Here is a 69,058-nt window from a genome sequence, read left to right on the forward strand (position 1 = left end):
TCTGGCAGCTGATGATGGATGTCGGGTAGAACCTCAGCGAGGGCTGCTGGAGAACTTGCACATGGCCTCGGCCTCGTCACATGGTCACGTGGCTTCTCACAGAATGGTGGCTAGGATTGAAGACTGATCATTGGAGGAAACAGGAAGTAGAAACTACCAGTTTCTTTAAAATTTGAGCCCACAAACTGGCACAGCATCATTCCCACCATATTCTGTTAGCTGAGCAACCACAGAGCCCATACTAGATCCAACCAAAGAAGAGTATCAGAGGGTTTGGGGAGCATGGTATAAAACTTGGGCAGATTCTGAGGTTGGGGCTCAATCCACCACCTTGGGCTGTCTGGCTGCACAAGGATGTCGTTTTACAAAGCCTCCAAGTTTCTCTTTTGACCTCTGAAGTGCCTTAGCTTGGCTGGTATTTAAATTCCTCAGGAATCTCCCCTTCTGGGTTGACCTCCATGTCTTCCCAGGAAAACCAAGATCCCAGGAAAGGCCCCTCCTCCTGAAACTGTTCCACTTGGACAGAGGCCTAGCTCTCCAGTGGGTTAGCTTCCCCAGGGCACTGCCAGGCTCTTTCTAAGACTCATACCCAAGTTCTAGCTTTTACCTGGGAGTGTGTGGCAGGAAAAGGAGTGAGGAAGGGGAAGGGGAAGGATGCAAAAATGGTCGGGCTGAGAGGCCCCATCACCAGAAATCAGCTTTTTTGTTTTCCCCTGTACAGCCACTGGCTGGTTGGCTGTGTCCAGCTTGGAGGACCACAGGGAGAATCTGTAACTAAAGAGCCCTCTGAGATTAGGAAGGACTGGAAATTGTATCTAAAAGGAGAGGTGGAAGGGTTCCTCAAACCACAAAAGCCAGCCGTAAAACCAAAGCAACCCACATCATCATATATGCAATTGACTGTCAAAGGGAAGAGAGGTCCTGTGCTATTGAGAGGCAGAACAAGAACCAGCAAGTCTGTGTTCCAGGGAGGCAGTTCCTGAGGCTATTTTGTGGCAATCTAGGTGAGAGACACTGATGGCAGTGAGAACAGACCAGAGGTACGCTTTGGAGAACATGTGACTGTGCAGAAGAACTGGCTGGGGAAGGTGAGGGAAGAAGGTGGTGTCCAGGACTTGCATTTGGGGTTGGGCATTTACAGTAACTTCTCAGTTTCCTCCTCACTCTTAGCTACTCTGATTCTACAAAATTCCAAATTATGGCAGGTGTCTCTGGGATGAGGAGATGAAATTATCCTGTAAAGAACCCCTGGGTGAAGGCTGCCAACATACACAGCTGGGCTGGGGCTGGGCCTCAAGGGGAGTGACAGGCAGTTTCACAAGGTTCCCACCCTGTCTGCTTATCAGCATCATCTTCTTTCACCTTAGATGAAACTGCTGCTACCAGCTCAACCGCTCAATCGCTCCCTATGGCTCTGCCCACCACTGTCTGTCTCTCAGTAACTGAGCAAATACATCCTTGAGAGCCTGTAGACCGAGCACATGGGGGGAGGGGTGACACACCTGCACACAGGCCATGGCACCAGGCATCCAAAAAACCTGACCCTCCATCATTGTGACAATCTCAGGTCACACCTAGGAACTTGCTGATTCAAACACATTTATTGAGTTCATCACCAAGGCTCAGGAGTCTGGGGAAGGAGTCCCAACAGGAAAACCAGGGACTCGTTAAATGCATGGAGGCAGTACCTCTCCACTACAGAGGTGACACCTTCCACCCCACTCCAAATAGAAAATGGACAGAGGGACAGAGCCATGGTGCATTAGGGAGGACAGGGGCTCATGGCTTCTCTACCCATCACCATCAGGAAAGGTAGGTGAGAAAGGCAAGGCCAACTCTCCAAAGGCCAGGGCTGGGGCTTGAGAGGCTTTATTTTGTTTCTTTCTCCTTTTCCAAGTGGTCATGTGCTTCAGGTGGGGAAGATGGGGAGAGGCCCAGAGTCCTGTCAGAAATCCTGTAAGGAGAAGGATAAAAGGACACGTGAAGTCACAGCAACAGACCAAAGTGCAACCAGAAGGCTGCATCCTCAGCTAAAAATTCTAACTTCCCCTCCTAAAGCTCCAGAGACAGCCAAAGTGCTGCTCGAGGGCACACCAGCTCTGCTCTGGGTATACCTACCTCAATGTTCAGCTCTGTAGTGTCTAAGAGGTCCAGCCCGGGCTCACTGGAGGAAGAGTGGTCCCCAGGTTGCTAGAGGAAATGGGATCAAAAGTCAGAAAGGACTTTCCCCATTCCTACCCATCATGTGGAACCAGCTCCTTTTTCAGCCTCAAAAGGACAGCATAAGGGACCACACACCAGGCATTACAGAAGTGCCTTCTCTCCTGGCCTACTGAGCCCCTTAAGAGCCTTCAGCTTTGGAACCAGAGAATGGAAGCCTCTGAAAGAGACCTTGCTTGCTGGTCTTTGGTATGGAGTGTCACTGTCTGGGTTCTCCTCTGAGCATGAACAGCCTCCTTTCCCCTGCTCTCCTCTACTATTCTGTTCTTTCCCTTCCCCAGAGGAGAGAGCAAGAGAATGACAGCAGAAGACACACATGGCTTAGTCTGGGATGATGTCCCCCTCAAATCTATAACCCACAGTTCTAGGTATGAGGAGGTAAATGCCTTTGGGAGGCATTTAGGCCACAGGCCAGAGCCCTTGTGATGCACGTAGTGCCTTTATTAGAAGCAGCAGCTGGAGAGCTAGCTTGCTCCTTCCCCCACGTGAGGACACCAGTAGTTTCACCAGAAACCACTGTGCTCATTAACCTGAGCTTTGACTTCCAGCCTCCAGAGCTGTGAGAAATAAATGCTGTCTAGAAGCCACCAGTCTATGGTGATCTGTTAGGGTAGCCTGAACTAAGACACAGCCCTTTGTTCTCTACAAGGTGCTTGTACTTTGTAGTTTGTGTAACTGAGGAAATGGAGGCTGAGAGGGGGCAACAAACTAACTTGCCATGGAACTGAGGGCTGGTGCTCAGGTCCCTTGAGCTCCCAGATCTTTCACACTAGACTGGAACACTTCTCCTGGGGAAGTGAGTGGCCAGGGCAGAGAAGGGACTGTGGAAGGACAGGGATGGGACAGACCTCTTAGCAGAGAAGGGAAGGAGGGGTATGGCTGTGTCGGGGAGAATTACTAAATGGGCTGCAAGGGTAGCCTGATGACCTTCCACCCTGGCTCTAGGGCTCCTTCCAATTCTTAGAAGGTTCAGAGGCAATAATACTTATTTGGGGACAGAAAGGGAAGTGCTATTCCAACCCTTTTTGCCATTTTTAACCCACTCTGCTACTAGGATACATTTTGTTTAAACTTTGAGTCAGGATCTTGCTAAATCGCTGAGGCTGGCCTTGAACTTGCAATCCTACTGCCTCAGGCTCCAGAGCAGACGTTATTACAGGCATGCACCACCAAGCCTGGCTCCTTATTTCTTTAATAAAAGCAGTCTGCAGTAATAATCTTTCCTTCCTTTTCTCAATGTTTCTTTCAGAAAGTCCTAAGCAAAATTCAGAGCCAAAGGTATCCACAGGACCAAGAAGAGAATCCCTGTGCTCCTCCCACTGACTGGCCTGCAGTTCTGGAGGAGGGGAAGGCTGGGTTCACTCACCTTGTCAATATCCTGCCATTCTTCACTTGATTCATCCAGAATTTCTAGCTCTTCTTCTTCATCCTCTTCCATAAGGCTGAGTCTGACAACAGTGACAGAGAGAGGGGGTTTTCAAACTGTTCTTTAAGGGCCCCTGAGAATTTCTCAAAGGCACCCAAGAAGTGGGGCTCCCGGTTCTCATCCCTGCTTCGGTGAAAGCAGTTCTTTAAGTTCTGGGCTTTCACACTATGCTGGAAGGAAGTATTGTGGGGTTAAGGCAAGTCCAAAAAGAACTGGCAGAAAAACACTGGCCAAGATGAGAATCCCCTCAGAGTGGGTGACAGATGTGAAGCAAAGACGGAATTGGATGAGGAAAGCTCACCGAGTTAGCTGGTTGCCATGATCAAGGCCTGAAGGATTGTGCGGAGTCTGGAAATACTGTGTACCCAAGAACCTTGACCTTTGGGGGCCTGAGAGGGGCCGGCTGTCAAGAATGAAGCAGGATCAGTGACAGGATAAAAGTAAAGGGTAAAACAAGGAGGCTGGGTGGCTGGCATCAAAGGGGAGAAAAGCTTAAGAGTATAGGGGGAGACATTTTAAAGTTAAAAAGAAAATAAAAGGACAAGCCTTAGAGAAGCACCCAAGGTGTCAAGTGGAGGGCATCCTGAGGGGGGACACACAGAAACTCTAAAAAGCAGCCAGCCTGATGCTCCCCTGGCTCACTTGTGGGTGAAGTCTGATGCTGAGCTGCCTTCTTCCATCTCTCCCAGCTCCTCCAGCAGAGGCCTGCTCTTCACAGTGGTGGAGGTGAGGATGGGTGTGTGCAAGAGGCTAGGCAGTTGCAGGTTCTCTTCCTGGGATGAGGAGACATCCTCTCTGTGAGGCTGTTTCACTTTCTCAAGACCTGCCCAGGATTTAATAAGGGAAAGTTAGGAAGAGAATGGAAAACCTATTATGATTCATTCTGTTTCATCTAAAAAATGAACAGAGTCCCGCTGTTCTTTGTGTAAAAGTAGGGTTGTATCTAGGCTTTGTCCAAGAAAAGCTTACTACACAGCTTAGAAAAACAAGATGGAAAGATATAAATGTACATTTCATAGATAAACAGTTAACTCATCAAGATGAATGTGGGAGAGGGTTGGGTCTGCCAAGATTGAGAGGCCCAAGTTAAGCAACAAAGATCATTTGAGATCCTATTCGTTCCAGATTTCTGTGGTCAGAAAGAGCTTAAAATGGCAACAGAGTTTGGGATCAGAGGCCAGAGTGGATGTGTGAGGGCCAGGGAGGAATAGGAAAATGGGAGACAAGATTTTCTGGGCTGGGGATGTGGCTCAAGCGGTAGCACGCTCGCCTGGCATGCACGGGGCGCTGGGTTCGATCCTCAGCACCACATAAAAATAAAGATGTTGTGTCCACCGAAAACTGAAAAATAAATATTAAAAAAATTCTCTCTCTCCCCCCCCTCTCTCTTTAAAAAAAAAAAAGATTTTCTGAAAGCCTGAAGAAAGGGGGGTGGCGACAAGCAGGCGGGAGGAGGATGGGGGGGAGATGGACAGACAGACACAGACACACACACACACACACGGAAATAGAGACATATATAAATAGCTATGACTACAATATCAGTGTAGTTCTGACAGAAAGGCTGAGTGGAGGACCCCTCCCATGAAGACTGCAGATGATGGACAGATCTTACCAGAGGTTTCCATTGCCTGAGAAAACTCAGGTGATGCTATTTTAAATTTCCAGTCAATGGACATTAATGTTTGTCAATGGTAAATGTCCACCCGCCCCCACTTACTCTCCTTCACAGCCAACTTTGTACACTGAAACTTAACAACTCAATGTGAGCTGCCACTGGTTCACTTGAAGGGCTGTAGAAAATAGAGCCACATCCATGAACCTGTACTCAGAGAGGAAACTTTGGGCCTTCCTGCAGATCCTCCTAAGCTCCCCAACCTACTTATGGTATAAAGGTTTCTACTCTTCTCCATTTCACTTGTTTCCTTAGTCCTTCAGATTCATGCCTATAAATATCACCTAGTCTCTGCCGACTTCCAACTGACCCCAGCTGTTAGCCCTCCCTTGAACTCCAACTTCTGATCTCCAACTGTGTGCCACACATCTGCACTTGGACGCACCAAAATCCTGACATTTCCCCACAAACTGCTCCATTCACAGTGTTCTCTTGCTCAGAGAACATCAATTCCATCCTTCCCAGTCCTTGGAGTCATTCCCAACTCCCCCTTTTATTTTATATCCAACATCTAACTTGTCAGGGAATTCTATCAGATATTCCTTAGTAATACTTCCAGAACCCATCACTCCTCGCCGCCTCCCCCATCCCCTGGTCTGGGCACTCTCCTCAAGTGGGGCAACTTTTCGAACAGCCTTCTTTCTTCTTGCTTGCCCCTCTACCATCAGTTAAGGGTCCCTGGTAGACACAGACCATATGTTCTTCCAGTGGTTTCCTGATGCACTCAAAGTAAATACCAAAGTCCTTAGTCTGCCATATACCCCTAGGCTCCTGTGACTTCTTTGGTTGAAAATCCTATATACTCTGCATTCTAGCCATAGTGGTCTTCTCTGCTATTCCTTGAACACACTGGGAGCATTCCCTTTCATGGCCTTTGGACTGGCTGCTCCCTATTATTTTGATATACTTTAGGAACCCTCCTTCACTTCTGCTAAAAAAAAAAAATGAATTGGGAGGCCATTAGATGGAGACAGTTCCAGTGCCTTGGATTTCCACATAGGCAAATCAGAACCCAATTCAGAGTAAATGTGCATAATTTAGGAGATCAAAACTTAAGCTTAACCAGTAAGAAACCACCCACTAACCTCTAACTAGATTTTCCACTTTAACTAGTCCCATACTTTCCTTCCTCTTATTTCAGCAAACACCTTTGGGAACCTTAGTCAGTGGAGTTCCTGATCTGCCTGTCTGGTGTTGCCCCCCTCATACACTGCTGAATGCTCAAACAACTAATGTTTGTTACAACATTAATTAACAAATTAATGTGCCCTAGCACATCTTGTAGCACCTCTTCCAGGTTTTTGCCCAACATTCATGTTCTCTGGGAGGCCTTCTCCTTCCTGTGCCCCCTCTGGCATTCCCTCAACTTCCTGCTTTTTTACCACAGCATTTTTATCACTACTTGTCTGTGTTTACTGCTATATTCTCACCACACGGTGCTCAGAATCCACCGACTGAACAGCAGAACCAGTCTTTTCAATTTTATCTCACCTTTGCAGACCTTCTGCTTTACACAAACCTACTGAAACATCTATGCTTTGGCCAACATACATCGTTCTATGTTGTCTGTGTACATGCTGTTCCGCTAGCCCCTCATGACCACATTTTTCCTCTGTCTTATATAATTCTTACTCATTTTTAAAGCTCCAGCTTAAATTCTACCCTCTTGGTAAACCTTTTATAGACCAACTAAACAAAAGGATACTTTCCTTCTCTGGATTCTATAGCATTCATTTGTACAAACCCTCAGGCAGTTATTTATTGGTGAGTATTCATAATTCAGATTTTTTCTGAAATGTATTTCCTCTTTCTGATTAGATGGAAGTTACGTTAAGGGCCTACTATACTCAACACAGAGTCTTGTGTATAGTAGGCCCTTAATGTTTATTAGTTAATTGATAAAAGTAGAGTTTCCTAATGGTGTAAAATATAATTTCAGGTGGTATACAGAAGACATTAAAAGTGGGGTGCAATGGTGGACACCTACAGTCCCAGCCACTTGGGATGTGAGGGGGCAGGCTGAGTAACACAGCAAGATCCCACTGCAAAAAACTCCTACCCCGCCCCCCAAAGCAAAAAAATAATAAAAAGAAATCACACCCTATCTCACACAATATACAAAAATTAACTCAAAATGGAGTACAGGGGCTCAGGTTGTGGCTCAGTGGTGAAGTGCTTGCCTAGCATGCATGAGGCAATGGGTTCGATTCTCAGCACCACATATAAATAAATAAAAGGTCCACTGACAATTAAAGAAACATTTAAAAAAAATGGAGGACAGGGGCAGAGGGCTTACCTAGCATGTGTGAGGCACTGGGTTCCATCCTTAGCACCACATAAAAATTAACAAATAAAATAAAGGCATTCTGTCCATCTATAACTAAAAAATGATTTTTAAAAAATGGAGCACAAATTAAGAGCTAAAAGGAAAAACAAAAAGTAAATAGGAAAAAATAAATAGGAAAAAGGAAGAAAAAACAAATATAAATATTTTGATTAGGCAATGATTCCTTATGATATGATACCAAATGCAAAAGCAAAATAGGTTAAGTGTATTTCATCAAAATTCTGAACTTAGGACACTATTAATAATGTGAAAAAAACACCCACAGAATTCAAGAAAATTACTGCATATCCTATACTTCAAAAGCAGATCTTATATCTGGAACATATAAAAACTCCTACAACCCAACAATAACAAAACAAACAACTCACTTGAAGAATGAGCAAAAGGGGTTGGAGATGTGGCTCAATGACAGAGGGCTGCCTTGTATGTACAAGACCCTGGGTTTGCTTCCTAGCACCTCAAAAAACAAACAAAGAGCCTCCCAAAGGATCTAAACAGACATTTTTCCAAAGAAGATCAATTGTTAATAAGTGCATACAAGAAGCTCAATATCAGTAGTCAGAGAAATGCAAATTTAAACTATGAGATACAACCTTACAGTCATTAGGAGATGAATAAAATTAAAAAAGACCAGTATCAGAGAAAAAGTGAAGAAACTGAAATCCCAAATATTGTTCATGGGACTGTAAAATGGTATAGGTACTTTGGAAAACAGCTTGGCAGTTCATCAAAAACTTAAATGCAAGTTACCATATAACCCAGCATTTCCACTCCCACGTACATCTCAGGAGAACTAAGAAAATATGTCCACCCAAAAACCTGTACATGAATGTTTAACAGCATCACATGTAACAGTAAAAAAAAAAAAAAAAAGATATTCAGATGTCAATCAACAGATAAATAAATAAAGTGAACCTATACAACGGACTCTTGTTCTGTCACAAAAAAGAAGGTACTGATACATGAAAAAGCACAGATGAACCCTGAAAACATGCTAAGTGAAAGAAGGCAGATACCTAAGGCTACATACAGTATGATTCCATTTAGATAAGGTGTCCAGAACAGGCAAATTCAGAGACAGGGAGAAGATTAGTGATATTGTGTAAGACTGGGAGGATGGGGAGAAGAGTGACTGCTATAGGTCACCATTTTTTCTAGAATAATGAAAATGTCCTAAAATTAAATAGTGGTGATAGCTGCACAACTTGATGAACATACTAAAAACCATTGACGTGTACAATTTAAAAGGGTAAATTTTATGGTATGTGAATTATATTTAAATAAAGCTGTTAATATTTAAAAAGTCACATTTTAAAATGTATGCTAGAAAACACACTACTAGCAGGTCAAGCTGTGACCAGATGCTTGATGAAATATTTGACAAAAAAGGTTTGAAGGAGACCAAAGACCATTTCCTGATTATCCAAGCAGCAGCAACCAGAACTGCAGTGCTGGGCTGGGGTTCAGTGGCAGAGGGCTTGCCTCACACATGTGAGGCACTGGGTTCGATCCTCAGCACCACATAAAAATAAATAAAACAAAATAAAGATTAAAAAAAAAAAAAAAGAACTGCAGTGCTGAGTACCCAATGCCCAGCCTTAGCACTGTACCTTCGATGCGCCTTTTCTTGGAGCGGGGATGACCCTGAGGGCTGGCCTCTGCTGCACTCTCTACAGGGCTGAGGGAGTGGCAGTAGGTAGTGACTGGACCCCACTGATGGCCAGGTGCCTGGGAGACACGCTGCAGACACTTTTCCAGGTAAGACAGTCTGAAGGAGGGGTGGAGCGGAAAGGCTGGGGTGGGCTGCCCTTGCCCAAGCCTTTCTGCATCCACATCTCTGCTCACCCACCCTCTAACTTACAGCAGCTGCTTATCCTGGTGGAAGAGGCGGGGGGAGAATTCTGAAAGGAGCTCCAGGAATGCCAGATTTGGGGGTTCACTCGAGGAACCAGGAGGAGGAAGTTCAGACAAGGAGAACTTGATGCCTTCCCTTGAGTGGGCAGAACTGTTTTAGTAAGACAGGCCCTTCCCACTTCCCTCCCAGGGCTGAGATATCTCATCCAAGTGTGCCCTTCCCATCCCCACTCATCTCTGAGAACATGCCCACCAACAACCTTACTACTGCTTCTTCATGGCCTACCCTCCCCATCCAGGGCCACATTCTCAGCCTTCTCTGTACCCAGCCTCTAACCCAGCACTTCCTCACTTGTGCAACATGACTACCAGGTCTCGATTGTGCAGCTGCTGGGGTCCAAAGCTCAAGGCAAATCTCCGGGCCAGATCCCTCATCTCAATGAAAGCTGGCAACTCACTCAGGCCCTGAGGCCCCTGTTCCTGCAGCAGTTCTGTGTACAGCTGTGTCCAAGAGACATGGTGTGTTGGGAGAGGGAAAAACAGGGCAGCACTAGAAAAGCACAACATTCCCTTCTCCTCAGAAATTCCCAAGGGCTTGGGATGCCATCTCCTAATTTTACTCTTTCTGCCCCCAGGACACTGCCCTGATCCCTGACACTCTGCAGCAGACAGAGCCTTAGCCCTTCTAACAAAGACATCTACAGTAACTGAAGAAGGCTGCAAGAGAACAGACTGAAAAAAATAATTAGGGATTCCCTATCATCTCATCTTTGCTGCTCTAGGTGCTGATAGTTGATTTCTATGGATTGGAGATGGAAAGTTCCAGGTTAGTTAGAAGCACATTTTCTAAGGATCTACTAGGTGTGAAGGAGCCTGTTGTGTAGAGACTCAAAATAGGAAAGGGCCTTTTCTTAATGTCTTGCTTTCTCTGAAGGTGGACAAAGAGGTGGGGAACTACAGGAAGGCATGCCAGAGGTGTGAGGTCCTCGGGAGAGAAGCAACACCTGCTTCAGGCTCAGCAGTAGGATTCGGGAACAATGACTTCGATCAATCTGCCTTGCTCTAGTTAATGTTTCCTTGATGATGTCACCATAGTCATTGTAGAACTGCATGAGAAGAAATGGAGAACGTTATGTTTGACCACAGGAAAACACTGTTTTGTTGAATCTAAGCATAAGATAACTCAGATTAGACCTCATCTCTAACCAACAGGTGCAGAGCCCAAAAGAAATCAGAGTTTAGGTAAAAGAAAAAAAACACATCAGGGATAAACTGTTGGAGCCCAATTCTTGGTGAAGAGGAGGAGGAGGCCTGCCAGTGCCCATTCTCGCTTAGCACTGAAGTCTCCACATGTATTCCCACTACAAAGGAAGCCCCAGGGAACAGGACTTTTGTCTTTTTTGTTCACTGCTGTGCCCTCAGTGTCTGGAATGGCAGGTACATAGGAGGTGCTCAGTAAACAGAAATTAATACAACGGTGGGTTGAGACATCTAGGTATGTAGTGAGCATTGATCCTTCCCCCATTCTTTTTTTTTTTTTCCTTTTTATATTACCCCGTTCAGAGGAGTGGGTTGGAGAAAAAAGATTTCTAGATGGGAAGAAGCAGCTATTTCCCCTCTACTGGATGTCTTAATAGCTTTTTCTCCATAATTATTTACTACTGAGTCACTTGGTTTCTTTCTTCTTTAAAAAAATATTTATTTTTTAGTTGTACACAATACCTTTGTTTATTTATTTGTTTTTATGTGGCGCACGCTGTACTGCTGAGCCACAACCCAAGACCCCACTTTTTTTCTTTATTCTAAACTCCTACTGCCATTCCCTTCTACTTTCCCTTTTTAAGCCTGATCCCATCAAATCCATCCCTCTTCATTTCTGAGATGTCATAGTGTCTCAAGTCATGGCTTTGTTCAACATGGTCCCCTGTTCTTTGTGGCTGTGGGGTCTCACTATACCTTATTGTAGTGTTTGAAAACATCTGAGGCTGCATCCAGCTCTAGAACCCCATAGAGCAACAGCTTGCAGAACCCGGCCAAGAGTCGGCGCCGCTGGTGCAGCTGCTCTATCTGTACATGATCATCCTGGGAATGTCCTGCCCATCAAAGGCAGAATGCAATCACACACTTACATCTCCCACCCTGAATCACTGAGCCAGGCCCAGCCCCAAACCCTCCTGAGCCCCAAGCACAGAGTCCCTGTACCACTGCCCAGGTCTCCAGGTTGGAGGAAGACATGGTCCATGAGGAAGCTTGCTAGCTCAGATTGGAGAGAAGCTTCTGGAAAAAAGATGAGGGGTCTCAGGAAATCCCGCCCCCCTAAAATCATCTGAGGGCTGAAGATGAGAAGTATATCACTTAATAAGACAAAAGCCTGTTGGTAAAAAAAAGAGGATGATTAAAAAACAGAATTGTTATAAGACTGGAATTACAAAGCCAGCTTAACTCCTCAGACCCCAACACTCGCCTCCTCCTCCCTCTGGAGGAAATGCTCACCTGCTCCTGGATCTCCGGATCCACATCTGAGAGGCAGCTCTGGCAGAGTTCACAGAAGGCCACCATTCTGCTCTTAAGATCCAGCATCTGCTTCTGCAGAGATAATGGCTTACAAGGAGCAAGACAACATGGCTCCTCCGTCCTAGTCCCTGCTCAGACCCACACTCACCTGGGAAGCATCTGGCCCTGAAATGTGGGTTAGTGTCCAGAGAATGGAAAAATAGACAAGAGTCAAGGCTGGAAGGACCACCTGTAACCATGAAATGTCAGAAAAATGAGCTTTTGCAGGAGAACGAAGAGCGATGGTGAAGGGGAGGCAGTCGAGGAGGGAGAGATGGGCAGGCTAATGGGCTCAGACCCAGCGTGGAGGAGAGAGAAAAGGAAACCCTTTTCTGGTGGAGATAAACTGATATTTAAAACAGACTCCAAAGGCAGCTATTCTATGCAAAATATCACTCACGGTCTCCTAGAATCCCTGTCTTCTTGATTCCTAGAAAACTGGAGAGGATGACAGTTTCCAGGAACTGAAGCCTGGTCCACCTTTCAAAAGAGGATGGAGGCGGCAGCCCCACCAGATCTTCCTCTGTGTGCCCACTTTATACCCTGTGACTGGGCCTGCCTGGGAGAGGTGGCAACCCAGAATAATCCTTAAGAATGCCTCTCCTGCTTCCACATCTCCAGCCTGTCTACCTGCCTGGTGAGGAACCTCTCCAGTGTCTACGGCCTTCCGGAGGAGTCCATAGCATGGCTCGTAGAGCTCCCAGCGAGTCAGGTCATGAGCACTTTGTGAAGAGAGATGGAAACATTATGCTGGAGCAGAATCAAAGGAATCAATTCCACAGACACAGAAATGTGAGGGAGCAGGAGGGAAGTTACTCACTTGTAGAAGGCAGAGAGCCGCTTCAGAGTGGCTGCTAGACTGTATACCTCATCCTCATCCAAGAACGACGACTGAGGAAGAGAGAAGGTCCACAGTAGGATTTTCCCAAAACTCATCCATCCATGCTCCAGGTCTTGGGGCCTTCTCCCCCTCATTTGGTGTGTCCCGCCATTCAGCCTCAGCTCCTACCTGCAGCAGCTCATCAAGCTCTTGCTGGAAACGGTCAGTCAGCAGATCCACTAGTTGGCTGCGGGCAAAGTCCACCCGGCTGAAGAAAGTGAACTCAGGCTTACAGAGCAGATACAGGGCATGCGCTCCAGCCTCAAGCACTGCTGGCTCTGCGTGCTTCACCACCACCTCCTGGAGTTGCTGCAAAAGTAGCTCCAGATGCTGAAAGGGAGAAAGGTGGGAGAAGACGGTGTGGAGGAGATGGGTGGGAAGGTGAGAAACAGGGCTGAAAGCAATGAACTTCAAGGAAAAGATGCCTGAGAAAGGAAGGGCTTATTGGATTTTTCTGGAACCCAGGTTCCTGTAAAGATGTTGACAGTAGACCCCTCCAGCCCTAGCAGGTGGGCAGTGAGGTGTAGGAAACAGATCTTCCCACCTCCTCACCTTCTCCAAGCGCCGAGTGCAATAGATGCTGAGGTCAAAGTAGTTGAGAAGCTGGAGCAGGGGAGCGACCTTCTCTGCATCGGCTGAGAACTGTGGTGATAAAGAGGGTGCACGTGGGCTGCCAACTCTTCTCCCATCCCTCCTCTAGGCTGTTTCCTTTTACCCACTTGTGCCTGGTGCGGAATGGGGGCTGCTCTACCTTGGCCAGGAGCTGGGGCAACAGGGGAATGAGGTGCTCAGTCAGTTTCACCTTGTCATCAGCTTGGAGTTTGCGTTCTTTAGCAGTTAGGCCCTGGAATGAGTGTCATTCTGGGGTGAAAAACGTGGAGAAATGCCAGGTGCAGTGGGTATGTCCGTGCATCCCTCCTCCCCATGATCTTTTCTGCCCAGGAAGGAGAAAAGAATTCAGCAGCTCCCTTCAGATTTCTTTTTGCTGGGAAAAAAAAATCCTTTGGGGGCAGATGGAGTGCCCTAAATGAGGACTTAAGAATACTGAGAGAATACATATCTGACTTCAATACTGCTGACCAACCCAACTTGGCCCATGCCATACCTTCCTCCCAGTGACCCGCCCCACAGGCGGGTGACCCTCCGCAGCTTGCCGGGCACTGGACACAAGGATTTCTATCAGTGTGTTTTCCTGCACATTGCCCAGGTCTGGGTTGGTGGGAGGATCAAAAACAGAATTGACATATGAGCCAATCACCATCTAAAATTCCACTCCCACCCCATGCCCACTGCTGCTTTTTATAAAGCAGGCAAGCAGTCTCTTCCGGTTTAACTTGAGATGCAAGGTCCCTGTCCCCAGCTACCAGGCAGCACGTACTCTGGTCCTTCTGCAGCAGCAGGCTTGTCATACTCTCCCAATCCTTCAGCTGAGTTCCTGCACAGTCCCAGAGGCTGTCTACTAAGTAAGCGGCATGGTCATGAAGCTGTGAAGAGGGCACAGGGTGTTACCAATGTGATGGAAAACTGCGCCAGGAAGCATTGATAAACATCACCCTCCTTCCCACAGTGGCCACCCTGTCCTCTACTCAGGTTTCTGCACAACACTCTGACTCTCCCTTCATGTGTCACCTCACTCTCCACGAAGAAGGACAGCAAAAGATGGAAGAAAGTTCTCTGAGCACTTGGACTTCGGCGTCGCTCTCTTCCAACCCCTGCTTTTGTCCCACACTCAGGATAGAAGAGTCTGGAGGGGAGGGCACAAGGAAAGGGCACAGCACAGGAGGAGGTGAGGCACATGGCAATCACCATGGAGAAAGAAACAGCCCAAGGAAAGGATGCATGGAAAAGAGGAACAGAGCTAAGGGAAGCCCAAGGGATTAAGAGGAAAAGGGGTGTCAAGAGAGACCTGTATAGGTATGGAGAGTCCTTAGGCAGCTGATGAGAAAAATGACAGAGGATGGTGTGAAAGAAATGCACAAGGAGACCCACTCACTTCCAGTATAGAAATTCCCCTGCGGCAGAGGCCAGGGCACGATTGGAGGCATATACAACTGGGTAGATGCTCTCACAGTCTGCACTGGTCAGCACTCCTTCCATGTTCCTGTCAAGAGAAAAGTGTGGGCTGAGGATGTGGCTCAAGTGGTAGCACGCTCGCCTGGCATGTGTGGAGCCCGGGTTGGATTCTCAGCACCACACACAAAACAAAGATGTTGTGTCCGCCGAAAACTAAAAAATAAATATTAAAATTCTCTCTCTTTAAAAAAAAAAGAGAGAAAAGTGCATTTGGGTGTTGTCCTCTGGCAATTCTAGGGCTAAAACCAGCAAAAACAATGAGAATACGACTCTCAGAATACTTTTTATTTTTTTGGTCCGGGAATTGAACCCAGAGGTGCTTTACCACTGAGCCACACCCCCAGCCCTTTTTATTTATTGACAGGGTCTCTCTAGTTGCGTAGGTCCTTGCTAAGTTGCTGAGGCTGGCTTTGAACTTGTAATCCTCCTACCTTGGTTTCCCAAACCACTGGGATTATAGGCATGCACTACCATGCCTGGCTCAAAGAACTTTTAAATGAAAAGTGGAAAATAGAGGAATATGGAAAATTAGAGAAACAGGCAGTTTCCCCTCTCAAGGTATCCCAACTCAGGAATGACTTATTTTCAACATGCACCTAAGAGTTAACCTGTGACAGGTGGGGCAAGGACTCTGGATGGGCCTGCCTGATGCTACAAAGGTGTCTGTGACATGCTGCCTCACACATTCCCACGACTCACTTCAGGATAAGGGTTAGCAACCTGACAGCCTCCACCGCCACATCATACTCTCTGTCCATGACCATGGAAACCATCCGGTCCTGTCAGAAAAAGAACATTGCTCAGTATCTCACTGTACCCAATCCAAACATCACATCTCCTAGAATTTGAGAGATTCCTAAAGAAAGGGTGATGAAGCAGATGCTGGAATAGGTAATAAAATATCAAAGCAAATGATACAGAAAGACATGAGGTGGGAAAGCAGGATACACTGCAAAGAGTCCAGCACAGAAGCAGTGTCTCCATCTTACCTTGAAGCGGCTAGTGAAGAGCTCCAGGCGTGATGTCAGCTCTTGGTTGCTGTACAGCCCTTTCAGAGCCTTCAGGCACTTTAGACGGACTTCCCGGTGCTGTCGAGGAGAGACAAACAAGAAAGAAAACACGACTGATCACTCACTCCTACAGAGCCTCCACATGAGGACTTGCAGAGTCCTCATTCTGGACCTGGGTGCCCTCACGATGAGGATTCTGAGATGAAAGAGAAAATGAACAGCTGTCTTCTTAAAATACAGAAGAATCTCAGAATTGAGCAATTGTGATGAAAAGGATCCTACAATTACCACTCTCACATGTGAGTTACTAATCTATCAGTAATTTTCTTGCTTTTTCTTAGTGAGTCTTTCTCCCTGTTACACCTTAGGGTTGAAGGCACAGTGTCTCCTGGATGTGTCTTTTTCTCTTCAACCTTATCCTATGCTTCCTAGTACTGAGAAGTTTCAAGGTTCAGTGCCTTGATGGGCTGATCAATGCTCACCAGGTGAAATGTCTAAGTGGCAGGACCAAGAGAAGCTGAAGAGTCCTGGGCAGGGAAGATGATGAGGGGAACAGGAAAATGGAGACTGATGTGACTCCTACCTTGTCATGCAGGGTCCAGCCAATGTATTTTAAATAGCTGTCAGTGAGGAAAGAGGTACTGTAGCTTTGCATCCAACACCCGATCTCCTCCATGCAGATAGCCCGGATCTCAGGAAGGATGTCCCTAGATGGAGATATAAACTGACTTCTGTAGTCTTCTCTCCAAACTCACTTTCAATCCTATCAGAAAACCCTCTCTCACACAAACTATTTTTTTTGTCTTACTGTTTTATTTTCCTTAACACTAACTGTACATATTAATGGAATTCAATGGGCTATTTCCATATATGCATACAGTGTGACTAAAGAATTTGTTTTCTTGATGAATGCCAGGTGCCATGGTTTTTCCAATTTCCTTCCCAATGTAAACACAATAAATATAAAAGTAAATTCCTTTCTGTAACTAACCTATGAGATAACTGAACCAGCATGTACCATCTTGCTCATCACATCCCCTTTTAAAACTGATTTTGAAATTTCGTTTAATTATTGGCTAACCTGTGTATATTTTAATTCTACTTCAAGAAAAGATTAAATCAGGAGCTGGGTTTGTGGCTCAGCAGTAGAGTGCTTGCCTCAAACGTGTGAGGCCCTGGGTTCGATCCTCAGCACCACATAAACATAAATAAATAAAATAAAGATGTTGTGTTCAACTACAACTAAAAAAAATTAAAAAATAAAAAGATTAAATCAGGTGAAAGGTTCTAGAAAAGCAGAAGCTGAAATCTAGATAAAGTGAGAAACTTTTAAGTACTACAAATACTTTAATATTAATTTTTGGAGTACTACAAATGTTTAATTTAATTCTACCAGTCTTTAAACAGTATAAAACTCCCCTGCCCTCAGTACAAACAATAGGGTGAGTTAGGAAAAGGCTTGCTGGGCCACACATATGCCTCAGAAAAGTTGCCCCTGGTTCTCTGCTCTTGTCCTTCCAAGTCTCCAGCCTCAAAAAGATAACAGGCAGGAACAGAGCCAGACCTTGGGCAACATTGGACCAGAATACTCAATAATGCCTTATCCTTTTATTTTCTCTCCCAGAAGAGCTTACAAAATCCTTTGTATGTGGGATAAACAGAATCTTACTAATTTAAAACATGCATTGTAAAGAGTTTTTATTCCAGCTACCTTATTTCTGGGGCTAACTAAATATTTTGGGAATCTTACAGACTCCACAACCAAGGAACAGCTGCTTCAGTGAGAGGAGCCCATTAGCTCACCTGTACCGATGAACAAAGACACCCCTGAAGATGGCATTCATCATCCCCTCAATCTCTTCTTGATGCTCTTGGAGCTGGAGGATAAGGAGGAACAGATCAATCTTTCTTGTACCCCAAAAGCCTAAGGCTACAAAAGTATAACTTCTACCTACTTCCTATTTATCACAGGACACAGTTTGAACCCCTGGTGTCCTAAGTTTCCTTTTAGATCTTTTAATTCTAGAGGAAACAATAAAATCAACTAACGCCTCAGAGGTTTCTCTGTGTCTGATAAAACACTATCTCCTCTATATATGATTATTTTTGCTATTCAGAAGCTCTAAGTGGTAGTTATGAATGTTTTGATTAATAGTAATTCAGAAAATGCATTTTTTTTTTAGAAAGAGAGAGAGAGAGAGAATTTTTAATATTCATTTTTTAGCTCTCGGCGGACACAACATCCCTGTTGGTATGTGGTGCTGAGGATCGAACCCGGGCCGCACGCATGCCAGGCAAGCGCGCCACCGCCTGAGCCACATCCCCAGCCCAGAAAATGCATCTTTACTAGGTGTGGTTTGATAAATGAAAAAGAACTAGCAAAAAACAGATTAGATATGTGGTTTTCAACTGGGCAATTATGTCTCCCAGAGGACATTTAGCAGTGTTTTAAGATTATTTCACTTGTTACAACTGGGGTGGGATAGAAGATAGAGATACTGCTAAACATCCTGCAAGGCCAGGACAGCCCCTCACCCCAACGTCAACTGAATTAGGATTAGGTAAATGATAGATATCAAAAGCAGAATTATAAGCAGAAAGGGAACTTGGAGACAACTGACCCCCACCTCTTCAATAAATCAACATATGGGGGAAAATGGGGGAAGACTGATGTTAAATTAAATTTTAAAAGGTCTAAGAAACACCAGTCACCAAATATAATGTAAATTTCTCACTTAAGACCCTGGCTTGAATTAACCAGATGTAAAAAGAATTTAGGGGGGACAAGGGTAGGAAATTTAAGTATGAATTGGAATTAAAAATATTAGGGAATCATTAATTTTTGGATATGAAAATGGTATTGGATTATGTGATAACACATTACTTTTTATTTTTAGTTTTTAGTTGTAGTCGGACACAATACCTTTATTCATTCATTCATTCATTCATTTATATGTGGTGCTGAGGATATAACCCAGCACCTTGCACATTCCAGGCAAGCGCTCTACTGCTGAGCTACAACCCCAGCCCAATAATACATTACTTTTTAGAGAATATACTTAAGTCTTTAGGGCTGAGGAATCAATATGTCTATAATTTACTGTATGAGAAAAAACAACAACCCACAAACAAATGAATAAAATACTGTGAAATATTGTTAAACTAGATAATGCATATATGGTATCCAGTATGCCAGTGTCTCTTATCTTTCTGAATGTCTGAAAATTTTCACATTTCAAGGAAAAGAAAGGAAGTCCTTGAAAGAAAGAAGATAAATGAGTACCAGATTCTACAGAAGTCTAGATAAGAGATATTGAGGAAAGGCACTGGTGATACAATTCAGGAAACCAGAGGTTTGGAGAGAAAATTTTCAAAGAAATGGGGATAGGAACTAAGTAGCAAAAAGGATTCAATCAAGTGGACATGAAGAAAATAAGGAAATACAACCCTAAAAAAGGAGGAAAGAAATAAATCACAGAGAAGCAGAGTTCTTCAAAGGACAGATTCAAGAGCCTATATACATTTATAAATGAGAAAACAATATGGGGGGAAAAATTAAAGACAAAAAGGAAGAATAATAACTGATGAAGCAAGAACCCAAAGACAAAAAAAGATCTGCACTAGTGTACGTGGTCTACTCTCATCCACAGGGGATATGTTCCAAGAGGCCCAGTGGATGCCCAGTGCTCTCTGCAGAGAGCACCAAACCCTATATACACAGACTGAATATCCCCTATCTGAAGTGCTTGGGACCAAAAATGTTTCTAAAGTTTTCTAGATTTTGGAATGTATGGATAGACTTTACTGGTTGAGCAAACATGATCCAAAAATCCAAAATCTGAAATATTCCAAAATGCAAAATTTGAGTGTCATACTGGCAAAAGTTTTGGAATATGAATACTATAGAATTCAGATTTCTGGATTAGAGATGCTTAACCTGTACTGTGTTGTCCTATACACACAGCTATGATAAAGTTTAACTTATATATTAGGCACAGTAAGAGATTAACAACACTTAATAAAATAGAATAATTATAATGATATACTTATGTGAATGTGGTTTCTCTCTTAAAATATATAATTATACTTTATATTTTTTTGGACCTTGGTTGACTGTGGGTAAAAAACAGAAAGCAAAACTGCAGATAAGGGTAAACTACTATACATAATTTAAGATTCTGGATAGACCTATTAATATACATAAGCCCTTAAGATTACCCCGACAGTGAAAAACAGCAAAAGAGAATAAGGGAATAGAAAGTTTCGCAGAAGTCATCTTTTATGAGGGCTGGAGAAAGCCAACCGGTACAGTTAGACATGATGTGTCTGGCTAACCTCAAAGTTGAGGAGTCTTAGATATTAATGGAGAGTAGAGAGGAAACAATCAGTATTCACTTCATCACAGAAAAAAGAGATGTTTGAAGTTTAATCAGTGTAGAAGATATTACTAGGGCTTATGTTCTCCAGTGATCTTCTTAAGTTTAAAGGGAAATAAAGCTAGTCAATTTACTCTCATTTCACTTAAAGTCACAAAAAAGTAGAATTATTCCTTTTTACATATATTTTGTTTAGTTGTCCATGGACCTTTATTTTTTTCCTTTATTTATTTACATACAGTGCTGAGAATTGAACAGTGCCTCACATATGCTAGGCAAGTGCTCTACCACTGAGCTACAATCCCAGCCCAGAATGATCCTCTTTTTAAAGAAAAGAAAACTGAAAACTGAGAGGTTACATTAAGGCCATGAAGCTAGTACCTAACTGGAACAGAAGGAATGCTATATTTCCATTTCTTGAATACTTGGCTTCCCTTGTCCTTATACAGGTACTACTATGGTGACCTCTACATTTAATGTAAAAGTCACAACTCCTTGCAGATAGAGCACTTAAACATTTCCAATGCTGAAAACAAATGGAAACTGAACAAAAATGGAAATATAGAGAACTCTAAATTCACTAGGCATGATTTTTGAGCCCACACTCAGAAACAAGAACAGCACACAATGATCTCTGATGGGACGAGCGTGGTATAGCTGTTGCCAGACTCTGTTATTCCCTATCTGAAAGGCTGCTTAGGGTTTGTGCTGAACAGCCTTTCAGAAGTGCCATGGTCTGATAAAGTAGTCTGCAACAGCAGTGGATGGAAGCTGGGAGAGAGGAAGGGAAGAAGCAGGGACATTCCTCACCTCTTTGCGTTTCTCCAGCAGGCTCTCTAGCCGCTCAGGGGCTCTCTGCCCTGGTCCCTTGTTTCGTTCAGCCTCATACTGTCGCTGGTTGTTGTCTTTGTGTAGACTCAACTGGAGGGCAACTCTTACCAGGGAGGTCATGAGCTTCATGGCTTGAGTCAGGAAAAACAACAAAGAAATCATCACTTAAGTCAAAGGAGGGAATATAAATTTAAAAGAGAAGAAAAAGGGGCTGGGGCGGTAGCTCAGTGGCAGAGTGCTTGCCTAACACTGGGTTCAATCCTTAGTGCCACATAAAAATAAATAAAAGAAAGGTATGCTATCCATCTACAACTAAAAAAATTTTTTAAAAATAAAGAGAAGAAAAAACGGTCAGAGAAAATGAGAAGCAGAGTGACCCCGAAGTTCTAAGACATCCTATCCTACCCTAGAGTGGACTTTCGCTACCCCTTTTGGACTTTAACCCTCAGCATATTGTGAGCTTTAGAGAAAGATATTAAGGTTGGAAACTATTACTGTGATCTATCCCTTTTCACGTATCTACTTGTGAAAATCTGGATGGAGATTTGGCATAAAAGCTGCAATGCAACTGAAGTATAGCTAAGATACAAGCAGTGTGTGGTGGCACACTCCTGCAATCCCAGCAACTCAGGAGGATGAGGCCAGAGGACTGCACTTGAGATGAGCCTATGAAACTCAGTGAGACCCTGTCTCAAAACAAAAAAATGAAATAAAAAGGGCTGAGGATACAGCTCAGTGTTAGAACACCCCTGGGTTCAATCCCAATACTACAAAACAAACAAACAAAAAATTAAAATGCAGGTGGGAAAGATGATTTAGAACCACAGAAGAGAGGAACAGTCCTACCAAACCCCAGAAGAATACACAAGAGTAAGAAGTGCTCACCAGCCAGGGTGCTAGTGTGGCGGAAGGCACGAACTTGGGAGTCTGAGAGGCCCGTGAGCAGGGAGATGAGGTTGTCCATGGGAAAGCCATCATAGAGGAGGCTATACTGGCACTGATAGATCAATGTTCTTACAAATTCACAGAAGCTTCCTTGGAACTTCTTCCAGGATGGACCTTGAGCTGTCAGGGGATAGTCCCCTGAGTCCTAGATAAGGGTTATGAAAAGAATGGAAAATTTGTTTTTTGTTTTTTTTAGGAGGGGGGTAGTATCAGGCCCATGAAGCCAATAGCATAACAGTCTAATCTCCAATATACTTAATTTCCTGATATCCTTCCCAGCTCCAGAGGCTTATCAAATAATATGAGTCTCAAGAAGTTGAGCTTTCCTTCTAAAAGCTATCCTACTTCCCAGAATCAGAGAAGGGGGTAAAAGGCCTTGAGTTTTGAAGTAAGAGGAGAAAGAGGATCCTGGTTGTCTTCCTCCACCTCATTAAACTGCTCTGTTAGGTGCCGGATGATCTCTGAATTGGACATCTTCTTGAACATCTCAGGGGTCACAGTGCCTGAAGAATGGAAAAGATGAGGTACTTAAGAGGAAAATAACAGGACACTGTGATCATTTACAGATAACATCTGAAGATAAGCTAGGGAACATACTGAAATATGCTCAATCAGGTAAGGAATTAGAAGAATTAAAACTTACACCATTCAACTGTGTATCCATTATGAGGAAACCTCTCTAGAAAACCCAAAGGAATCAAGTGGAGAACTATGCTTTAAAAAAAGACTCCAGATGAATAAAACAACAACAACAACAAAGAAACAAACTAGGCCAGATGATGGATTCTAACAATACAATCAGATCAATACCATCTGCCCTAATATAACTAAGCCATGGCATGTGGAGACCTGGCTTACTTAGAATGACTAAGAAGTAAGAAAATCAGAAAAAAAGAAGTAGTTAAAAAAAAAAGGAAGAAAGAAGTAAGAAAAGAAAGAAAGAAGTAGAAAATAAGAGAGAAGAAGTAAGAAAATAAGAGGTTATCTTATCTACAAAGACTAAAAGGCATTTTTTTGAGAGAGAGAAGAGAGAGAATTATTTTAATATTTATTTTTCAATTTTCAGTGGACACAACATCTTTATTTTATTTTTATGTGGTGCTGAGGATCAAACCCAGCGCCCCGCACATGCCAGGCAAGTGTGTTTCGGCTTGAGCCACATCCCCAGCCCAACTAAAAGGCATTTGATAGTCTACTTTTCAATTTGTGAACATCATTATTATCATATAAAGATGATTATTTTCCCCCAAAAGGTCTTGCCTCAAAACCTACACAATTCAGGCTGGGGATGTGGCTCAAGCGGTAGTGCGCTCGCCTGGCATGCGTGCGGCCCGGGTTCGAACCTCAGCACCACATACAAACAAAGATGTTGTGTCCGCCGAAAACTAAAAATAAATATTAAAAAAAAATTCTCTCTCTCTCTCTCTCTCTCCTCTTTCTATCTTAAAAAAAAGAAAAAAAGAGAAAAAACCCAACACAGTTCACTACTGAATCATTTTCCTATATACTTATCAAAAATATAGTTAAATAAGTGAAACTCTCCATATGTTTTGCTTCTTCCTTTATTTAGGAAATGTCTAATCCTACTTGTTTAAATGAAGAGTTTCAGAACATAGGAGCAGAAGGGTGGGAACAGAAAGAGAAAGGGGTAGGAGTTTTCTCACCTTTACATCCACAGGATCGGATGAAAAAGTTAATAAGCTCCAGGAATCCTGCCTCCTCATCTTGCTTATAGCTCTCCAGCCACTCATCCACCAAAGACTAGGGAGGGGGGAAAGTGGATGATTTCTATTTCTAGCAATATAACAGAACAGAAATCCTATTTGGTCTTTCCAACTAAAGCATCTAAATTTCTGATTAAAAATAATACAAACATCTTTTTAAATGTATTGCTGAACTAAAACCAAAGGTAGAATTCCATACAGGCTCCAAATGAGGTGAAGGTAAGCAATCCAAGGAGGCAAGTAAGTTGACTTTTGCCCTGAGGGGTTCAATAAACCCTAGGGATCCTGACTTTGTGTCCAGATGGCTGTTTGGAGTGCACAGCACAGGGGACAGAGTCTAATGTCTTTCAAAGAGTGGTATGAGAGAAGGTATCTACATAAAGCTATGTCCTGCAGTCACAGCCTCACAAAAGCAAGAATGAAAATAAATCTATAGTTCAGACAGGGACACCAAGAAAACTAGCTTGTTATGACCTTAGTGTGGTGTGGAGATAAAAAAATGAACTTTCATTTGACAATTCATATCTGGATTTGATGTCCAGATGTACTCTACCTATATGATAAGAATAATCTTGATCAGAAAACTTAATTGAAAATGATAATGGAGTGCCTCCAGGCAACTACCAGAAGCAAATGCAGGTTCTTCTCTTAAAAACCCACCTTTGACCCATGCCCCAAAGAATTCCAACACATAGAGCTCCAGGAAAAATGAGTGGATCATTTTCACAAAACCTAGTAAAACATATTAAAAAAAAAACCCAGGACACTGAAAAAAAGAATTAGAAAAAAACAGACATCAGATTATATTCACAAAGACTTTAGACACCGAAGTTATCACAGATTATGATTACTATGATTTAAAAATAAAAGAGAACCCTGAAAGCAGAAGGAAAGACAGAATTTGAAAATGGTCCAAACAAACTTGGTATAAGTGAAAAATATTTAACACTTAACAGACATTCCTATAATCCCAGATACTTAGGGGGCTGAGGCAAGAGGATTGCAAGTTCAAGACCAGTCTCATCAAGTCAGTGAGATCCTGTCTAAAATATAAAATAAAAAGGGCTGGGGATGTAGCTCAGTGGTAGAGTGCTTGCCTAGCACACATTGACACATTGAGGCCCTGGATTCCGACTCTAATAATGAAAAAAAAAAAAATCTTCAACGGATGGATTAAAAGTGGATTGGTGGGGGTGGGTGGACAAGGGTTGTGGCTCAGCAGTAGAGCACTTGCCTAGTTCGTTCAAAGCCCTGGGTTCAATCCTCAGCACATAAAATAAATAAATAAAGGTATTGTGTCCAACTAAAAAATATATTTATTAAAAAAAAGTGGATTTGTCAGGCTGGGGATGTAGCTCACTTGATAGAGTGCATGCCTTGCATGCACAAGGCCCTGGGTTCAATCCCCAGCACCAAAAAAAAAAAAAAAAAAAAAGTGGATTGGTCACAGCAGAATAAGAGATGTGTGAACTGAAAGTTGAATTAAATAAAACACCCAAAATAGCAAACGAGATGCGAGAAACTGAGAAATTCTAACGATGTCTAACTGAATTCCAGAAAATAAGTGAGGAAGAGGCAATATTTGAAAAGCCCAACACTGTTTTGAATACACGATTACTTATAAGTTGGAAGGAACAATTAGTTTTAAAATGTATACAGTCCTGGTAAAAGACATCAAAATAAAGCCAGTAAAATGAAAACAAAAATGGAAAAGATACAGTGGAGGTCAAGAAACTGGTAGAAATTAATTTAAATATATCAACAAAAACAATAAATGTTAATGGACTAAATTCTTTAAAGATCAGCAAAATGAACAAAGAACAAAATCAAATGGATGATGTATGTAAAAGACAGATCCCAAATACACATAGGAAAATTAAAAGGATAGAAAAAGATACTAGGAAAATTCTAACCAAAGTTAAAGGAGTGTTAAGATATATTAATATCAGACGAAACATATTTTCAAAGAGTGCCAGTATATAACAACAAAAGGTTTGATTTAATAGGAAGCTATAACAATTCTAAACCTATATCCAAATAAAAAGTGTCAAAATATTTAAAGCAAACAGGGATGAATACAAAAGGGATAACTGAAGAAGTTAACTTAATGGATTTTAAAGCATCTCTCTCTGTAACTGATTTACCACAGAGACCCAAAAAATTCAGAACAGAACAAAACCCAAAAGGCAACAGTAGAAATATCAAAACAGTATCACATTTAACACATTTTACACAATCTCACTCAAGAGAACAGTACTTAATAACTGAAGAATACTCATCCTTTTCAAGTACCAACAGTTTTGGGAGCTGACAATGCTAGGTCACAAAGCTAAGTCTCCATAAATTTCAAAGACTGCATTTTCTGATAACAACGCAATAAAGTTAGAAATCAAGTAACAAAACCTAACCAGTAAAACTCCATATTTGAAAATTTAAAATACTTTTCTAGAAATGACAAAAAATCTATATTATACATTGATATGAAATTTTTAAAAAATGTGAACTGAAACATGTCAAAGACTAAAAAATGATTCAGTTATATAAATTAAAGAACACATTCATTAGTGGTAATACTATAATTAAAGATAGGAGATTAATACAAAATTTAGTATAGGGGTTGTCTCTGGGTGGTAAGGGAACTGAAGAGTAGGATGCAGAGACGATATGCCATGGGCTTCTACAGATCATTTTTTTGAGCTGGGGGCTAGAGATAAGGGTGATCATTTTTTTAAATCTACATATATATGCCTTATTCACTTTTAGATTATAGATATGCGACAGATAAAAGATGTGGGGAGTGAAAAGTAATTAGATGTATTTGTCAAGGTGGAGGTAAAAAATTAACAAGTGTGAATAAACTGCCATCCATATCCAGATCCAGGCTTCCTTCCTAGTTCACCCAGTGCTCTCTTTGCCTCTTGTTCTGTGATACCTTTCCATAAAGAATATTCTTTGTCATCCAAGATCTCTCTTGAACCACTTCAAGGATGTACCATTCCAAGAACTAACTTCATGGTCTTTTCATTTTTTTTTTTTGGTACCGGGGATTGAACTCAGGACAACTCGACCACTGAGCCATATCCCCAGCCCTATTTTTGTATTTTATTGAGAGACAGGGTCTCACTGAGTTGCTTAGGCTGGCTTTGAACTTGAGATCTTCTAGCCTCAGCCTCCCGAGCTGCTGGGATTATAGGCGAGTGCACCACGCCTGACTGGTATTATCTTTTTTGATACATGCATACTCACTAAAATGTCCATATCAAATCAAATTTGAAGACACCTGTTCTTATCTTCCCACCTTACAAAGACTGAGGGAGGATCAAAAAATAGAGATGAGACTCTTTACTTTACCTGCATGTCACTTTTGGCGGTTTTCACAGAATCAAAGAGATAGCTGGTTGGTGGTTCTGATTTTTTCTGGATTTTACCTTCTACCATTTGGGACCCCTTCTTTGGGTGTTTTGCCACCTAGTAAGATCAGAAATATAAAAAAGTGAGTGGTATTGGCACTCAGTCTCATCATTATCACATTAAGTAGACTTAAGCCAGCTAGGTGCTTTAATCCCAGCTACTTGGGAGGCTGAGAGACGATGATTGCCAAGTTCAAGACCAGTCTGGGCAACTTATTGAAACCCTATCTCGAAATACAAAGTAAAACAGGTTAGAGATGTACAGCTCAGTGGTAAAGTGCCCCTAGGTTCAATCCCCAGTATTGGAAAAAACAACAAAGTAGGCTTAAGCTGCCAATTTCACAGCAGAATATGCATTACTGTCTCATCTGAAAAGAACTCATTTTTTCACATGTGGTTTATTATTCCTAACCTTTTCTCCTTTTAAAGTCTGTGAACATTATTCCTGTACCTCCAAATCCTAATGCTCTCTTTTATTCTTTTCTCTTCAAATTTTTTTCCTTCCTATTTCTGTCCCTTAAGAATCTTTCAAATTGTGTTCTTTCACTAACTATATCACCTGAGCCTCTTCTAGGTTTTCTTTTGCTGCTTCCCAAACCAGGTTCCAAAACAAAACAGACTCACTGGTGGTGTTCTGAGTGGTCGTTTTGCTGATCTCTTTCTCACATTGCGTCTCAGGCTTTCTTCAAAGTCACTGCCTTCATCAGTTGATAGAGAGTGACTATCCCTATAAAGAAGTATGGTACTCCTTAAATAAAACCACTCCTTTCCCCTACCATAAAGGGCTAATTAAAATTTTTCTTTGTCTCTAACTGTATTCTACCTCCATAAGTAAAAGACAGATTATAAGAGATTGCTTACTGTCACAAGTAATGATGGAGGAACTAGAAGTTAAAGGAAAATTTTCACTTCAAAGCAATGAAGCTGAATAAGGTACTGAGATGGGTGAAAGACAATCCCTTCTTAATAGTCTCTCCAAATAAAAGCATCAAATTATATTCATAGGCAGAGGAACTACTGTTCTATGTGGAGAAAAATCAGCATGGCTCAGGAAGTTACATACCATTCAAATGTAAGTAAGAGAATAATGTGTGCCTGGAGTTAAAGTCTGAAACATTGATACAATCTGATCCCCAGTAGTAGTACTCACAGAAAGAGAAATGATTAAGAGAAGATCAATTAAAATAACCAGGGAATAAAGTAAATCCTTAGTTTTTTTCACTAGAAAGATAAAAAACAAGATATACTACTATAACGGAATTTAAACTCATAAACCATAACAGAGAATGGAAGGACCTGTTTAAAAAAAAAATCCCAAATACAAGAACTACAGGACACCAACTAAAAAATTCATACAATTTGTCAGACAACAAATAAAGCACTCTTTACTTGTAATATTTTCTACTCCCCAGCCACCATCAGCATTTATACTGGCTAAACACAGAAATGTGTTCAAGGTATGTCTAGACTGCAAGTTGAGTGACAGATTAAAGAGGTGCTCTTCTTGATATCTACACGGTTTAGGGTGGCCAAGAAACAGCTAGCGGATCACTGTTCTGAACCAGTACAGCTTTTCTGAGGTTTTCACACCTATTACAACCAGTGCAGTAAAATGATAGTAAGGAAAGCTCCCGAAGATACAGGAGGCAGCAGCAAAACGCAAGAGCTTCTCACCAACACCACTCACCCCTCTGAAGGGTCCGAGTCCCTGTCATCACAGGGCAGATTGATGGAGGAACTAGAAGTCGACAATGCCCTCAGTGTACTTCCAACAGTTCTGTGCAGTGGGGAGGACACACTGCTTGGGGAGGATGAGCTATGAAGCCGAGAGGAGGACCTCAGGGTAGGCATGTTGATCTGCCTGAGGGAAGAAAGACAGGGAAAGGGCTCCTACCCTACTTCTCCATCCCCAGCCCTGCTCAGTCTCTTTCTTTCCAAGGAACTGCTCTGGGACTCGGGGTCGGCGCGGGACCTGCCAAAAATAAGACAAGAGATGACTTAACCATATCAAGGGATATTAAGGGATTAATGACAGCAGCACCCCACGGGGCTGGGGTGTAGCTCAGTGCTGGTTTCGCACGCGCTACTCTGGGTCTGCTGGATTCCAGCACTAGCCAAAAGAAAAAAAAAAATGTCCCACCGTCCCAGAAACTGGCCAGAGGCACTGGAGTTGCTCCCCAAGCGCCTGGTGAGGCACAACTCACTCCAAACGCGACCCTCCCGGGGACTTCCGAGGAAACGTAAATCGCTTGGTGCAGAATTAGGCTCACGTGGTAAATTAAAAATAAAACGGAAACGAATAAGGGAAAAGCAGAATCAATCAATAAATGAATAAATAAAGCACCCTGGGCTGTGGTTCCCGGGATCCGTTTCCTGAATCCACGTGGGACGGGAAGGGAAGCTCTCACCGCCTCGGGGTGGAGGCGCCACTGGAAACGCTCGAGGAGCCAAGGAAGGCCAGCGCTCTACTTTTCCCGAAGGCGGAACCTGCGTCGCACCCTTACTTAATTGGGCTCCTTCGGGCTGAAGAGCCTCCGAACCTCACCCGAGCCCACCCTCTCGGGGGCTGGAGATGGGATTCTCCGCGGCGGAGGCCACTGAGGCACAGACGGGGCGAAGGAGCTCGTCTTCTAGGGGTAGGAGGGTTGGTGCGGGCTATTCTTGGGTCAAAGGGGAACCTCACTGAGTCGGGAAGTGACTTCTGGCTGAGTACGGTTGAAAAAAGGTCACCTCCTGGGCTCCTTTGGGTCTCTGTGTGGCACTCCACCTCCACCACAGGAGACCGCGGCTTCCCTCTCAAAATCCGAAGAATCTAGAAAAACGCGGGAAGGCACGAGGTACACTGTGCGCAGGCGCGAGACCAACGCTCGCCCCGCCCCCGTCTCCAGGGCTAGGAATTGTCGCTAGGGTTTTGGAGCTCGTGCTTGCCACGCTTCAGTCACGCTGCGGTAGGCGACCTCGTGTAGCCGCCAGGCGTGCCGTTCTGTCCTGTGGACTCCCGCGCTCTAGCCCTCTGCTTTAACTGAGCTCCACCCCGGGCCCGCCCCCTCTGCGTCCATTTTCCCCCTCCATTGGTCAAGTTTCGGACTACATTACTAGTCCGAATGTGGTGGATGAAGCCACCCCTTCCATGAGGCTTCTGGAATGCAGAACGCTGGATTCCACCCAGGCCCCGCCTTCCGAACCGAATCGCCACGCCCCCAAGAAGGACCACGCCCCCACCTCGCTAACAGCCTTCGCGTGGCCGCGTCCCGCCTCCTGCCGAGCTTCCCCAGTACATTGGCTTAATTTCTCTCTTGACCCCGCCCCCGAGGCCAGCTTCTTATTATCATTGGCGGGGCCCCGCCTAGGGCCCCGCCCCTGTCCGGCTCCGGGCTCCCATTGTCTCGGCAGATGCTGCTTGGTCCAGCTATCGTGCCCAGTTTTCAGTTGTCTGGGGTCGTGCTCTTTCTCTGGCTGGTGGAGCGGTCCTGCGGCCAAAAGCCAGATTCTGGAGTTGGGGCGGCTCTTCTTTCCTTCTTAGACGTCCCAGGGAGGCTACAACTATGTCCGTGCTGCGACCTCTCCTGCTTCTGCTGCTGCCTCTGTGTCCGGGTCCCGGACCGGGACCCGGGAGCGAGGCAAAAGTCGCCCGGAGTTGTGCAGAGACCCGGCAGGTGCTGGGGGCCCGGGGATATAGCTTAAACCTAATCCCTCCTTCCATGATCTCAGGTGAGTAGAAAACAGGATGACTAGAGAATAGCGGGGTGAGGGGCGGTGGCAGACCCTTCCCATCTCACAATAACTCTTTTCCTTTTCAAAGTGAACGTTATGATAATCTTTTCATCCCATAAAAATCTCTCTTCCTCCTATAACTTCTTTTCTACGATCACAATAAACCTCCTGCTCACATAATAGCTCTTACTCCACCCCCACCACGGGAATCTCTCTCTGGTAATTAAGCACCCCTCCCCAAGTGTCTTTCTTCGCAGTGAGGTTCCCTTCACTATTTCTAGAGACCTTTCTGTGATAAGACTTCCTTGCTTACCAAGTAACAACACTTGCACATCCCATTCTTGCACAACCCACCCTTGCACATCCTATGGAAGCTACCCTGCAAGTTCCTTGAGGTCCAGGTGTGCCTATTGGGGAGGGTCACCTAAGGACACTGGTCACTAATTGGGTCCTGGGTCAGCAAAGAGATCCCATGACTAATGGGAATAGATTTGGGATGGGTGAGGAGACAATAAAGAGGGGTCAGGTGGGGAGGAGGAGGCAAACAATAGAGACCAGACAGGTGAGAGAGAAAGAATAGCCCCAGAGATAGGTGGGAGATGGACGGAGTTTCATAATATCCCTTGCCACTATTTCTCCCCATTTCCTCTGCCCAGGTGAGCACCTCCAGATCTGTCCCCAGGAGTACACCTGCTGTTCCAGTGAGACAGAACAGAAGCTCATCAGTGATACTGAGGCCACCTTCCAAAACCTAGTGGAAGATAGTGGCTCTTTCCTTGTTCACACACTGGCTGCCCGGCACAGAAAGTTTAATGGTGAGGATGTGGGGTCCCCAAATGCACTTCACACCTCTCCTCTATGCTTGTGACCCCAGCAAGCTTCCTGTCCCCTTTCTCTACTTTAACCTAAGATATTCCACCCCAGCCCAGCCCTGCTTATCCCCAGTCCCCATCCCAAACTCTTGCCAGGACCTGCTTTCCCTCATTCCCAGTCTGCCCAGGTCTTCGAGAATTGCTCAGTTTCTAATTCACTTTTCTCTTCTCTCCCCATCCCCATCCTGTCCTACCTCTGCCCTTTCACTGCTCTTCCCTTCTCTGTCCTCACCACCCTCTGCCCTTGCTCCCTGCCTTTGCTAGAGTTTTTTCGGGAGATGCTCTCTGTATCCCACCAATCCTTGGCCCAGTTCTTCTCGCACTCCTATGGCCGCCTGTATTCCCAGCACGCCCTCATCTTCAACAGCCTGTTCTCTCGCCTGTGGGACTACTATGAGAAGTCTGGTGAGGGGTTAGAGGACACCTTGGTGGATTTCTGGGCACAGCTTCTGGAGAGAGCATTCCCCCTGATGCACCCGCAGTACAGCTTCCCCCCTGACTTCCTGCTCTGCCTCACACACCTCGCCTCAACTACTGATAACTCTCTGCAGCCCTTTGGGGACTCGCCCCGCCGCCTCCGCCTACAGGTGAGGGGTCTGGAGGCCTGAGCTTCAGCCACCGCTAACCTAGTGACCTCTGAACTGTGTGCCACTCAGATCCAAACAAATGACCCTCTCAAAAAGGAGGTTACCCCTGATCTCATGATTTCCCCATTTTGTGTCTCAGCCAACTCTGACCTGGTGGTCCCTATCTCAAGCTTCAGTCACCTGAGGTGCTTAATCCAGTGCTCATTAGTCTCCTTTAATTGGATCCCCACCCCCATTCTTTTTTTTTTAATATTTATTTTTTAGGTGTAGATGGACACAACACAATGTCTTTATTTTTATGTGGTGCTGAGGATTGAACCCGGATCCTGCCTGTGCTAGGCGAGCGCTCTACTGCTGAGCCACAATCCCAGTCCCCCCACTCCCATTCTTTACCCTGGTTTTATTACAAACACTAACCTGCTCTCAGCCCCAGCCACCTTTCTGCCAAGTTTCCCCAAATCCTAACATCTTGATTTCCTCTGGTTCAACTGAACATGTACAAGGCATGCAATAATCAAGAAGCCTTTTGACATATGTTGTTTTATTCAATTGTCTTAATTCTTTGATATAAATAATAGTATCCCTGTTTTACAAATGAGAAAACCAAGGTTCAGGTCTCACATCCAGTAGTAGTACGGTGGAGCTGTGTCTCACACCCTGATCTTCTAGCTTCAAATTCAGTGTTCTGATACACAGCCTGTGGAACACTTGATCCAGTTCCCTTGATCCCTCTAGACTTTAATTCCTTTGGATCTCTTGAACCTGCCTCTCTGTACCACCCAACACACTACCCACCCCAAGATAACCCCACTGCTCATTCTTTGGCCCCAGTCTCAACTGACCTATGACAACTTTGTGGAGTTTTCTCACCTTCTTTCCCTTCCCTCAGATAACTCGGGCCCTGGTGGCTGCTCGGGCCTTTGTCCAGGGCCTGGAGACTGGAAAAAACGTGGTTGATGAATCACTTAAGGTTAGAAGGGGCTTGAGTGTGGGCAGGGACCAGGGAGGGGGAGGCAGAAGTGGGAGAGAGCCCTTGAGGAAGACAGGCATCAACTGGTAGTAGAGGCCTGAGGCCTTCCCCTATCAGCCTTTAGGCGCTGGCATCCTTGGGTAAATCAGAAAGGAGGGAGTCAAAGATTGGAGTACTGGGTCTCCATGACTGACTCCCCTTTCCCTGCTGAAGCCCTCTCTCCACTACCTATCCTCTTCTAACCTCCCAACCTTACCTCCTGCCTCTTCCCTCTCGAATCATCATGGACTCACTCTAGTCCTTGGGTCTTTCCTCAGACCTACCCCCACAATAGTAATACACCTCCCACAGAGGAGGATCTGTGAATTGGCCCTTAGGAATCTCCCTCCCCAGCTTGGCAATCCTTTGGTCTCACCTTCTATAACATGGGGTCAACAGCCCTGTACCTCATATGCAGCAACTTATTGTTCTGTAACTTAGGGAGATGGGACCAAGTATTGACTTCTTTGTGCTCAGTGTCAGATTTGACTGAGAGCAGCCAAGGTGTTTGTGGATGACAGAGTCTGGTTCTCTGCCCCAAGGTGCAGGTATCTGAAGACTGCAAGAAAGCTCTGATGCGTCTAATTGGCTGCCCCCTTTGCCGGGGAGTCCCCTCACTTATGCCCTGCCGGGGCTTCTGCCTCAACGTGGCCAGTGGCTGTCTGAGCAACAGAGGACTAGAGCCAGACTGGGGCAACTATTTGGGTGAGGGGATTCAAAAAAGCCTGGGAAAGAGGAGGACCTGGAGGAGGGCTGGAGACTATGTAAGGGTGGGTGGGAGGATCTGGAGAGGGGGTCTAAAGCCCTACTGAGGAAGGGAAAGACGGGGGCCTTCTCATGTGAATGCCCCAACTCTTTTCTGCTTCCCTCTGAAGCCCCCGTAAAGATTGTGGGAACATCCTAGTTCACTGTACACCCCCTTGCACCTCTTTTCTCTTTCTCCCCTCCTTCAAGATGGTCTCCTGTTCCTGGCTGATAAGCTCCAGGGGCCTTTTTCCTTTGAGCTGGCTGCCGAGTCCATTGGGGTGAAGATCTCAGAGGGTTTGATGTATCTGCAGGAAAACAGTATGAGGGTGTCAGCCAAGGTATGAGGAGGAAAGAGTGGAAATGAGGCCTTGGCTGGGGAGAGTGATAATAGATTATGGGCATCTGGGGAGGCTTTGGGTCCGAACGGGGACAGTGTGGGTTCACAGGGGGATGACTGTGTAGAGCTCTCTTGTGCGCAGGTGTTTCAGGAATGCGGGACCCCGCACCTGATTTCAGCCCGCAACCGCCGAGCGCCCGCGCCCCTGGAAGAGGCAGGTCGACCATGGCCGTGGAGGGTGGCACCAGAGGAGGAGCGGCCCACGACGGCAGCGGGCACCAATCTGCACCGGCTGGTGAGTGACCGGGGCGGGGCGGAGGGGGCGCCCTGGGGGGGGGGGCGCTGCCGCTCGGCATGTGGCCACTTGCTTGCGCAGGTGTGGGAGCTCCGAGAGCGTCTGAACCGGCTGCGGGGCTTCTGGGTCGGGCTGCCCCTGACGGTGTGTGGGGACTCGCGCATGGCGGCAGATATCTCGCAGGAGACGGCGCCCTGCTGGACCGGGACTGGGCGAGGCCGGTGAGAGCTGGGTGGCGGCGGTGGCAGCGGTGGCGGGCGGAGGGCTGCACGAGGGCTCTCACGGGAGTTTTCGCGGCTTCTGTACTCGCAGGTACCAGTTGCCGGTGGTGGTGGGTCCCCGGACCGATCAGACCCACAACCCGGAGTTGGGGTTGGATACCTCGGGGCCCGACGTCCCGACGCGGCGTCGCCGGCTGCTGCTCCGCTCTGCCACCGCCAGGATGCGGGCGGCGGCGCTTGGACAAGACCTGGACATGCAAGACGCTGGTGAGACCCGCCACCTCTGTCCGCGAGCTCCGCCCACTGCCCGCGGTCCCACCTCGCATCTCTTAGTTCTCATTCATTTCTTTATTGGGCACTTACATCACAGATAGAGAGGGGTAAAAGACCAATAAGTGGGTCATCATCCTTGAGTTTATGGTGTAGTGGGAGACACAGAAATGCAGAATAATGGGGGATGTTTTTAATAAAGGGCAAAGAGTTGCTGGAGAAGGGTGGAGGTGACAGTGGGTGGGCACCACAAGTTGGAATTTTCCAGAAGGGGAAGCAAGACACATTCATTTTTTTCCCCTCTCCTGTCTGTCTGGCTCCTCCCCACCTCTCTTCCCGTCTGCTCCCTGCTTTTGTGTACTTCTGTTTTTCTCTTTCCTGTTTATCCTCTGTCCCTTTTTTCTGTCCCTGTTGCATTGTCTCTTCCCATCTTCCATCATCTTCTCTCATCCCCATGTCTGCTGATCTTGCTTTTTCTTCTGCTGCCTTCCTGTCACTGTGTTTTACCGGTGTCTCTATCTCTGTATTAATCTTGATTTCTTTTCCTCCTCTTTTGATCTCTCTCCAACTCTCTTTCCCACCCCATCTGTCTCTGTCCCTCATCCTCCCTGCAGAAGAGGATGCCAGTGGCTCTGGAGGGGGATTCCATTATGCAGATGACTGGAAGGCTGGAACTGCACCTGTGGCCCCTGCTGCCTGGCCTCCAAGGCCACATCACCCTCCTCGAAGGGACAGCAGCAGTGGGGGCAGAGGAAGAGGTGGTCCCCGATTCAACCAGGACAGGAGCAGGAGTGGGGGGATGTCTGTTGGTCTTCACAACTCACCGGTCCTCATTCTCTTCCCCTCAGCCCTGGCCATGCTTGGACCTCGATAACAGGGGAGGGGTGCCCTAGCATCAGAAGGGTTCATGGCCCTTTCCCCTCAGCTGGGCCTGGGGAGGAGTCGAAGGGGGCTACTGAGAGAGTAGAAAAGGGACTTTGCAGGTGAATGGCTGGGGCCCCGAATCCAGGAGATTCCCATTGGTGGGCTGGGGGTGGGTGGGTGTTCACAGTATTTATTTTTTCATTTGGTAATGGGGGTATTTATTTAGGAAAGAAGTGTGATTGCTGTCCTCTAAGGCTAGGGCTGGTGATCAGCACCCCCTCCACAAGAGCGATAAGGGTGAAAGGGGGGGGGTTTAGAGTTGCCATTGGGGGATGGAGTTGGAAGAAGTTGAAAGTGGGGAGGGGTGGTACTAAGAGGGTGGGGGGCACCTGGTCTTAGAAATGGACAATGCTGGGTGCTGATGGGATGTAGGGCTGGGGGTTGGTGTGTGTGAGTAGGCTGTGAGGCTCTATGGGCCTGAGTTCTGTTGAGTTTTTTAAATGTCATTTTTTTAAAAAGTAAAATACAAAACGGGGGGGTGGTGCTCATTGCTTGATCTCTACCATCCACTTCCTTCACAAGGTCCCATTTCATGTTTCAGTGTTTGACTGTTTATCTACAAATAAATGACAATTTACTGGACCCTTTGTGTGCCTTTCTCTGTGTTTAGCATTCCTCCTGAGCTCTGGCTCCAAACAAAGGCTTCAGGGTATCTTGACTGGCTCAGTTTCTGCCTGTTTCTTACCTCTCTTGGAATCTGTCTCCTGGGAGCAGGTCTGGGGAATGGCCCCCTGTCTCCAGGTTTCTAAGTCTGAGCATCTTCATCTGTAAAACTGGGAGAAATATGGAGCCCAAACAACTGCGAGGAAACACCTTGGCCCTGTGCAATTCTCTTTGAAGGCGAGGCATGATTAATATTACCACACCACTGGCCCCTGCTCTCAGGGTGGGGGCCCTCATTGTCTGGGTGTCAACCTCTACCTCGTCACCTCCCTGACAGTGTTTGCTTTCAACTCTCCTCCCTTTCTTTCTTTCATCCTTCTTTTCTTTCTTTCACCTGAATGAATCTTTTGTTCTGTAGAAAGCTGAGAGATAAAGATATAATTGATATAAGTGAAAGGAGGGTGAAAGTTTCTTCCACGGGCAGTCTGGGTGCCCTAACCAGAGGGAAATGTGCAGGGAGGGAAAAGGCCAGAGACAGCATCAGCGATCAAAGCTGGAGCAGCTGCTTGGACTGGCGGGACAAAGGGAGGGGAGGGGAGGAGCCTGGGCACTGAGAAAGTTTGCAAGGAAAGTTGAGCTGAGTGAGAAGCCGGGCGGTGGCTGGGGCAGGCGGGAGGGCCGGACCCGGTTTCCCCGCAGCTCCCCTTCGGGCCTTGGTGAGTGGACGAGTGAAACCGAGGCTGGGGCCAGTGGAGGGACCCCTTGAATTTATGGGAGGACCCTAGGGTTCACAGAGACAACCTCAGAGGACACCAACAAAGGACTGGTGACATACCGAGCAGTCTCCAAAAGCTGGAGGGAACAGAGGGCTGGAATCAAGGGTAATGGGAAGAGATAAAGATAGATGGAAGTGAAAAGCTGTGACAGAGGAGTCAAAGCGGGATCTTGAGGGCGATGCCAGAGGGGGCAGGTCTCTGGGTAGCAAGTGTGGGTTCTCTCTGGCTGGGGTCACCCCTATCCCCTCTGGAAGGGGGCTGTCCAGGCTTGTTAGAGGGGCCGAGATTACTGGTTGTAATCTGAAGCGGGTGGAGCCAGACTCCCAGTTAATTAGGAAACTGGGCCTGGGAAGGCAGGCAGCAGCTCCATATGGCTTTCTCCATCTCGTTTCCAAGGTCAATGTCTGTCTCTGTCTCTGTGTCTTTCCACCTCTCTCTGGCTCCGTCCTCTCAGTACCTGCTCCTGGTGCACCATCGTGGTTAGAGAGTGGGATGGGAATGTGTGCCCAGGGGTCTTGTGGGTTTCATGCATAACGCCACATCTCCCCCAGCCCCACACGTACACTGGGGTCTGTCTTGTGCTGGGACAGTGGGGAGACAAGCAGCTTGCATTTAGGAAACAGCAGCCCATACTAGTTACAAAGTCACTCCTGGAAGTCCATCCTCCCCTCCTCCTGATTGCCTCCTCCATTCCCCTCCTAGCCACAGAAGGGAGCTCTTGATCCCCATTTTTAACCAGCAGAGGGGCTCAGAAGGAAGTCAGGGACCCAGCAGTGACCTGACCTGTCATAATGAGCAAATTGGTCTGATCTCTCTCACTGGCTGCTTCATTCATAATAAGGGCTCTGCCTTTCTCTCCTTCAGTTTGAAATCCCTGAGGCTCCGGGAAAACTGAGTATGGGATTTGGGGGAACTGGAGACAAGCAACAGGCTGGCAGCAGAAGGAATAGTTGAGGGACCACCTACAAGGATCTGGTGTACAGAGCACCCCTACTGCTCCCCTTTCCTAAACTAGGTCTCAGTAGCAGCAGCAGCAGGAGAGAAGTTTCTAGCCATCTTCTTAGACTCCCCTCCTTCCCCCTCATTTCCCTTCTAGACGCTGACAGAGGCAAAAATCTGCTAACTCAGGGGGCAGACTCAACCAGGGCTGGGAGCAGGCCTGGGGAATGACCCCCCGATCTCCAAACGGCACCTTCCGCGGCTGCACGGCTATCTCAAGCTGTCTCTGCTTGTGCTCCTGGCCCTGGCTTTGTCCCTGTCTAGAGTCCCCTTTCCCTGTGCCACATGGGTCCTTCGTCTCCTGCCAGGACCATGCGACTTTGGGGGCCTCGGAGCCTGGGGGTGGCTCTGGGAGTCTTCATGACCATCGGATTTGGCCTCCAGCTCTTGGGGGGGGCCTTCCAGAGGAGGTGAGTCCTCATCTTGTCCCATCTCCCAGTAGATGCCTTCCCACTTGTTCTTCCTCCTCTAACCTGGGGCTGTGACTCCTGGGGACTTAGGGGAGCCTCTATACCCTCTGTTTTTTCTTCACAAGAAGACAGTGGCTCCATTTGCTGGTGAAGGATAGGATACTTCCCTACCCATCTCTTCCCAGGTTACCCAGGCTGCAGCTCAGACAGTCCTGGACCACCTCCCTGGGATCAGCTGTTCCATCCTGCCTACCCCGGCAGCGACTTGTGTTCCTGAAGACACATAAATCCGGGAGCAGCTCTGTGCTGAGCCTGCTTCATCGCTACGGGGACCGGCATGGGTTGCGCTTCGCCCTCCCCACCCGCTACCAGTTCGGCTACCCAAGGCTTTTCCGGGCCTCTCAGGTCAAAGGCTACCATCCTCAGGGTGGGGGCACCCAGCCCCCCTTCCATATCCTCTGTCATCACATGAGATTCAACCTGAAAGAGGTGAGGGGTTCAGGGGGGTGAGGGGTGGGGCCAAAAAGAGATGGATTTAGGGTTGCGGCCAAGACCTCCAGGGGAGGGTCTGGGGATCTCCAGGCATCACCTTACCCACAAGTGGACATGGAGGCCACAAAGGTGGGATTTCCTGTTCTTCTCTGCAGGTGTTCTTTCCCCTGGATTTTCTGGGTGCACAGCGTTCCCCTCTCCCATCTGGGGGTTTACTTCAGTCTCCTTCCTTGACTAACTTATTCCCCTGGTGTCAGTGTCCTGCCAACTTGGATGTACTTGGATGCACTCCCTCCAGGTGTCCCTTGCCCTTCACAGTGTTCACTATTATTACCAGGGACCTTGCTCTGCCATTAGGACCTTCTGACTCATCTTTCTTTCGCTTCCCTCACACCAGCTGCCACACTTTGAGATTTTTATGTCAGCTCTATGTCAAGCTCTTGGCTGAGCATGGCAGAATAGTTGGACAGAAGTTCAGTGCTGACCCTTGGGACTTTAGTCCTTATGGGGGAGACAAATGGAAACACACAAGGACCCAAGAACTCTTGTAGAAAGACAATCAACATGCAAATGAAAGCATATAGGGAAGGAACTACCCTTCATAGAATACTTTTTAAAAAAATATTTATTTTTTAGTTTTAGGTGGACATGATATCTTTATTTTATTTTTATGTGGTGCTGAGAATCGAACCCAGTGCCTCACGCATGCTAGGCAAGCGCGCTACCACTTGAGCCACATCCCCAGCCCCCCTTCGTAGAATACTTACTGAGTGCTGGATATTGATCTTACCATCGCCTTGCCGTGAAGGAAGTACAAAAGTATTACACAGAAATGGAGATTGAGTCTCAGTGGGCTAAGTGACCTCCATTAACATAAATTGGCAAAACTAGAATTTGAACTCAGGTCTTTTTACTCTGAGGTAGAGGCTCCTTCTGAGGACCTGGATGTGTTTTTGTATTTGGAATTGTAGGGAGTCTATTTATCAAATGGAGTGGGGTTTGTTAGAGAAGCAGGATTAAAGGATGGAGTGGACATGGCTTTGAGACAGTAGCGAGCGCACCCACCACTCTTGGAGCAGAGGATCAACAAACATGTGGCTGTTGATGTGCGTGTGAGCATGCACACAGCTGTGCCAGAGAGGTATGTGTAGTGTGTGTAGATAGCAGAACTTCAGTGGGGGTTACAAAGTCCCTTTGTTGAAGCTGGAGGAGTGTGAGGGTGGTCTGGTAGGCAGCAAGGGGCTCCTGTTGGGTGTGAGGCAATGGCAGTGAATTTTGAGGTAAGTTTCTTTAGTGGTTAGGATGGTTCCTTGTCACCACCATTCATCCAATACCTGCCATGTTATAGACATGTCCACATTCTCCCAGGTAGCTGTTTAACCCAGATTTATAGGTAGAGAAATAAAGGCTGTTGAGAAGCTTATTCATCTGCCCCAAAGTCACACAATTAGTAAATGGCAGAACTGGGATTTTATTCCAGGTCCATCTGATGCCAGAATGTTCTCTTCACTGTTCCCTTCTGCCTTCAAAGAGACAGTTCAAAGAGACAAAGGCTCTGCCCTTCAGGCATGCCTCTGGAGCAGGTCAGAGAACATCAAGACACAGAGAGGTCAGATTCAACGATGAAAGTCCTTTTCAGAGACAGAAATCCTCAGAGAGTCCAGGAGCTAGATTCTGATGTGGATCAGCCTGAAGAGCTATGTAAGGGTATGATCCAGCCTGATTTCCACTGTCCTTGTTCAGATGTGGAATCATGTGTCCCAGCCCTTGGGGCAACACCTTACCAAGAGGCCAGGGCTCCCCAGAGTCCAAGTCCAGGCCTGTGTTTTGCTCTCCAAGGTGTCCAGGAGACTCTGAAGTGTTGCTACCCTGGGCTGCCCTACAGCATCATCTCTATCACCCCTTTTCATTCTCTGCTCTCAGACACATTCCACCTCCCTCCTCGGGCGGCCTAAGACCACTCCCTTTCTTGGAACTGAGACCTAGAGTCCCAGAGGAGGCACTCAATAGATTTTTGTTGAAGAAGTGAGCACAAAGTTTGTTTCCTAGAGATTTTACCACCAGGGCAGTCAGAAAGCCCCAAGGAAATTAATACTCTATGAACTTTGCATATTCCAGTTCTTTTTCTTTCATTCATATATATATAAATTTTTTTTGGTGGTACTGAGTGTTGAACCCTGGGGTACTTTACTACTGAGCTACTTCCCCAGGTCTTTAATTAATTAATTTATTTATTTAGGATTTCACTAAGTTGTTGAGGTTGACCTGAACTTGTGACCCTCCTGCCTCAGCCTCCCAAGTGGCTGGGATTACGGGCGTGTGATGCTCGCCTGCCTCCAGGTTTTTTCGTTCCTTTTATATCCTTTATCCTCTATAATCACCTGGGAACCTATAATTATCCCCATTCTGTAGATGAGCAAACTGAGACTTAGAGATGTGAAGTAAAGGTCATGCAGCTAGTGAGGGAAGCTGGTGGTCCCCAGCAGAGCTGTGGGGAGGTTGTGGGATCAGTAGGGCTTTGGCTGGTGCCTACTTTCCCCCAGGCTCAGTTTTTTTTTTTTCTATGTGTGTCTTCTCTCCTCTGCAGGTACTTCAGGTAATGCCTTCTGATAGTTTCTTCTTTTCCATTGTTCGAGACCCGGCGGCTCTGGCCCGCTCTGCCTTCTCCTACTATAAATCCACCTCATCAGCCTTCCGCAAGGCACCATCTTTGGCTGCCTTCCTGGCCAACCCTCGAGCCTTCTACCGACCTGGAGGCCGTGGGGACTACTATGCTCGTAATTTGCTATGGTTTGACTTTGGCCTGCCCTTCCCTCCAGAGAAGAGGATCAATAGAGGGAATCCCGAAGACCCTGACTCCCATCAGGGGCATGTTTTGCCTTCTGGCACTGGCCCTCGAGCCCAAATCCTAGATCCCAATGCTCTCTTGCAGCCTGTTTCCACTGTTGCTGATGGTCACAGCCAGGCAGTCAGCCCTACCTCCTTCAAGTTGGGGTCCTCATCCTTCATTCAGTGGGGCCTGGCCTGGCTGGACTCTGTTTTTGACCTGGTCATGGTGGCTGAGTACTTTGATGAATCACTGGTTCTGCTGGCAGATGCCTTGTGCTGGGGTCTGGATGATGTGGTGGGTTTCATGCACAATGCTCAGGCTGGAAGTGAGCAGGGCCTCAGGGCTGCTGGCACTGGTGGACTAACTGCTGAGGATCAGCAGCTGACCGCTCGGGCCAGAGCCTGGAACAACCTGGACTGGGCTCTCTATGTTCACTTCAACCGCAGCCTCTGGGCACGGATAGAACAATATGGCCAGAGACGACTGAAGCATGCTGTGGCTGAGCTTCGGGCTCGCAGAGAGGCTATGGCTAAACACTGCCTTCAGGGGGGTAAGGCTTTAGACCCCAAATATATCACCAACAGTCAGTTTCGTCCCTTCCAGTATGGGTCAGCTAAAGTTTTGGGCTATGCACTTCGGAGTAGTTTGAGCCCTCAAGACCGGGAGGAGTGTGAACGCCTGGCTACCCCTGAGCTACAGTACAAGGACAAGCTGGATGCTAAGCAGTTTCCCTCTCCAGTCTCAATATCCTTGAAGACTTCAAGGCTACTTTCCTCTAGGCATCAAGCTACAGATTAGGACACATGTGATGAGAGTGGGGCTGCCAGAAGCAATCTCTGCATCCCTGGGAAAGGATGGAACTTTACCTTGACGCAGACCCCAAGTTTTCTGACCTATGCCTGGGAAAACCAGCGGTGCCTCCCTCCCCTCTCCACTTCCCCAAGGCAGGTCCACGTAGCACTCTCCAAAGTCCCCGGGAGGAGTAAAAGATGGAGAGAGCCACAGAAAGTTTAGGGCATGGTGAGTTGAAATGGTATGTCCATTTCTCTAGAAAACGTTATTGGGTTATGTTCACTTCATTATGAAATGTTTGTTCAATGAATAAATGATATGAAACTTCCACTTGATATATGTAGGACGGAAACGGGAGGTATGGAGGATAGTTCAGTGAGAAGCGGGATCGGAAGGGATTTTTTAGTATTTTTTCCCCCACAAGAAGCCGTTCTGCCGTCTCCCACTCATCTCGCAGCAACCTAACGCACCCCGACCCCGCCCCCTTCTCCAAGATCGCAGCGCACACAGATCTTGGGGCCTCGGAGGCCACACCCCTCCCTTTCCGCTTCCGGTTTGTCACCAGTCATTCAGCCCCCACCACGATTCCGGCGCCGCGGGGTCTGGGTTCCGGGGTTCGTTGCCCGGGTTTCCGGGCCGGGCTGGCGTCTGGGGCCGGCCGGCTGCGCGCATCACCACTCAGGCGTCGGACCTGCTGGACCCAGCCCCGCGGACCCCCTCGCTTCCCGCGGGGGCTGGTCTGGGTCCCGGCCCCTCAGCCCCCGGCCGGCCCCGGTTCGCGCCGTCTTCGCCGCCCCATGGAGTCCCAGTGCGACTACTCGATGTACTTCCCGGCCGTGCCGCTGCCACCGCGCGCGGAGCTGGCGGGGGACCCGGGCCGGTACCGGGCGCTGCCCCGGCGTAACCATCTGTACCTCGGGGAGACTGTCCGCTTCCTGCTGGTCCTACGCTGCCGGGGTGGCGCCGGGTCTGGTGCCGGGGGCGGCCCGGGCTTGAGCTCCCGAGGGGCCTGGGCAGAACTGGCAACTGCCCTGGCCGCCCTGGCTTCTGTCAGCGCCGGAGGCGTGCTACCAGGGGGCAGTGGCACCAGCGACCAGGACCCAGAACCTCCAGGGGGAGGGGACCCTGGGGGTGGAGGCGTGTTCCGGGGCTGCAGCCCTCTTCTCACCCACGGCCCGGGCCCTGCTACCTCAGGGGCAGCGACCACGGTGAGGAACTTGGGGTGACACGGCGCAGGGCTGAGAGCAGTTTGCTGGGTGCCAAATGCAGTTTGGGAGATGGACGCTGGGTACCTAAGGCAGGAGGCAGATGTTAGAGGGGAGGGCATGAAGGACCGTTACTGCGGAAATTAAAGGAAGCTTTGCAGGCCGCCTCTGACTCCTGACCTCTTCATCCCTTTCACAATCCCAGCTGCCTGTGGAGGAACCCATCGTGTCCACAGATGAGGTCATCTTCCCACTCACTGTTTCACTGGATAGACTGCCCCCAGGGACACCTAAGGCCAAGGTAGGTTGAGCCAGGGTGGAGCTGATGTCTTAATCCAGACACCCTTTCAAGGCCCTGCCATGTCTCTCCTCTTGACCGTGGTCTAATGTCTCCTGTACCCAGATTGTAGTGACCGTGTGGAAACGGGAGGTTGAGGCACCAGAGGTCAGAGATCAAGGCTACTTGCGCTTGCTGCAGACCCGATCTCCTGGGGAGACATTCCGGGGCGAGCAGAGTGCTTTCAAGGCCCAAGGTGGGAGGAGACTGCAGGAGGGGAAAAACCAGAGTATTTGGGGGTACAGAGTGGAGGGGTGATATTGGAAAGTGCCTGATGGGGGAAAAGAGGAAAGTGATTACTGTGAGTTTGGGGGGAAAGTCTGGGCCCAGCCCCTCATTTCTTGCCTCTCCCTTTTCTGCAGTGAGCACCCTGCTGACGCTGCTGCCCCCTCCAGTTCTGAAATGTCGACAGTTCACTGTGGCTGGAAAACACTTGACCGTGCTCAAGGGTGAGCAGATCTGCTGGCTCAAGTCTTGGGTATCAGCAAGAGAATTGATTAGATGATAGTTACTTGGGGCAGGCTGATGGGAATGCACAGGCTGATGGGTCAGCTGCCTGGCTGGACTTAGCCCCATGGGAGGGGAGGGAAAAGGAAGAATTCAAGGAGGTAGATCAGTGAGAACAGCTCAGATCTGGTGCCAGTCCCACCACAGTAGGTGACTTATAGTGGGTGGCTCTTGCTGTGTACCTAGTGGTCTTGAGGTGTCCGGCTATGCTGAGGCCGACTGGTTACTTCCAACAGTGCTGAACAGTTCCTCCCAGGAGGAAATCTCCATCTGGGATATCCGAATCCTCCCCAACTTCAATGCCAGTTATCTACCTGTCATGCCTGATGGCTCTGTGCTGCTGGTGGACAATGTTTGGTGAGGTCCTGTGGAGGGCAGGGCTGTGAAGTGGCAGGGGTGGAGCAGGAGCTGAGCTCTGACATGGGGAGTTGTTCATGTCTTGTCCTCTCTTCTCAACTAGTCACCAGTCTGGGGAAGTCTCCATGGGCTCCTTCTGCCGACTCCCTGGTACCTCTGGCTGCTTCCCCTGCCCTCTTAGTGCCCTGGAGGAACACAACTTCCTGTTTCAGCTGAGAGGGGGTGAGCAGCCCCCTCCAGGAGCCAAGGAGGTAAGAATAAAGGGCTGGTGTGTTCGAGGAAAAAGGATAAGAAAAGGCAGTGGGGGGCTGGGGATGTGGCTCAAGTGGTAGCGCGCTCGCCTGGCATGCGTGCGGCCCGGGTTCGATCCTCAGCACCACATACCAACAAAGATGTTGTGTCCGCCGAGAACTAAAAAATAAATAAATATTTAAAAAAAAAAAAAAAAAAAAAAAAAAAAAAAAAAAAAAAAAGAAAAGGCAGTGGAAGGCAAAGGCTTGACTAGACTGGAGGGGAATTCTGATGCAAGTGATGTTGATGTTTGTGTCTCACCTGCAGGGCCTAGAAGTTCCCTTGATTGCTGTGGTTCAGTGGTCCACCCCAAAGCTGCCCTTCACCCAGAGCATCTACACCCACTACCGGTCAGTGTGTGGGGCCCCTACCAGGCACCATCCTGCTCACCTCTGCTGCCTGACCCACATCTAGCTTCCCTCTCTCACTGCTCCTAGCCTGCCCAGTGTCCGTCTGGACCGTCCGTGCTTTGTGATGACTGCTTCTTGTGAGTCCCCTGTTCGGACTTATGAGCGCTTCACTGTCACCTACACACTGCTCAACAATCTTCAAGACTTCCTTGCTGTGAGGCTTGTGTGGACCCCGGAGCATGCACAGGCTGGTGGGTCAGCTGCCTGGCTGGACTTAGTTCCATAGGAGGGGAGGGAAAAGGAAGAATTCAAAGAGGTAGACCAGTGAGAACAGCTTAGATCTGGTGCCAGCCCCACCTAGGTGACTTGTAGTGGGTGGCTCTTGCTGTGTACCTGGTGGTCTCCTCAGGATCACAAATAGAGTTTAGAGAGGCATTGGGACAGTGACTTGAAGGGCACGGACAATAAGGCTACATTCTGTGGTATTGACTAGCTGTGTGACCTTGGGTATGTTATATTACTCTTTGGACATTGGTCTTCACTCCTAATATTTTATGTTTATTTTATTTTTTGGTACTAGGGATTGAACCTAGCTGCGCTCTACCACTGAGCTATATCTCCTGTCATTTTTTTAAAATTGTTTTTAGTTGTACATAACACAATACCTTTATAATTAACTTATTTATGTGGTGCTGAGGATCGAATCCAATGCCTCACACATGCAACGCAAGCGCTCTACTGCTGAGCCACAACCTCAGCCCCTCCTGTCCTTTTCTTGTTTGTTTTGAGATAGATTCTTGCTAAATTGTCGAGACTGGCCTTGAACTTGCAATCTTCCTGCCTTAGCCTCCCAAGTCACTGGGATTATAGTGTACCGCCACACCCAGTCCTAATATTTTGGGTTGTGATGAAGATTAATGAGTTAATTGGAACAAAACCCGGCACACACTGTATAGCTGCTGTTACCCTTAACCCTTGGCAAAAGACAACATTTCCTCAGTTTGTTCCATAGAATGCTTTGCAAATCAAATGTGACCATGCTGATGGTGGCCTCTGGGAACTGAGGAACTGTCCAGTGTTCACTGGTGCCTGTTTCTGCCCCCAGGAAAGCAGCTGTGTGAGGAGGAACGCCGGGCCATGCAAGCAGCCCTGGACTCCATCGTCTGCCACACCCCCCTCAACAACCTTGGCTTTTCTCGGAAAGGCAGTGCACTCACCTTCAGTGTGGCCTTCCAAGCTCTGAGGACGGGGCTCTTTGAGGTGGGCTAGTGCTACAGGATGTTGGGGTGGAACAGTCACAGCCCCTAGCTTCTATGGAGGATAATGGGTGGCACTAGAAGGCTGGGCAGAGGGAGAGTGGAATGAGCTCTGACCTGGATCTGTTGAGTGGGAAGGTCTGGGCCCAGAAGCCAGCTGGAATGCTGAGGTATCTCTCCCCACCTAGCTGAGCCAGCACATGAAACTGAAGCTGCAGTTCACTGCCAGTGTGTCCCACCCTCCTCCTGAGGCCCGGCCCCTCTCTCGCAAGAGCAGCCCCAGCAGCCCTGCTGTCCGGGACTTGGTGGAGAGGCACCAGGCGAGCCTGGGCCGCTCTCAGTCCTTCTCCCACCAACAGCCTTCCCGAAGCCACCTCATGAGGTAGGAAGTGGGGCAGATGTGGCATTGGCCTGGGCAGAGGCTGGAACTAGGGAGCAGGGTGGAGGCTGAGCAGAGCCCACAGTCTCTGCCTTCTTCCAGGTCAGGAAGTGTGATGGAGCGCAGGGCCATCACACCCCCCGTGGCTTCCCCAGTTGGCCGCCCTCTCTACCTGCCCCCGGACAAGGCTGTGCTCTCTCTGGATAAGATTGCCAAGCGCGAGTGCAAAGTCCTGGTGGTGGAGCCCGTCAAGTAGCACCATGCGGCTCTGCCCCCCCATATACTACAGAAACCCAAAGCCCCTGGAGGGCTCCTCGCTCTCAGACTGTGCCTCCCCTGGGACACCTCTTACCGTGGGTGAAGAAGCCCAGCAGGGCCGCCTGTCTGTGTCTGCTGATGGATGAGGGCAGAAGTTGTGAAGTGGGTGGTGTGGCTGCAGTGCCAACAGTGTTTCCCCAAGTTCCTGTGGGGGGGCTGGCCCCACCCCAGCCCTTCATCCTTGTTCTAAGTTTACAGAGTATTTTCCTCATTCCTATTGTGTCCTTTCTGCCTCCAGCATTCCCTCCCACCCACCCGCAGGGCTGAGATTAGAAGGTGGTGTTGGTACAGGGATTCTGACGATGACCCTCCTGTCTCAGGGGTTGGAGAGATACTAGGTGGCCTCCTCTGCCCCTCATGTTTACGTTGGCAGCCTGAAGCACTTTAAGTTGTATCTTTTTTTGTCTGTTCCTGTAACTTATTCTCGAACTACAGCTTCCAACTGAAATAAGACTATTAAATGCCCATTCAGGAGGGAGAAGAATGACTGTTGTATGATTGTTGTTTGTGTGTTGGTGGAAAGAGCAGACCAGTGGGGCTCGGGATGATTCCCTTCAGCATGCACACAAATAGCTCCCTTCCTGTCCTTGTTTTTTCAATCCCCAGTTTTAGAATGCCCAGTAGTGGCCCTGTCCCACTTACCCTGGGCTGAGGTACACAACTGTCCAGGAGGTGGAAGACACAAGGTATAAACCACCCAAATGCAGTCCCTCCCCCATACACACATCCTGAGTCTAGGAACATCAGACTCATGTTTATTAGAAGGGAAAAGAAAGAAACACTTGCCCAAATTCTCCTTAACACAGCATAAAGTACGCAAACCTCTGTTCTTCAGGTGGTGGGTGGAAAGGGGGGTAAGCAGAAGACCCTAGTTCCAGCAAGCTAAGCAAGAAGTGGAGGACACATGTGTCTCATCACAGAAGCCAAAGGATCCAGTCCATTTCTCCATCCCTGGCTCTCTGGCAAACTCAGACATCAATGGGCTCCCGGCCTCGGTTCTGCCTCTTCACCACAAACACCCTCTGTCCTGACACAGTCACCAGCAGTGTGTGTTCTCCAAAGACCACTGGAGGGGAAACACCTTCCCCCACCCAGGAGAGGGAAGGGAACACAGAGTTAGTGGGTACAACAACCTCTACAGGGTCACAAGCTGGCTGGGATTGAAAGGCAAAGCAATTCTGTAGTTCAAGGTGGAGAGATTGGAAGAGAGGCTGCTCTGAGATCTTCCTTCTCTTGCTTACTCAGTCCTGACACTAGGGAATCCCAGAGAGAGAAGTGGCTGAACCACAGACCCAGGAATTGGTGGAATGTGGTAGAAGGAGAAAGGTTTCTTTCCCTAAAACATCTGGAAATATCTCCCACTCCCACCACTGGGGGCTGGGGCTAGGGCTCACCTGACAGGCGCTTGAAGGGGACACTCATGCCATGATGTAGGCGGAACCCACAGGCTGTACTGACGAGCTCAGAGATGGCGCTGGCTGCCTGCTCATCATTCTCAAGATCCCCAGATGACTGCAAGTAAATGGGGAGGGGAGGGTGCAGAAAATGAGGTTACAGAATTGGGAAGGAATCCTAGGCATAGGCCCTCTGCCTCTCTGTGCTTTCAAATACCTGGGGGTCACCCAGTTTTGGAAAACCTGACCTAAAACCTCTTTATAATAGTCTCCCTTCTTATGCCATTCTGTTTCTCATCCTTACAATACCAGCTTCCTCCACTGAGCAGCAAGCAACTCATCCAACTCTACTGGATACTCCCCTCCACCCCCCCTTCTATGGGGTATTGAATACTTAACCACAGAGCCACACCCCCAATTCTTTTTTATATTTTACTTTCAGACAGGGTCTCACTAAGTTTCTGAGGCTAGTTTTGAACTTGCAATCCTCTTGCCTCAACCTCCCAAGCCACTGGAATTACAGGCATGCGCCACAGCCACAGTGTCTGGCCTATCTTCTAACCCCTTGAAACTGAATGCCCTTCCTTGTCCCTATCTAGTGGTAAAATCATTCTCCAAGATTGGTGCCTATCCACAGTGACTTGTTAAAGGCTTCATCTTTTGTCAGTCTTCCCACTTGCTGCCTTGTCTGTAAAATCTGAATTGTAGACATCTTTTGTTCTTGAATTACTCCCTCTATTTACTCCTTGGGTAAGTGATAATGACAGTAGTCCTGGACTTCTTTCTGTTGACTGTCTCAACTTCCTCTCTTACCTCTGATATGGACTTGTACATAGGTTTAGTTTAGTTCTCTTTGGACCCAGATGTTTTTTACCTCAGTTTCTTCATCGGTACATTAGGGACAATAATATCTATCTAGTGGACTTGGAAGGGTTACAAGGTATAATACTGGGAGATCCTTAGAACAATCCATAGCAATATTTACTAACTGCTATTATTCTACCTTGAACTCAATTATCTACAGTGGAACCAACAAAATTTTCCCTTATCCACCTCCCTCCCCAGTCAACTTCCTTTCTTGATTTTGTTAGGTACCATGTCATTCTTCTAGGCTTCTCAGTGCAAAGTCTTAGTGATTGGAGAAGTATCTCCTACAAAAGAAGTACCCACAAAAGTACCTATATCAAGTCATTACCAGGATATATTGATTTCTCTAAAAATTTCTTCTTGCACTATACGGCCTTCAGCCTAGTCTCATACCTAGATTCCCTTCCAGCCCATCTCCATACAACCAACAATCTTGCTCAACCATATCACTGGGTCCTGTTTCTGTAGTATAAACTTTCAAAACTTCTGTGACACTAAAGATTAAATCCAAGGCCTCTTCAATCAGATCCTTTCCCCACAAACCTTTGCAATATCAACCCACAATCAATTCAGATAGGCAGTGTCACAATCCTGTAAATATGTCCAGTTCCTAGCCCTGACTACTTTCCTTTTTTTCCCATCCATTTACAATCATTCATCCTTTAAGTTGAGCTGAACTTCTGCATCCAAAAAAGTCTTCCCATAACACAAGTTATAACTCCAAGGGCTGAATCTTTCATTTTTGGACTCCTTCAGCAATCCAAAACACTTGCACTGTTTTCAACCTTGAACTTTAAGCCTTGTCTCTCCAGAAAGAGCAAATATTTCTACAGAGCTACACTATATAATATTACAGAACAAAATACAAAGATGTCTTCAAGAAGTTCCGAATAAAGATGTACTGGAGAAAACATATGGGCATTGTTGATTCTTATCAACCAACCTGAAATGAGTTGTATGACTTTGTAACATTGGTAGACCTCTTTTACCTTGGAACAGTTAGAAGACTAAGATTCCAGAGATTAATTACCAAAAGCTTACTGTATGCCGGGGGGATACCAGATAAAAGGACGAAAATGAAGGCAAATTAGGTGAAACTGGGCACAATTAAAAAGGGTTACCCAGTCATGTCACCTCCCTTTCCCAGAACGCACCGCCAGCACTGCACCTTCACTCAGCACCAGGTAGCCGAGCTGGTCTGGGATTCGCTCCAGTCCCTGGGTCAGTGCAGAAGTCTAGTGGGTAAAGATGCGAGCAGTGAGAAGCAAGTGGCAAGATGGACCTCTTCACCTGCAAACCCGAGTCTTTCTCTTGACGATGGCCCCTTCCGGACCCCCTTCCCCTTCTGTGTCCTCCTATGCTGATCTTCCTGAGTTTCCATCTGCCCTCTCTGCCCCGGAATCTCCTGGGCCTTCCATTCCCCCTCTTGGCTGCCCCGGACGGCCTTCACTGCCCCACACGCCCCTCCGCGCTGCCCCTCTTTCCAGTCGCAGGTGTCCCGCCCCTAACCCGCAGACTGCTCCCAGCCCCCGCACACCCTCCCACAGGTTCCTCTTCAGCCCGCTCCGCCGCCGCTCCTCCCATCTCCATTCCCTCTCCATCCCGGGACCGACGGGAGGTAAAGGTGGAACGCCGGCCCAGGAGGGGGCAACCAAAGACTGTGGGCGCCGAACCCGCAGCGCGTACTCCCGCGCATGCGTCCTCACTCACCATCGCAGCCCTAGGTGCTGGAGGAGCTCCCCACTAGATAGGTAGCTTCCGGCGCCAGGCCCAGGTCACGTGTTCCCAGCAGGCGGTCTCCTCCCTCAGCCCAACGCCACCGGGCTTTAGCCACGCCTCTACCCTGTGGATTGGAGCGTTGCTAAAACATTAAATTTAATCAGCCAGTACGGAGCATTACATCCCGGAGACTCGCCGAATTGGTCGATTATTCCCGCCCCTCGACGTCGGAGGGCGTGGGTGTCGTAGGAGGGGGAGGGCCCCGGTGGGCGGGGCTGTGGGTGTGCGCCTGCTCCAGCAGTCCTGCCCAGGGCTTCAACTGAGTTAGAGTGCCCACTAGTGACCAGGTCGTTTCCTGGGTTTGACTTCTTCACCTTAAAAGAGAGAGCCTGAAGTGAAATAATGTAAAATGCGTGTAGGAAGCTATTTAAAGTATATTCATATGCCTAACCCAGGCTGCTCTGTGTTTAAAATAGGAATTTGTTCCCAAAGTGATTTTTGTTCCTAGATTTAATGAGGAACGTATGATGGAGAATTGACTATTCCCTGCTAGGAAAACTTAGAAAGAGTACTTTGTGTCACTTTTAGTGTTCTTACAAACATCACAAAATCTAGGAAATTTTTGTTTTAATTTAGATAATTTCTATACCTGTTGTGATACTAATGTGGCTAATGCAGTATTGATGAGGTAAAAATAAAGAATGATTCTAGAATAATCTAATGGTTATTAGAATAATCTAATGATTTCATAATAATAACAACAACAACAACTACTACTACTACTACTACTTCTTGGTGAGGATGTGGAAAATTAGACCCTTATGCATTGCTGGTGGGACTGTAAAATAGTGCAGTTTTGGAAACAATTCTTCAATAAGTTCAACATTAGAGTTAACATATAACCTAGTAATTCCACTCCTAGGCATGTACCCAAAAGAACTGAAAACATTCCACAGCAAGACTTGTATATGAATGTTCATTACAGTGTTATTTATAATATTGAAAAAAGTGAAGCAATCCAAATATCTATCCACTGATAAGTGGATCAATATAATTGGTATATCCATACAATGGATTATTATTCAGCGTAGAGTACCAACACACGCTATAACCTGGATGAATCATGAAAACAATGCTGAATGAAAAGAGGCCAGACACACAAGGCCACATGTTGTGTGGTTCCTTTATGTGAAATGTCCAGAATAGGCACATGCATAAAAATAAAAAGCAGATTAGGGGTTGCCAGGGGATTGGGGGTGGGGGGATGAGGAAATGGAGAGTGACTGCTAATAGGTGTATTTTGTGGGATGATGAGAATGTTCAAGAATTACAGTGGTGATGGTTTCACAACCATGCAAATGTACTAAAAACTGGGGCTGGGGTTGTGGCTCAGCAGTAGAATGCTCGCCTGGAATGTGCGAGGCCCTGGGTTCCATCCTCAGCATCACATAAAAATAGATAAATAAAATAAAGATGTGTGTTCAACTACAACTAAAAAAATAAACTCTAAAAAGATGTGCTAAAAACCACCAAATTGTACAATTTGGAATGAAGAATTTTAATTTCAATTAAAAAACCCCACAAAATTCTGTTGCTTGAGGATCCAATTAGAGAAGGTGGGTTCCTCCTTACAAATGAGGTATATTTAGGGATGTAGCTCAGTAGTAGAGGGTGTGCTTAGCATACGTGGGTTCAATTCCCAGCATCTGAAAAAAAGATATATTTATAATATAAAGTTTAAATTTCAGGAGGACATATAAAGAGAGTTTAGTGGAGATGCTTAATTTGCAAAGCCTTGCCTGGCCTTACATATTGATGCCACTTAGTAGGACCATTTTGTTTGCACCTACTAATCAAAGCATTTTCATCCATATGTTCCCCTAATGCTGTTACTAACAACCCAGTAATACTATCCCCACTAACCACCCTATAGTAGTAACCTCATTAACCTGTAATACTAACAACAATAATAATAGTAACTATTAACCCTATAATAATAACAATCCCATTTTGCAGATTAGAAAGTGCAGAGAATTCAAGCACACAGCTGACAAGTGACAGAGCCATACTCTTGTCTCAGTTTTCTGACACTGAGGCTGATGTTTTCCCCATTGTTTTATAAGCTAACTGTGCTTAAGTTTTAGAAGCTACATTTGATTTTACCTCAGAACTTCCTGCTCTTGTTTTTACTGATACAGAGGACTCTTCACAGGACCATGCTCATCAGTCATACTTAAAACTGTTTCCTTTCCCAAACTACTGGACAAAGCAAAGCTGCTGTTCATTTAATTCAGCAAGTATTTATTGAGCATCTTCTAGGTACAGACAATCTTCTTGGAATTGGGGGGTATAGCAATTAAATTAAAACAAGTCTTAAAAATGTTTTGGGAGGGAGAGGTTAGCACACAACAATCAGCAAAATAAATGTGTTAAGTGGTGAAAAATTCTTTTTTTTTTTAAAGAGAGAGTGAGAGAGAGAGAGAGAGAGAGAGAGAGAGAGAGAGAGAGAGAATTTTTTTTTAATATTTATTTTTTAGTTTTCGGCAGACACAACATCTTTGTTTGTATGTGGTGCTGAGGATCGAACCCGGGCTGCACGCATGCCAGGCAAGCGCGCTACCGCTTGAGCCACATCCCTAGCCCCAAGTGGTGAAAAATTCTGAGAAGAAGAATAGAGCAGAATTCCATGTATATCAAGTTCAACAACATGCAAAACAAAATAGTGTATTGCATACATAATGTATTTATGGTTAAAATGATAAAGGGAATGATAAACATAAAATTTGGAATAATGATTACTTCTGGAATAGAAGATGGATGGGTCAGGGAGAGATTCAAAGGATTTCAAAGAATTGGTAGTACTCTATGAGGTTCTGAGTCTTGGTACTGGGGGTTGAGTCCAGATGTGTTTATCCACTGAGCCACATTTCCGGCCCCTTTTAATATTTTATTCAGGGTCTTGCTGAGTTGCTAAGTGCCTCATTTAAGTTTCTGAGGACTGGCTTTGAACTCACCATCATCCTGCCTTAGCCTCCGAGCCGCTGGGGTTATAGGTGTGTGCCACCATGCCCAGCTTTGTGTGTGTTTTAAATGTTTTTAATACATGAAGGATTAAATATTTTTTAAAATCTTAGAAGAATAAAGCAGGTCTTGCGATAAAGCAATTTAGCACTATGGAAATGTGTACATATGTTTACCTAAAGACAATTATTAGAATGTTCATAGAAACTTTATTCCTAATATTGCAAAATTGGAGACCACCCAAATGCCCACAAACGGTTGAATGAAAAAATTGTACCATATTTACACCATGGGACGTCATAGCCCATGAGAATGAATGGACCAAAATGACACACATGACATGAGTGAATCCCACAAACCTATTGAATGAAAGAAGTCCATCACAAAAGAGGTCATTCTGCCTGATTCCCTTTACATAAAGTACAAAAATAGGCAAAATTAATCTGTGCTGTTAGAAATCAGGATGGGCATTCACAGGGGAACACTGAGGTTGAACAAGAGGGGCACTTTGGGGGTCTTGTAATGCTCTGTTTCTTTATCTGGAAGTTGGTGTTGTGTGTGTTCAGATTGTGAAAATTGAATGAGTCACACACTTATGTATGATAACTTTCTGATTACATATTATATTTGAATAAGTTTTTTTTTTAAATCAAGTAAGAGAATATAGACAAGGTGGGTGTGCTATTTTCTATCAGGTGAGCAGAAGTGACCTTTCTAATGAGGTGACAACTGAGCAGAGAGACATTAGGAGACAAGTTGTGCAGATTTCTATCTACCTGAGGGAATATTCTAGTGAGCCCTTGCTGAATGCTTATTTTATTTTAGACTGTGAGTTCCCTAATGGACCTGGCTTGCCTTTGGAATTCCACTATCTAGCGTACAATGGAAAATAGCCTGTTGCTAACCTACAAATTGGATGTGTACTTTTTTTTTTTTTCTATTTTGAACTCTCAGTCACTCCCAGGAGTATTCTTCTAATTTTAGGAGACTTCTTTGTTCTCCTGGTTTTTAAAATCTCTCCTTTTACCCTTCCACCATGCTTTCTTCTTTTGAAAAGGAGAAAATAAATCTTAGAATGTGAAACAACATGTTTGTATTCACTTAAGCAGTAAAGCTGTCCTCCTTCTTCCTGACCAAGCAATTTCCAAAGGTTCTAATACCTTCTCTCAGCCAATGTGAGAATGTGCTGGAAACTGCACATTCATTATTTACCCCTTCTTCATTCTCCATACACACAGTTTTTGCTCCACCAAACTCCATCGAAGGGGCTTACATCTCTAGTGTGGCATTCACTACACCTCCGTACAGGTCTTTGCTTGCCTATCTCACTTAGAAGCTGAGCAGCGTGTGAGTGGGGGCCTGTGATACCATCAACATTTTATTCCCAAAGTACATTACTATGAACACCATAGTCTCCAATAAGTGCCGACTGAATGGACATGACAGAGTTCAGAGAACCAGAGAAGTAGGATCGGAGTTAAGAAATCTGTTGATGGAGTTGGGGATGTGGCTCAAGCGGGAGCGCGCTCTCCTGGCATGCGTGTGGCCTGGGTTCGATCCTCAGCACCACACACAAACAAAGATGTTGTGTCTGCCGAAAACTAAAAAATAAATATTAAAAAATTCTCTCTCTCTCTCTCTCTCTAAAAAAAAAAAAAAAGAAATCTTGATGTTGATGAGGTAGTAATTGGTACTAGGAAAATGAGAGAAAGAAATAATGTGTGAGAGGCAAGGAGGACTAGTTTCAAAGCAATAGCCTCAATCAAACAAAAATAATCTAGAGTGAAAAGAAGAATGCTAAAGGAGCCATCAAAGACCAAATACACAAACTCAACAGAAACAAGCCACATAAGTTAACTGCTGTATAAGTTAACTAGTGTTCTCCAGAGAAATAGGACCAATATGTCTACTCATCCATCCATCTATCCATCCTTTTAGACTATTGAAGCATTCATTTAATTTTTAGTTTTATTTTGTCATTTTGCCTTTTTGTCTTAAATTTTTTATAAGTGCATCATAATCATACATAATAGTGGGATTCTTTGTGACATATTCCTACATGCACATAAGTTGGTTAATTTCATTTGCCCTGGGTCTTTTCTTCCTCCTTCCCCTCCCTCCCTCTGCTTCCCTTACTCTACTTGTCTTTTATTTTCGTGATTTATTGATTTATTACAAGGAAATTAGCTCATGCAATTGTGTAGTCGGCAAGTCCAAAATCTGTAGGATAGGCGGTCAGACTGGAAATTTAAGTAAAAGTTGATAATGTAGTCTTGAATCTGAATTCGGTAGGGCTTCAGGCTGGAAACTTAGTCAGGGTTTATATGTTATAATCCTGAGAATAATGTCTGTTTCTTCAGGAAACCTGTGTCGTTACCTTTTTGACCTTCAACTGATTGAATGAGGCCCATTCATATTATAATGGTATATTTGTCAGCTTTCTGCTACTATGGTGAAATATCTGAGGCAATTAACTTATAAAGGGAAAATATCTATTTAGATCATGGTTCTGAAAGTTCCTGTCCAGAGGCCCCATTGATTTGGGCCTCTGCTCAGAGCACAGGAAGGCAATGGCAGGGAGAACAAGGCAGAGCAAACCACTCACATCATGAGCCAGGTAGCAACCCCCCTGAGAGACTAGGGCCATACAATCCCTTAGAGGATACACTCTCAATGGTTTAGACTTTCCACTATGTCCAATTTCTTAAAGGTCCACAGCACCTCCTAATACTGCCACCGTGGGGACCACACCTTTAGCATACAGAAATTTGAGCAACACTGTCCATAATCAAACCATAGCAGAAGGTTATTCTGTTTTATTCAAAATCTGTTGTCTTAAGGGGTATTCACATCTTAAAAAAAATAACGTTATAGCAACTGCTAGACTAATATTTGACCAAACGGGTACTAGATCCTAGCCAAGTTGACCCATAAACTTATTTGTCATAGCCACAAACCCCAAAGAGGGTGGGAGCCCTTTGAATGTGTTGGTTTCTGTAGTGGCATTAATGCCTGGGTCTGCACTCCAGGACAACAACACCTTCCAATGGTTCTTTTCCTTTCATCTTATCCCTCCCATCCAGGAGCATTATGAGACAATTGAACAAAAAGGAAGAAATGTGCTTTGTGAGGTGTGCATCGTGGAAAAAGCATTGGTGAACCAAAGGGGGAAGGAACATTTGGAAATCTGGACCTTGTTAGGCCCTGTGAGCCCCTAGAGCCTGTGTAATATTGTAGAATCTACGTCTGTGGGTCTCAGTACCCAAGAGGGAACAAAGTCTATCTGATGTATGCAGGTTCCCTCAAAAACCAGGTTCACTTCTTCTTCTCCAATTTAGCAAGATATGAGAAAATAAAGAGAGCAGAATCATGGTTCCCAAACTGTGGCATAATGAGAAAAGTCACATTTAAAAAATGGATTCTTTTAACAGAGTGACATTATAAAGCAAAATGATTTTGATAGTCATTCAATAGTTATAGATTTTATAAAGTTGATCCGTGGGGGGTATTGAGAGTCTATAAGCGTATGGCCCACAAATGATGGGAAGCAGACCTCGGATCAGCAAGCTTTCCTTTATCCTGCAGCAAAGTCAATCCATCAGGCACGGGAGGGCTTATTTTCTGGGTAGAGGGAATGGCCCAACGGTTACAGAGTCTAGGTTTTATAGTTTACAATGAGGGTGAATTAATCATTGGAGACTGTGGGTGTGCAGTTTGGACAGTCAGCGACCTAGTTGTGCAGGTGAAAATTTTAACTGAGGAAGGTAGTTGTAAAAAGGTTAAAACTCTTTGTCACTGCAAAAAGCTCACAACTCTGTGTTCACTGCTTATCCTCCTTCCTCTGGGACTCTTTGCCACCTACAGCTTCACTATTTGCTTTTTTTCTTCCAGGACTCATCTGGGAAAGGGGAAAAGTCCAGGGCCCAGCATTTCAGTATTTGCCTCCTTCCTTCAGGACCCATTGGAGTTAGGAAGGGGCACATGTTTGCTTTGTCCCTCAGGGTCCATTATTACTGGGAAAGGATGTACTTGGAGAGATTTAATATTTGGCTAATTTTTCTCCCTCCTCCTGAGCCACACTACCCCTCTGTTTTTCCTGGGGCGCTGTCTTGTACTTTCTATAACTCTTCAGTCCCTTTCTGTAACAGTTAATATGGATTGTCAATTTGAATGTATTAAGACTTTTTAAAAAATATCTTTTTTAGTTGTAGATGGACACAATATTTTGTTTATTTTTATGTGGTGCTGAGGATGCAAGGCAGGTGCTCTGCCACTGAGCTACAGTCCCAGCCCTTAAGAGACTTTTTGTATGTGTCTATGAGGATGTTTCCAGAGTTTATTGACATGTGGGACAGCAAACTGAGAGGGATAGACCCACCCTGAATATAGGTGGTGCAGCCCAATGGGCTGGGGTCCTGGATGGAAGGAGAGTGGAGAAAGGAGGAAGCCAATGTGGATGCAGGTGCCATTTTTTTTCCTCTCTTGGGTGGTGCTTTGATTGCTGCTGCCTTTGCTTGAGTACATCAAACTCTGGCTCCTTCACTCTTTCAAAATGGACTTGGATCATTGACTCTCCAGAGAGTTCCCAGGCTTCCAGTCAGGGACTGGGATTGCATCATTGATCCTTTTTCTGAGGCTCCAAGTTCTTGAACTGAGCAGCTACTTGCTCTTCCAGTTCTCTAGTCTGCAGACAGCCATTATGGGACTATCCAGTTTCTGATCCTGTAAGCCAATCTACTCTGCTGGATTTGTTCCTCTAGAGAACCCTAACTAATATAAAAATTGGTACTGAGAAGTGGGGTCATTACTATGACTAACCTGACCACGTAGTTCAGAAGTTTTGACAACTGGTTTGCGGGAAGAATTTTGAAAAGTTTAGAGATGCAGGATGGAAAAGCTTTAGAATATTGTAAGTGGAACTTAATTGGTGGTTCTGGTGGGAGCTTAGAAGACCAAAATTCCAATGAGAATATGACTGTGCTTATGAGGTTTCAGAGGAAATAAGGACTATACTGGGAATTGGACTAGAGGCCACTCATGTTATATCTGGCAAAGAATTTCTCTACATTTTTCTCATATCCTAAGACTTTGTGTGAGGCTGCATTTAAAAGTGATGGACTAATTACTCTGGGGGAGGAAATTTCAAGGCAGCAGAGTATTCAGTTAATGTTATGGATATTGCAGACAGCCTTTAGTCAGGTTTTCTTTGAGAAATGGGAGCAGAAAGCAGAGCTAAAAGATTTTAAAAGCGGGCTGGGGTTGTGGCTCAGTGGTATAGCACTTGCTTAGCATGTATGAGGCCCTGGGTTTGATCCTCAACACCACATATAAATAAATAAAATAAAGGCCCATCAACAACCGTATATATATATATATGAATAATTTTAAAAACTTGCAGTTTGGCCAGAAAAGTGCATGTAAAGCTGGGGTCATGGAAGTTGTGCTTGTCACAGAGATTATAGCCCCTAAAGAGATGCTAAGTACTTTTCACAAAGACAATAAGAACAATGCTTTGAAGGTGTCTCAGGGATTTGCACAAGCACATTCACTACAGAATACATAAGGGAAAATTTCTTTAAGAAGAGATCACAAGAGCTCCCTGCTCACACAGGAGGTGTAGGAAGTTGTTGCACCATGCTCAGAAACTCAGCTGAAATTCCAGGGCCCCAGGTATTGTGGGAACTTCCAGCAATCCTTGGTGTCACCCATATGATGCTGGTTATTCAGAAATGCAGAATTCCAGAGTTAAGGGGTCATGGAGACTTCCACCAAGTCTTTAAAGTAAGGCATGGGAGGCCAAGCAAAGTGTAGAGGATCAAAGTCCCTGAAAGGTCCCCCTGAAGGGGTGATATGTGAAGTTGTGAAGATGAAGCCAAAACTGGAATGGAGATTCTAGGAATTAAGAGATGCTAGTAATATGGAGTCTCTGCTGAGAAAAACTTCAGGCTGTGGAGAGAGCCAGGCTGAGAGAGAGCCCAGGTGCACTGCAATTAGCAAGGCCAATGGGGCAATGCCCAAGCCCTTTGGAGAGTTCATCAAGTGTCCTTGTGTCCTAGATGCTGTACATGGAGTTACCAGACCTGTTTTCCTACTGGGTTTTGGTCTTATTTTGGCTCCATCTTCTTTCTGTGCCCCTATTCCTCCCCTTTGGAATGGGAATATTTACTCTATGCCACTATATGTTGGAAAAAAAATACACACACACACACACACACACACCTTGTTTTTGATTTTTTTAAAAGATATTTCCTGTCTGACATTGGCGTTTTTGCTAAGGGTCACATTGAGCTGCAAGCTGCTGCAGGGGCGTCTTTAGGAGTCAGCATCATGGCTGAAGACATCAAGACCAAAATCAAGGACTATAATACTGCCCCTTTTGACAGCCGCTTCCCCAACCAGAACCAGACCAGGAACTGCTGGCAGAACTACGTGGACTTCCACCGCTTCCAGAAGGCAATGACCGCGAAAGGGGGCGATGTTTCTGTATGTGAGTGGTACCGGCGTGTGTACAAGTCCCTCTGCCCCATATCCTGGGTCTCAACTTGGGATGACCGCCGGGCAGAAGGAACATTTCCCGGGAAGATCTGAACTGGTTCCACCCTGCCTCTCCTGTCTTCTGTCCTTGTCCCAGGGTGGTAAAGGGGGACCTGGGTGCTTGGTTCTTCCTACCCTGGGACCCTGAATCATGACTTAACTAATAAAAATTCACTGGAAAAGTAAAAATAAAATAAAATAAAATAAAAGATATTTATTTTTTAGTTTAGTTGGACACAATACCTTTATTTTAATGTGGTGCTGAGGATTGAACCCAGGTCCTTGCATGTGGTAGGTGAGCGCTCTACTGCTGAGCCACAACCCCAGCCCCCTTTTTGTTTTTGATTTTTACAAGGGCTTACAGCCAAGAGTTTGCCTTTGGCTCAAAGGAGACTTTGGACTTGGGCCATGCCATAACTGTTAAAATTATGGAAATCTTGGAGATAAACTAAATGCATTTTGCATTGTGAGATAGACATGAGCTTTTGGGGGCCAGGGGCAGAATGTTATGATTTCCTGTTAGTACAGGAATGTTCAGAGGTGAAATGATTAGATTATGAGAGCTGTAACCTAATAAGACCATCTTAGCTTGATTGAACTGACTATGGAAACTATAGGCAGGTGGGGATGGATGGAGGAGATGGGTTACTGAGGGCCTGCCCCAAAAGGGTGCATCTTCCCTGTGGCCCTTTCCCCTTCTCTGTCTCTGTCTCTCTGTCTCTGTCTTTGACTGCTTCCTGACCCCACAATGAGCTAAGCAGCTTTTCTTCACTGGGCCCTTCCCCCATGAGGTGCTGCCTCACCTTGGGCCCAGAGCAATGAGATCTCTGAAACTGTGAACTCCAATTAAACTTCTCTACCTCTGAGTTGCTCTTGTTGGATATTTTGATTATATGAATGAAAAGTGCTTCCTAACAGGCCCTGAACCACTGCATGGCTTCTGTGGTCTTAAGTTGTTGGCACTGAAGTGGGTTATATACTGGATAGAAGAAAACAAAAAATAAAAAAAAAATTATAGTAAGTGATTGTGAACTACAGTCACCCCTCTGTGCTGTTGAATACCAGAACTTACTCTAATTTTTCCAGTTACAGATTCAAACTCAACTGAATTTATAGTTCCTTGTAGGACCCAAGTTATTTCCCTGGGGCTGGAAAGAATTTGTTCAATCATTACTGAGAGCAACTCTGAGTCAGGAACTGTCTTAAAGACTGTTAGAACAAAAATCTCTACCCTTGTGGATCATATATTCTAATGGATGAAGACAGAGAAGAAGCATTAGACATGAAAAAAATTGTATGCTTGAAGATCATAAGTGCTATGGGGGAAAAAAGTAGAAGTAGATGTGGGTGGATCTGGGGGTACAACTTGGTGGTAGAGAGCATGCTTAGGATGCACAAAGCCCTGGGTTCAGTCCCAGGTGCATGCATACATGTACACACACACACACACACACACACACACACACACACACACAAAGTGGATCTGGATGAATAGGTTCCAAATTGTGGAGACAGGGAGGTTGTGCTACTGTGTGGTATATAAAGTGACCCCTGGGAGGTCCCTGGAGATGAGTCAAGAAAAAGAATGGAAGAAAATGAGGGGTTCAGCCGAGACAAAATCTGGGAGTGAATATTCAAGACAGAAAGAACAGTAAAGACAAAGACCAAGTGTTTGTGCACATGTGTGTGCATGCACATGTGTGTGTGTGTGTGTGTGTGCTCACATGCACAGTGTGCCTGATGGACTTGAGGGACTGCAAAGAGGCCAGTGTAATGAAGCTGAAGGATGGGGGTTGGATCAGGAGATGAGCTCAGGGTGGTTAATGCGACCAGGTTCTGTAGAGTTGTGTAGAAATTTGGTTTTTATTCTGAGCTTTAAAAAGTTTCCACTTTTTTTTCATTATTATGCCCCTTAGAATCCTTTGTATACAACTTTATTTTCCTAATTGCAGTCTTTCCCATAAAAATTTAATACCACAGATAAATATTTGTTTATATGCTGTGGTCTTTTGGGGGACCACAGACCATTGTCATATCTGAGATTTTTTTTTTCACAGCCTCCTTCTCCCCAGCAACAATTTTCATCCCCTGGAAGGTGACATTGCTTCTATGGAGAATGCATGTTGAATGAAACAGTGAGTCACTGGAAAGTTTGGACAGAGGAATGGCACACTCTCACTTCTATTTTTTTTAAATGAAATAATTTTTAAAAAAAGATCTTTATTTATTTGTTTAATGTGGTGCTGAGGATCGAACCCAGTGCCTCACACGTGCAAGGAAGGTGCTCGACCACCGAGCTATACCCCAGCCACTCTCACTTCTATGTTTCACTTTTATTTTTATGATCTCACTTTTAAAAGTACAATTCTGGCTGTACTGTTGAGGAAAGAGTATGCAGAAGTGGCAGCAAGATGAAGAATTAGGTAAGAGACTGTGGTGGCAGCTGGAGATAGTGTGCACACATGTCATCCAAGTGACTCAGGAGACTGAGGCAGGAGGATTGCAAGTTTGAGGCCAGTCTGGCAAATTAGTGAGACCCTGTCTCAAAAAGAAAAAGAACTGGGGAGTTAGCTCAGGAGTAAAATGCCCCTGGGATCTATCCCCAGTACTGGAGAGAGAGAGAGAGAGAGAGAGAGAGAGAGAGAGAGAGAGAGAGATATTGAGGTGGCTTAGACCAGGGGAGTAACAGTGCAGGTAATGACAAGGAATTGGATTATGAGTATATTTTGAAGGTAAAACCATCAGAATTGCTTGATTAAGGACTGAATGTAGGATGTGAGAATAAACAAGGAGACAAGAATGATTTTATATGGAAGACCCGAAACTAATACTACTAGAAGAAAAGGCAGGGGGAAATCTCCTCAACTTTGGTCTTGGTAATGATTTTTAGATAAAACACCAAAAACAAAAGCAACAAAGTAAAAAATAAACAAGTGGAACTACCTAAAATGAAAAAAGTTCTGCACTGCAAAGGAGACAAGCAACAAAATGAAAGGGTGATATGTAGAATTGCAGAAAATATTTGGAAACCATGTATCAGTTAAAGAATTAAGGTCCCAAATATATCAGGCTCTCATACAACTCAATAGCTCACAAAACCCAAGTAATCCAATTAATGAGTGGGCAAAAGATCTGAATAGACATTATTTTTCCAAAGTGGATATACAGATGGTCAACAGGCACATGAACTCAACATTACTAATCATCAAGAAAATGCATATCAAAACCACAATGAGATATCACCTGTAACCTGCTGTTACAGAAAAGACAAGAGCTAAGGTTGATGAGGGTGTGAAGAAAGGGGAACCCTTGTGTACTGTTGGTAGGAATATAAATTAGCACTGCCATTATGGAAAACAGGAGGAAGGTTCCTTGAAAAACTAAAAATAGAACTCCCCTGTGATCCAGCAATCCCACTACTGGGTACATAACAGAAGGAAACAAAATCAATATACTGAAGCAATATCTGCCTTGCTGTTACTAAAAGCTCATTCCTAGTCCTGATGCCAATCTAATAATAAGGACACAGTTTTGACAAAAGGGAAAAAGAAGCTGTATTGATTTGCTAGAAAAGGAGAATCACAGGGGACTCCTGTCCCAGAGGCTGTGATTCTCCCTATTAGAGCGAACAGGGGATTTTTAAAGAGGTGATTCAAAGGCCACATTCCACATGTTCTCTGTTGGAGCTGCAATTCACTTGTTAATTTGGGAGACAGTCATTTCTGAGATCTTCTGGTGCCATCCCCAAAGTCTGAATTACTTCATTCCTGTTGTGGATGTGTGCTCAAGGACAGATAATTCTACCTAGGATAGAGAAGAAAGGTAATCCTGTTTCCCCTGGGATTAGGGAGGGGGAAATTAGGGAGAAAAGAAACATGTCCTTTTAAAAATAAGTCGCAGTGGCAGAGCAGCAAGGTCTATAAATGAACCACTGTTACATTGCCATGTTCATGGCAATATTACTCATAATAGTCAAGGCATAGAATCAACATAAATATCCATTGACAGATGAGTGGATTAAAAATGTATTATATTTGTAGATTATTATTTGGTCTTTAAAAGGGAGATCTTGCCATTTGCCACAACATGGATGAATCTGGAGGGCATTATGCTAGTGAAACAAGCCAGACACTGAAAGTAAAATGCTGTGTGATCTCATTCATATGTAGAATCTAAAAAGTAAAAGTCAAATTTATGTTGATGGAGAATGTAACAATGCTTATCAGTGAGGCAGGATGAGGGAAGGAAATGGGAAGTTAGAAGTCAGAGAATACAAGGTAGCCTGTATGTAAGATGTTCATATCTAGAGATCAATGTTCAACCTGAGGATTGCAGTTAATTAAATGGCATTGGATTTGCAATATTCTGTGAAGTGAGTATTTTCACTGCACCACACCAAAACAAAAGAATAGCAAAAAAGGGGAGAGATCCAACATGGTGGCGGGCTCGGAGAGATCATGTCTCTGACCTCTTCAGCTGTGCAGGCATAGGGAGTCGTAAACAGTCTAAATTCTGTTTGCTCAGGATCACTAGGCAATGCTGAGCTGACGTGGATCTGGGGCGAACAGTCTGGGCCTCTCAGAACACACACTGAGCCCGGATTGGCTGAATTCAAGCTCCCGTTCACCTGCTTCCCGCAGACAAACAGCTGTGACTCAGCACTAATCCATCCAGCTGAAACAACTGGTCAGCCCTTCTGATCCTACGGAGGTAAATGCCAACCGAGCCTTCATAGGTAGTGGTCACAGGTTTGAAATGGGGCTTGGGAGAGACAGTAAGGACCCACCCGTTGCATTGGTCACCCGGCAAAGGGAAACGAACTGTCGCCATTTGCAAGAGATACCACCATGGCAGAGAACTGACGTCACCAGACTGCGGCGGAGGAGATAACTTCATTGAAACCTGCGGCTACAGGTGTGTAATTCCCTAGCCTTCCCTCTCCACACATCGGGGAAACCTAAGGGCCCCTCCCAGCTCTCCCGTGAGCGAAATAGCCAGACTGAAGGAATCAGAAGTGGCACGGGACCCACGGCCCGGAACTTCCGGCTACCGCTCCCACCAGTGCTGATAACTGAGGTCTCTTGCACCAGCTACCGGGGACGTGGTTACCGGAGGGCAAGTAAAATTCGCTGAGGATTCTCAGCCCCAAGCTCTACAAACTTAGGGTCTGAGGGAATGGCAAACAGGGAGAGTGTGCCCAGTTGTTCATGAAAACAGGGCTCCCGGGAGCAGCAGACCTGGCGTGTAGCCAGTATTGTGGTGAGCGTCACCGGTGAGAGGGGCCTGGCTAGAGGAAAAGTGGGGAAGTGACTAGACACAAGAGGAGGCCCTAGGCACTCAGGATTGGAGACTCGCCCAGTCTGGGAGGAGGAACTGCTGCACAGTGATTGGTTCCCGTGTACTGACAGGAGAAGCTTGGCCTGGTGGGCACAGCTCCACCTTCTGGAAGAGAAGTTAATCAAACTCTTAAGACTGCATTTATTAGTTTTTTGTTTTGTTTTGTTTTGTTTTTCTTTTTTTTTTTTTTTTTTTTGATTTGGGTTTTTTTTTCATTTTCATTTTTCTTTCTTGTTGTTTTTTACATTTTTTTAAAATTTTTTTATTCTAATTTTAATTTTTATTTATTTTAATTTTTATTATTTTTAAATTTTTTTTCTTTTTTTATTTCCTATTTTTTTCTTCTTTTGTCTTTTCATTTCTTTTCAATTTTCTTATTCCCCCTTCCTTGAATTCTACCTGCTTACTCTCATTCTCTTTAGTGACTTCTTCCCTTCCCTTCTAATACCTTTCCTCCCAAGCATCAAATAAATTTATAGGAGTAAACAGTAACTCAGCAGTCAAACAGAACAAGAAGTAACATGAGCAGCATGAAAAAGCAAGGAAGAAAAGGAGTACAAACAATGCAGGACAGCCTAAATATTCAGGAGGACCTAGAGTCATCAGAAAAATGGTCATATAAAGAACTCAAGGAACACCTTAGACAGATGGAATGGAACCTTAAAGAGGATATGAGACAGCAAATTCAAACAGTGAAAGAACACATTGAAAACGAATTACATAAACAGATAAAAGAAGAAGTTAAGCATCTTTATCAGGAGATAGAGATTATAAAAAATCAAACAATAATTCTAGAAATGAAGGAAATGATAAACCAAATTAAAAACTCAAGTGAGAGTATCACTAACAGAGTGGAGCAAGTAGAAGCCAGAACATCAGATAATGAAGACAAAATATATCATCTTGAAAAGAGTCTAGCCAACTCAGAAAGGCTGGTAAAAAAATCATGAGAAAAACATCCAAGAGTTATGGGATAACATAAAAAAACCAAACTTACGAGTCATTGGGATAGAAGAAAGTACAGAGATTCAAACCAAGGGAATGAGTAACCTGCTGAATGAAATAATTACAGAAAACTTTCCAGAAATAAAAAAGGAAACAGATATACAAATTGTAGATGCATACAGGACACCGAGCATACAAAATCACAGTAGACCAATGCCAAGACACATTGTTATGAAGATATCCAATATACAGAACAAAGAGAAAATATTAAAAGCTACAAGAGAAAGGAGACAGATTACATTCAGGGGTAAACCAATAAGGTTAACAACGGATTTTTCATCACAGACGCTGAAAGCAAGAAGGTCATGGAACAATGTATTTCAAACACTGAAAGACAATGGATGCCAACCAAGAATTCTGTATCCAGCAAAATTAAGCTTCAGGTATGACAACGAAATAAAAATCTTTCATGATAAACAAAAGTTAAAAGAATTTGCAGCCAGAAAACCAACATTGCAAAGCATCTTGAGCAAAACACTACACGAGGAAGAAATGAAAAACAATAACCAAAACCATCAGTGGGAAGTGCCTCAGTAAAGACAGAGGGCAGGGGGAAAGATAATCATGGAGAAACAAACTAAATTAAAAAAAAGATAAATAATCAAACATGGCTGGAAGTACAAACCATATATCAATAGTAACTCTAAATGTTAATGGCTTAAACTCTCCAATAAAGCGACATAGGCTGGTATCATGGATTAAAAAACAAATCCAACAATATGCTGCCTCCAGGAGACACATCTGATTGCAAAAGACATACACAGGCTGAAGGTGAAAGGATGGGAAAAAATATACCACACACATGGTCCTCGTAAGCAAGCAGGGGTGGCCATCCTCATATCGAATAAAATCGACTTCAAGACTAAGTTAATCAAAGGGATAAGGAAGGACATTATATACTGTTAAAAGGAACCATTCACCAACAAGACATAACAATTATCAATATTTATGCACCAAATAATGGTGCTGCGACATTCAT

General features: G+C 45.5%; 6 protein-coding genes across 6 annotated transcripts; 4 read left to right on the top strand and 2 right to left on the bottom strand.

The window, feature by feature from the left end:
- Positions 1–1,821: 1,821 nt before the first annotated feature.
- On the bottom strand, positions 1,822–29,175 carry STAG3 (STAG3 cohesin complex component; the record flags this gene model as incomplete). Its single annotated transcript, XM_081298166.1, has 33 exons — positions 1,822–1,954; positions 2,119–2,190; positions 3,587–3,668; positions 3,948–4,049; positions 4,289–4,469; positions 9,279–9,436; positions 9,530–9,658; positions 9,875–10,023; positions 10,527–10,628; positions 11,479–11,615; positions 11,725–11,893; positions 12,016–12,108; positions 12,185–12,265; positions 12,710–12,797; positions 12,896–12,966; positions 13,085–13,285; positions 13,508–13,597; positions 13,707–13,799; positions 14,061–14,164; positions 14,334–14,439; positions 14,585–14,699; positions 14,949–15,056; positions 15,728–15,807; positions 16,018–16,116; positions 16,622–16,745; positions 17,842–17,915; positions 21,225–21,376; positions 22,131–22,335; positions 22,617–22,693; positions 23,855–23,951; positions 27,266–27,382; positions 27,949–28,051; positions 29,012–29,175. 33 exons carry the CDS (start codon positions 29,173–29,175, stop codon positions 1,946–1,948), a joined length of 3,732 nt encoding a protein of 1,243 aa, XP_081154292.1. The 3' UTR covers positions 1,822–1,945.
- Positions 29,176–30,811: 1,636 nt separating this feature from the next.
- GPC2 (glypican 2) lies at positions 30,812–36,372 on the top strand. The gene is made up of 10 exons (XM_081299102.1): positions 30,812–31,035; positions 31,695–31,853; positions 32,175–32,497; positions 33,387–33,485; positions 34,055–34,211; positions 34,461–34,591; positions 34,733–34,885; positions 34,967–35,106; positions 35,198–35,373; positions 35,991–36,372. Exons 1-10 carry the CDS (start codon positions 30,870–30,872, stop codon positions 36,248–36,250), a joined length of 1,764 nt encoding a protein of 587 aa, XP_081155228.1. The 5' UTR covers positions 30,812–30,869; the 3' UTR covers positions 36,251–36,372.
- A 1,162-nt stretch (positions 36,373–37,534) lies between these two features.
- GAL3ST4 (galactose-3-O-sulfotransferase 4) lies at positions 37,535–43,524 on the top strand. Its single transcript, XM_081299012.1, has 4 exons — positions 37,535–37,619; positions 38,776–39,088; positions 39,274–39,577; positions 42,168–43,524. The coding sequence occupies exons 2-4, from the start codon at positions 38,964–38,966 to the stop codon at positions 43,206–43,208; spliced, it is 1,470 nt and encodes a 489-aa protein (XP_081155138.1). The 5' UTR covers positions 37,535–37,619; positions 38,776–38,963; the 3' UTR covers positions 43,209–43,524.
- Positions 43,525–43,772: 248 nt separating this feature from the next.
- On the top strand, positions 43,773–48,414 carry TRAPPC14 (trafficking protein particle complex subunit 14). Its single transcript, XM_081300334.1, has 11 exons — positions 43,773–44,410; positions 44,613–44,708; positions 44,811–44,940; positions 45,107–45,193; positions 45,488–45,608; positions 45,712–45,859; positions 46,167–46,249; positions 46,337–46,500; positions 47,355–47,509; positions 47,694–47,887; positions 47,987–48,414. The coding sequence occupies exons 1-11, from the start codon at positions 44,000–44,002 to the stop codon at positions 48,138–48,140; spliced, it is 1,743 nt and encodes a 580-aa protein (XP_081156460.1). The 5' UTR covers positions 43,773–43,999; the 3' UTR covers positions 48,141–48,414.
- Positions 48,415–48,935: 521 nt separating this feature from the next.
- LAMTOR4 (late endosomal/lysosomal adaptor, MAPK and MTOR activator 4) lies at positions 48,936–52,371 on the bottom strand. The gene is made up of 4 exons (XM_081299479.1): positions 52,174–52,371; positions 51,618–51,698; positions 49,597–49,714; positions 48,936–49,268 (listed from the first exon to the last, which is right to left on the bottom strand). Exons 1-4 carry the CDS (start codon positions 52,174–52,176, stop codon positions 49,171–49,173), a joined length of 300 nt encoding a protein of 99 aa, XP_081155605.1. The 5' UTR covers positions 52,177–52,371; the 3' UTR covers positions 48,936–49,170.
- A 9,082-nt stretch (positions 52,372–61,453) lies between these two features.
- On the top strand, positions 61,454–61,931 carry LOC308651683 (cytochrome c oxidase subunit 6B1-like). Its single transcript, XM_081299104.1, has one exon. It carries the CDS (start codon positions 61,531–61,533, stop codon positions 61,789–61,791), a length of 261 nt encoding a protein of 86 aa, XP_081155230.1. The 5' UTR covers positions 61,454–61,530; the 3' UTR covers positions 61,792–61,931.
- The last annotated feature ends 7,127 nt before the right edge of the window (positions 61,932–69,058 follow it).

Source organism: Spermophilus citellus, assembly GCF_964194105.1.
Source record: "Spermophilus citellus genome assembly, chromosome: 6".
NCBI lineage: Eukaryota > Metazoa > Chordata > Mammalia > Rodentia > Sciuridae > Spermophilus > Spermophilus citellus.

Excerpts from the sequence above, each read along its gene's own strand:
- GPC2 (XM_081299102.1), top strand. The coding sequence starts at position 30,870 with ATGTCCGTGCTGCGACCTCTCCTGCTTCTGCTGCTGCCTCTGTGTCCG. Across the intron at positions 31,036-31,694 it reads CCCTCCTTCCATGATCTCAG|GTGAGCACCTCCAGATCTGT; the intron begins GTGAGTAGAAAA and ends TCCTCTGCCCAG. Across the intron at positions 32,498-33,386 it reads CCCGCCGCCTCCGCCTACAG|ATAACTCGGGCCCTGGTGGC; the intron begins GTGAGGGGTCTG and ends CCCTTCCCTCAG.
- GAL3ST4 (XM_081299012.1), top strand. The coding sequence starts at position 38,964 with ATGGGTCCTTCGTCTCCTGCCAGGACCATGCGACTTTGGGGGCCTCGG. Across the intron at positions 39,089-39,273 it reads GGGGGGGCCTTCCAGAGGAG|GTTACCCAGGCTGCAGCTCA; the intron begins GTGAGTCCTCAT and ends ATCTCTTCCCAG. Across the intron at positions 39,578-42,167 it reads TGAGATTCAACCTGAAAGAG|GTACTTCAGGTAATGCCTTC; the intron begins GTGAGGGGTTCA and ends TCTCCTCTGCAG.
- TRAPPC14 (XM_081300334.1), top strand. The coding sequence starts at position 44,000 with ATGGAGTCCCAGTGCGACTACTCGATGTACTTCCCGGCCGTGCCGCTG. Across the intron at positions 47,510-47,693 it reads TGAGGACGGGGCTCTTTGAG|CTGAGCCAGCACATGAAACT; the intron begins GTGGGCTAGTGC and ends CTCCCCACCTAG. Across the intron at positions 47,888-47,986 it reads TCCCGAAGCCACCTCATGAG|GTCAGGAAGTGTGATGGAGC; the intron begins GTAGGAAGTGGG and ends GCCTTCTTCCAG.
- LAMTOR4 (XM_081299479.1), bottom strand. Across the intron at positions 49,715-51,617 it reads GTGAAGGTGCAGTGCTGGCG|TCATCTGGGGATCTTGAGAA; the intron begins GTGCGTTCTGGG and ends ATTTACTTGCAG. Across the intron at positions 49,269-49,596 it reads CCCCTTCAAGCGCCTGTCAG|TGGTCTTTGGAGAACACACA; the intron begins GTGAGCCCTAGC and ends TTTCCCCTCCAG.
- LOC308651683 (XM_081299104.1), top strand. The coding sequence starts at position 61,531 with ATGGCTGAAGACATCAAGACCAAAATCAAGGACTATAATACTGCCCCT.